Source organism: Homo sapiens, chromosome X (assembly GCF_000001405.40).
Source record: "Homo sapiens chromosome X, GRCh38.p14 Primary Assembly".
In the NCBI taxonomy this organism is placed as follows: domain Eukaryota; kingdom Metazoa; phylum Chordata; class Mammalia; order Primates; family Hominidae; genus Homo; species Homo sapiens.
The window spans coordinates 122,201,001-122,273,089 of record NC_000023.11 but is presented as its reverse complement, the minus strand read 5'-3'; the positions used below and the strand labels follow the sequence as shown (position 1 = coordinate 122,273,089).

Genomic DNA, 72,089 nt, shown 5'->3' with positions numbered 1-72,089 from the left:
GAATTGTCTTTGTATATTTACAAGGGAAAGAAATATTCTTCTTAAAAATTTGTTTTATTATTAAGCTGAGTGAAAAACCAGCTAAACAAGCAGATAAGCAACAACAAAAACAACTTGCCTATTATACTATGAGGTCAGTATGTCCTTTAGGAATTCACATCTTCTCCAAATCCAATTCTAGAAAATCACTCTTAATAATAATGTGATTCCCTTAATTATCAAGGCAGCATAGGATGATATTAATTAAAATCTACTCATTAAGCAGAAAATGTGTTTAAATAGCTTAGAAACAGGTTAAAGTGTAAAGGATTGTGGTTAAACACACAAATTCTGTTAACTAGAACAATCCAGTCTGTTAACATTTGCACTTCTTCAAATATGACTCTGTATCACAAAGCAAGCATCACTTCATTCATTTTATTAGATGGAAGCATTAAACTTTCATTTCAATTTTGTTGAGGTATCCTATTTTATACAAATAAGCAGAGAGAGGTATGCTGCAAGTGGGAGGAGGTATGACAGAAGAAAGAAAGACACAGACAAAAATAGTTTGAGAAGTGCACCTCTCTTTGTTTAAAGGTTGCGACATCTACCTAGGTAAGTTGAGAAATTTTTGAAATAAAGTAGAAACATTTAGTGATTTCATCTTTGTTTTACAGACACTGCATTTTCTATTTATTTAGGTTCCCATGAAAAACAAAAGTGAATACATTTGAGTAGAATAGACAGTTGAAATGCTCTATTTCTTTGACCTTTAAAATATTTTCAACTGTGAACAGCTGGCCACTCTGCCCCTTTCCCAGAGGCTGCTTAGACTGTAAACAGAAGGCAAAGTAGAATTGAAGCCAATCTAATTATGGAATATTGAAAAGGTCAAACCATTGCCCTGGGCTACAAAATAGTAAGATCTTCATTTAGAAGAATGCCAAATGTCCTAGCTAATAAATGGAACTGCAAACACTTATATTTTTTATAGAATTAGTATTTGGAAGCGATTCCTTATACATAAATTTCTGGTCTAGCAAAAGAATTACAATGCTATTCATAATTGTCCTGAAAAGCAGGAGGAGCATCTACCACAAACCATATTTAAAAAATTCTCCAAGTTAGGGACAATGTAATTTATGTGTAACATGTTTCAGTTAGAGTTCAATCAGAGATGCAGAATCACTGAGTGTTAGAGAATAAGAGGCTTATATAAGGTTTAGATCTTAGGAAATTGAAGAAATTGAACATTCCCGAGGCAGGCTGTTGTCCCTGTGTCTGGTGATATGTCTGATGTTGCTTATTCAGCAGAGCCAAGGGGTTGGGAAAAATCTGGATGTCACACAGGGGAGTGTGAACAAAATGAATCCCATGAGAAAAAAAAAATTGGAACTCACAAGGAATAGAACATACGAGGGCTAACTGATATCCATATTTGTCTCTCATCGCCTTTATCCTCAACAACACGATTAAACTGCCGAATGAGCTGTTGTGCTTGCCACGCAGCTATACACATGCTTGGCTCAGGACTTGGAGAAGTTGAAGGTAGAAATCTGGTAGATGTTGGAGAGTTGTGGTACCAGCTGCAACCCCATGTCAACTAGGTGAACCAGCAGATTAGCAGCAACATGCACAATCAGCTGTGGGACCTAGGACCCTACACCAACATTCAGATATAATGTTTTTTATTTTATTTACACCTTCCAAAGTTCATGCATATTGCTCTTGTGGCAAACTCAAACCCAAAACTATACATCTTTTAAGTTTAGTTAGATTGACACATTGTGAAACCACCATGATCACTCAGGAGAAGCATTTGCTAAGGGGACTGAAAGCATAAAAAAACTATGCACTATGTTATGTAATATGAGGGATTTTGAAGTTCATATGAATGCCTCTGACATTATTTCAACTCTATTCTCTCATTTGTACGACAATCAAGAGTTAGGTGCATTCTATTTGGAAGGCAATTGAAGAAATTTCTATCGGGAAATTAAGCAGTTGGGCTGAAGTAAAAAGATATCTCTCAATGCTGAAGATAGCTGAAAAAGAAAAAAACAAATTGCAGAGTCGGGTTAAATTTACTCATTTTGCCTGCTACATCCTGTAGGAATCCCCATGGTAAATTTCATATTAATAGATAACTAGTGGGTTTGCATGTGACGAGAAACACGTAGCAGAGGAAACAGACGTATTTGGGGCAGATTCCCTGAGGGAAAAATTTTAGTTATCTGATAGTAAATATCCAGTGACCAATCAGCTTGTCATTCGGTTGAATTTCTGAAAAGTTTATTTTTTTTAATTGGACCTGAACTGGTCTAATTTTTTAAAAAATAATGTCATAATTTCAGCAAATTGTTCACAGTCCAAATCCAACTGAGGAGATTACTTTTTTTTTTTTTTTTTTTTTTTTTTTGAGACGGAGTCTCGCTCTGTCGCCCAGGCCGGACTGCAGACTGCAGTGGCGCAATCTCGGCTCACTGCAAGCTCCGCTTCCCGGGTTCACGCCATTCTCCTGCCTCAGCCTCCCAAGTAGCTGGGACTACAGGCACCCGCCACCACGCCCGGCTAATTTGCTAATTTTTTGTATTTTTAGTAGAGACGGGGTTTCACCTTGTTAGCCAGGATGGTCTCGATCTCCTGACCTCATGATCCACCCGCCTCGGCCTCCCAAAGTGCTGGGATTACAGGCGTGAGCCGGAGATTACTTTTTATGACTGGTTCAGCTGTCTTATTATATAAATTATACTTATGCCCATATTTAGTAATTAGCATGTACTTCTAACAGTATCATAGATGTCACAAAAAGCCCACATGAACTTTACCATTTAGGTAACTCTAGCAATAAGATGTTCTCTTTGTGGTAAGTATCATGGGAAGAGGTTAGAAATGACTAATCTGGCTTCTTCCCTCCAGTTATTTTCACATGAATTTGAACTTGCCAGTCATGTTCATTAAAAAAATAGATCATAGCCCATGGCAACCCAGTGGGTGATCAATTAATTAAAATTAATTACATTGGACTGAATTAGAATGGCTTGAGGAAAGGAGGCTGTGGTTGCTCTGATTTCAAGGCCCACAAAACTTCTCTGACAACTCTCAGAGTAACTACAGTATAGACTTTTCCAGTAATCACCAGAGAGCCCTGCCCTGTTGCATTAGTTCTTCAGTTCCAGACTATATGTACATTCACACACACACACACACACACACACACACACACAGAGAGAGAGAGAGAGAGAGAGAAAGGAGAATCTGGAAGAGAGAGAGAGAGAGAGATCCTGACTTAGGTTTTATGTTGCTATCCTTTCTTTTATATCATTTTATCAAGCTAGCCAGCTTTGAGAACTTCCTTGAGAACATTGAAAATTATTAAGTTTTTAGGAAAAAAGAGTGTTTTTCTCTGGAAACCTGCATTTAATCACTAGCAAATATTATCTATGTAATCTATTGCAACATCTCAGTCATTGAAATTATGAGGTCATAATTAGGGTAGACTTTGTTCAATTTATCCAACAGACATAATGCCACATACTTAAAATTTTTTGGATTTTAGCTTGCCACACTCAAATTGTGTATGCATGCATCAGAACTTCAAAATCCCTCATATTACATAATATAGTGCATAGTTTTCTTTTGCTTTCAGTCCCCTTAGTAAATACTTCTCCTGAGTGATCATGGTGGTTTCACAATGTGTCAGTCTAGCTAAACTTAAAAGATGTATCATTTTGGGTTTGAGTTTATCACAAGAGCAATATGCATGAACTTTGGAAGGTGTAAATGAAATAAAAAACATTATATCTGAATGTTGATGTAGGGTCCTAGGTCCCATAGCTAACTGTGCATGTTGCTACTAATCTGCTGGATGAAGGAATGTCTGTTTCATTGAAGTAGTCAATGAAGAGGCAGACTGCAATGACTGAAAAAGAAGGCTGTTTTTTTCAAATGCCAAATTTCTAAAAACAAAAACAACAAATCACAAGGCATACAAAGAAACAGGAAATCATAGCCCATTCACAGGAAGAAAATAAATTTGCAGAAACAATCCCTGAGGAAACAAAGACATCAGAATTACTACAGGAAGACATTAAAACAACTGTTCTAATATGCTCAAAAAGCTAAAGAAAAAAAAGAAAAAGTAAAAGAAATCAGGAAAATTATATATGAACAAAATAATAATATCAACAAAATGATAGAGATTACATAAAGGAACAAAATACAAAATCTGGTCCTGAAAGCAATACAGTCATTAAATTCAAAAATTCAGCAGAGGGATTTAACAGTGGATTTGAGCAAACAGAACTTAGAATCAATGAATTTGAATTCAAGACAATTGAAATTATCACATCTGCAGAGAAGAATGATAGAGTGAAGAAAAGTGACAGACCCTCAGAGACATGGGGGATAACATCAAATGAACCAATACATACATCAAAAGAGTCTAAGAAGAAAAAGAGAGAAAAAAAGGGCAGAGATTATTTGAAGAAATAACAGCCAAAACTTCCCAAATTATAGAAGACATGAATCTACAGATCCAAGAAGCCAAACAAACTTTGAATAGAATAAACACAAAAAGACACACATGGAGACACATTATAATAAAACTGTCAAAAGGCAAAGACAGAATATCTTGAAACTAGTAAGAGGTAAATGACTCATCACATACAAGAGATTCTCTATAAGAAGATTATCACTTAATCAGCAGTAACTTTGAGGTCTAGAAGGCAATAGGGGGATATATTCAAAGCACTGAAAAAATAAAAACTTGTCAACAGAGAATTATATGGCTAGCAAAACTGTCTTTCAAAAATGAGGGAGAAATTAAGAAATTTTCAGATCAACGAAAGATGAAGGAGTTTGTTACCACTGGAGGTGCCCTACAAGAAAGTTTAATGGATTTTTGCCACTTGAAATAAATGGAAACTGGACAGTAACTTGAAGTCATAAGAAGATATAAAAATCCCTGGTAAAAGTAAATACATGGAGAAATACTTAAGAAAATATGATATACTTTTATTTTTAACTCCACTTTTGATTTTTTACAGGATTTCAGAGATAAAAGCATAAAAATAAGTATGAATTTACAATAATGAGCACACATTGTATAAACATGCAATTTGTTACATTAGTAACATAAAGCCAAAGATTGCAGAACCAAAGGCTCCATTGATTGTCTCCCCACAGGGACACCAAGACACCAACAACTATCTACACAGAAAAGACACCCACATAAGAAGGAAAAATCAGATGAGCACTCACATTACCAGGTTTTTAGTTCATATTGCTGAAAGAGGCACTGAAGAGATAAAACAACAGTTCTGAATTGCCAGTGCCACCACTCCTCCAACCCCAGCAGGAGCAGCATGGTGCACAGAACTTCTCTGGGCCCTGGGGGAGGGAGAACACAGCAACCGTGAGACACTGAACTCAGTACTGTCCTGTTAGAGCAGAAAGAAAAACTGGACCAAACTTAGCTGATGCCTGCCCATGGAGGGAGCATACAAACAAGCACTAGCCAGAGGGGAATCACCAGCTGAAGTGGTTGAAACTTGAGTTCTCTCAAGCTTTACCACCATGCACTGTAGGACTCTGTTTCTCTAAGTAACCTTGAAAGGCAGTCTACACCATAAGGATTGCAACTCTTAGGAAAATCCTAGTGCTAAATTAGGCCCAGAAACAGTGGACTGTTGGGGGAGGCACACAACATACAGAGACACCAGCTGGGAGAGCCAATGGAGTGCTGGCATTCACACCTCCCCTACGCCCAGACTGCACAGCTCATAGCTCCAAAGAGACCCCTTTCTTCTGCTTGAGGAGAGGAGAGGGAAGAGTGAAGTGGACTTTGTCTTGCATCTAGGATGCCAGCTCAGCAACAGCAAGATAGGGCACTGGTCAGAGTCCTGAGGCCCTCATTGCAGACCCTGGCTCCCAGACATATACAGACACACCAAGGGCCAGAAGGGAATCTGCTGCCTTGAAGGAAAAGACCAGTCCTGGCAGCATTTATCACTGGCTAACTAAAGAGACTTTGGGCCTTGAATAACCAGCAGCAATACCAAGGTACCACATCAAACGCATTGGGTGAACCTCTGAGGTGTGCCGGTTTTAGGTGAGACTTCGCACATAACCAGCCTTGGTTGCTTTAGGGCAAAATTCCTGTGTGAGGAAAGCAGAGGGAAAAGTAAAGGGAACTTTATATTGCACCTTAGATACCAGCATGGCCCCTTTGGGACAGAACTCCAAGTGGACTTTTAGAGTTCACGAGTCCAGGAATTGACTCTTAGACAGCATTTCTGGATCTGCCCTGGGCCAAAGGGGAGCCCACTGTCCTGAAGGGTGAGTCTTAGACCAGTCAGCATTCATGACAAACTGACTTAAAAGATCTCAAGCCTTAAGGGAAACTCAGTGGTAGACTGGCTACTGCCAGACACCTCATGGCTTGGGGTGGTAGTTCCTATAAAGTGAGGCTCCTGTGCCTTTGGAAAAAAGAAGGAAGAGTGAGAAGAACTGTGTCTTGTGGTTTGAGTGCCCCCTCAGCCACAATACTATAGAACACAAAGTAAACTTCTAAGGTTCTTCACTCTAGTCCCTGAAACCGAGATGACACTTCTAGACCCACCCAGGGAATGGGGGACATTGCTACCATCATGGGAAGGACATAGGCCTGGCTGGCTTTTCCACCTGCTGATAGTAGAGCCCCATGGTCATAAGCGATCATAGGCAGTAGACAGAGAGTGATTAAAGCAGGCCTTCAGCAAGACCCAGTGCTGCATTGGTTTCAGGTCTGACCCAGTGCAGTTGTAGTGGTGGTGGCCACAGGGGTGCTTGTGTTACTTGAACCCAGACTTTAGGTGGCTCAGAATGGAGAGAGAGACTGTATGTTTTAGAGGAAGTATAGGAAGGGAACAAGACATTCTGTCTGGTGATGAAGAGAATTCTTCCTGAACTGTTCCAAGACCATCAAGATGGCACCTCTATTAGTCTGGAAGAACCACAGTATTACTGGGCTTGAAGTGTCCCCTAAAGCAGATACAGCTAAGATCACAACACTCAAGTCATTTCAAAATATCTGAAAGTCCTTCCCAAGGAGAGCTACAAATAAACCCAGACAGTGAAGACTGTAATAAATACCTAATCCTTCCATGCCCAGACACCAAAGAATATCTATTAGCATTATCACCATCCTGTAAAATAAAATCTAACCAAATAAACTAAATAAGGCACCAGGAAACAATGCCAAAGAAACAGAGATATGTGACCATTCAGACAGAGAATTCAAAATAGCTGTGTTAAGGAAACTCAAAGAAAGTCGAGGTAACACAGAGAAGGAATTCAGAAGTGTATTAGATAAATTTAACAAAGAGATTGAAATCATTTAAAAGAATCAAGCACAGTTGAAAATGCAACTGGCATACTGAAGAATGCATCAGAGTTCTTTAATAGCAGAATGGATCGAGCAGAAGAAAGAATTGGTGAGCTTGAATACAGGATAATTGAAAATACACAGAAGAGACAAAAGAAAAGAGAATAAAACACAATGAAGCATGTCTACAGAATCTAGAAAATAGCTTCAAAAGGACAAATTTCAAAGTTATTGTCCTTAAAGAGGAGGTGGAGAAAGAGATAAGAGTAGAAAGTTTATTCAAAGGCACAATAACAGAGAAATTTCAAAACCTAGAGAAAGGTATCAACATGCAAGTCCAAGAAGGTTATAGACACCAAGTAGATTTAACCTAAAGACGACTACCTCAAGGCATTCAGTAAGCAAACTCCCAAAGGTGAAGGAAAAAGAAAGGATTTTAAAAGTAGCAAGAGAAAAGAAACAAGTAACATACAATGAAGTTCTAATACATCTGGCTGTAGACTTTTCAGTGCAAACCATACAGACAGGAGAGAGTGCCATGACATATTTTAAATGCTGAAGAAAAAACAAGAATAGTATACCCCGTGAAAATATCCTTTAAACATGAAGGAGAAATAGGGTTTCCCAGACAAACAAAAGATGAGGGATTTCATCCTTATTAGGCCTGTCCTACAAGTAATGGTAAAAAGAGTACTTCAGTCAGATAAAAAAGGACATTAATGAGGAATAAATAAACACCTGAAAGTAAAAAAAAAAAAAAAAAAAAAAAAAAAAAAAAAAACCTCACTGGTAATAGTAAATACACAGAAAGCAGACAGTTAAACACAGTAACTGTTGTGTGTAAGCTACTCTTATCCTAGGTATAAATACTAAATGATGAACCAATCAAAAGTAATAACTACAACAACTTTTAAAGACATTATCACCACAATATGATATAATTACAAACAATAAAAAGTTTAAAAGTAGGGGAATGAATATAAGGAACAGAGTTTTTATTTGTTTTATTTTTGCTTGCTTATGCAAAAGTGTTGTTATCAGGTTAAAATAATAAGTTATAAGGTAGTATTTGCTAGCCTCATGGTAACCTCAAACCAAAAAAAAAAAAAAATACTACAATGGATACACAACAACAAAAGCAAGAAAATAAATCCAATCACCAGAGAAAATCAAGAAGACAACAAAACAACCATAAAGCAAATAACAAAATGGCAAGAGCAAGTCCTTACTCATCAATAATAACATTAAATGCAAATAGACTAAAATATCCATTCAAAAGACATAGAATGGCTTAATGGATGCAAAAACAACACCCATTGATCTGTTGCCTGCAAGAAATATACTTTACTTATAAAGACAAATGACAACTGAAAATAAAGAGATGGAAAAAGATATTCTGTCAATGGAAACCAAAAAACAACAGGAATTGCTATACTTATGTCAGAAAAAATAGATTTCAAGACAAAATCTACAAGAAGAGACAAAGAAGGTCACTATATAATGATAAAGTAGTGAATTCAGCAAAAGAATATAACAATTTTAAATATATATGTACCCAACACTGGATCACCCAGATAGATAGAGAAAATATTATTAGAGCTAAAGAGAGAGATGGTCTGTGATACAATAATAGCTGAATCGTTCAGCACCCCACTTTCTTCATTGGCCAGATCTTTCAGACAGAAAATCAACAAAGAAAAATCAGACTCAATTTGCACTGTAAACCAAATGTATCTAATAGATATTTACAGAACATTTCATCCAAGAGCTGCAGAATACACATTGTTTTCCTCAGCACATGAATCATTCTCAAGGATAGAACATATGTTAGGTAACAAAACCAGTATTTTTTTTTTTTCAAAACCAGTCTTAAAACAGTCTAAAAACTTGAATAATATCAAACATCTTCTTTCACTACAATGGAGTAAAACTAGAAATTAGTAACCAAAGGAATTGTGGAAACTATACAATACATGGAAATTAAACAATATGCTCCTGAATGACCAGTGAGTCAATGAGGAAATTAAGAAGACAATTTAAACATTTCTTGAAACAAATAATAATAAAAACACAACATACGAAAACCTATGGGATACTGAAAAAGCAGTACTCAGAGGGAAGTTTATAGTTATAAGTGCCTCCATCAAAAAAGAAGATAAACTTCAAATAAACACTTAAATAATGCATGTAACTGGAAAGGCAAGAGCAAAACTAACCCAAAATTAGTAGAAGAAAAGAAATAATAAAGATCAGAGGAGAAATAAATAAAATTGAAATAAACAAATACAAAAGATCAATGAAACAAAAAGTTGTTTTTTTGAAAAGTTAAACCAAATCGACGAAACTTTATCAGACTAACAAAGAAAAAAAAAGAGAAGATCCAAATAAATAAAACCAGGAATAAGAAAGGAGACATTGCAACTGATACTGCAGCAAATCAAAAGATAAATAATGGCTACTGTGAGCAATTATATGCCAATTATATGCCAATAAGTTGAAAAATTATATGTGAGCAATTATATGCCAATAAGTTGAAAAATCTAGAAGAAATAGAGAAATCGAAATCCTAGACACATACAAACTGCCAAGATTGAAACAGAAGGAAATCCATAACCTGAACAGACCAATAACAAGTAACAAGGTAGAAACCATAATAAAAATACCCCAGTAAAGAGAGGCCTGGGACCCAATGGTTTCACTGCTGAATTCTAACAAACATTTAAAAAAAGAACTAATTCTACCAAACATTTAAAAAAGAACTAATACTAATCCAACACAAACTATTCAAAAAAATAGAGAGGGAGGCCATGCTTTCAAATTAATTCTATGAGGCCAGTATTACCCTGATAGCAAAAACAAAGACACATCCAAAATAGAAAACTACAGACCAATATCTCTGATGCATATTGATGCAAAAATCCTCAACAAAACACTGGAAAGCCAAATAAAACAATGCATTAGAAAGATTTTTCATCTTGACCAAGTGAGATTTATCCCAGGGATGCAAGTATGGTTCAGCATATGCAAATTAATCAATCAATATGATACATCATATCAATGGAAAGAATAATAAAAACCATATAATCATTTCAATTGATACTGAAAAAACATTTGATAAAATTCAACATCGCTTCATGATATAAACCCTCATAAAACTAGGGATAGAAAGAGCATACCTCAACATGATAAAAGTCATATACAACAGACACACTAGTGTCATACTCAATGGGGAAAAACTCAAAGCCTTTCCTCCAAGATCTGGAAAATGGCAAGGATTCCCATTGTCATCACCACTATTCAACGTAGTACTGGGATTCCTAGCTAGAGCAAGCAGATAAGAGAGAAATATAAAGGTCATTTAAATTAGAAAGGAAAAAGTCAAATTATCCTTGTTTGCTGATGATATGATCTTATATTTGGAAAAAATGATGCCACAAGAAACCTATTAGAACTGATAAATAAATTCAGTAAACTTGCAGGATACAAAATCAGTATACAAAAATCAGTTGCATTTCTATATGCCACCAGTGAACAATGTGAAAAAGAAATAAAAAAAGCAATCCCATTTACAATAGCCACACATGAAATTAAATGCCTAGGAATTAACCAAAGAAGTGAAAAATGTTTATAATAAAAACTATCAAACACTGATAAACGAAATTGAAGAGGACACCAAAAAATGACAAAATATTCCATGTTCATGGATTGAAAGAATTAATATTGTTAAAATGTCCATACTACCCAAGGCATCCTATGGAATCAATGCAATCCTTATCAAAATACCAATGACATTCTTCACTTAAATAGAAAAAAAAAATCTTAAAATTTATATGAAACCACAGAAGACACAGAATATCCAAAGCTTTCATAAGCAAAACAAAACAAAACAACTGGAACAATCACATTATCTGACTTCAAATTTGAAGCTATAGAGCTATAGTAACCAAAACAGCATGATACTGGCATAAAAACATGATACTGGCATAAAAATAGACCAATAGAACAGAATTGAGAACCCAGAAGCAAATCCACACACCTACAGTGATCTTATTTTTGTTAAAGGTGCCAAGAACATACACTGGAGAACAGACAGTCTCTTCAGTAAATGGTGCTGGGCAAACTGGACATCTGTATGCAAAAGAATAAAACTACACCCCTATCTCTCACCATATACAAAAATCAAATCAAAATAGATTAAATACATAAATCTAAGACCTCAAACTCTGCAGCTACTACAAAAAAAAATTTCAGAAAATCTCCAGGACATTGAACTGGGAAAAAATGTCTGGAGTAATACTCTACAAGCACAGGCAACTAAAGCAACATGTACAAATGAGATCACAGCAAGTTAAAAAGCTTTTGCACGATAAAGAATACAATCAACAAAGGGAAGAGACAACCCACAGAATGGGAGAAAATATTTGCAAACTACCCATCTAACAAGGAAATAATAACCAGATTATATAAAGAGCTCAAACAAATGTATAGGGAAAAAATTATAATAATCACATCAAGAAATGGGCTAAAAATTTGAATACACATTTCTCAAAAGAAGATATACAAATAACAGACAGGCATATTAAAAATGCTCAAAATCATTGATCATCAGATAAATGCAAATCAAAACTACAATAAGATATCATCTCACCCCAATTAAAATGGTTTATATTCAAAATACAGGCAATAACAAATGCTGGTGAGGATGTGAAGAAAAGTGAACTCTCATGCCCTGTTGACAGGAATGTAATTTAGTACAACCACTATGGAGAACAGTTTGGCATTTCCTCAGAAAACAATAAATGGAACTACCATATGTTCCAGCAATCTCACTGCTTGGTATATACCCCAAGGAAAAGAAATCAGTATATCGAAGAGATATCTGAACTTCTATGTTTGTTGCAGCACTGTTGACAATAACTAAAATTTGGAAGCAACCTGAGTTACCATCAGCAGATGAATTGATAAAGAAAATGTGATACATATACACAATTAAGTATTATTCAGCCATAAAAAAAGAATGAGATCCAGTCATTTGCAACAACATATATGGAACTGGAGACCTGTATGTTAGGTGAAATAAGCCAGGCACAGAAAGGCAAACATCATATGTTCTCACTTATTTGTGGGAACTAAAAATCAAATCAATTGAACTCATGTATATAGAGAGTAGAAGGATAGTTAACAGAGGCTGGGAAGGGTAGCAGGGCGTTGGCGGGGAGGTGGGGATGGTTAACTGGTTCAAAAAATTAGAAAGAATGAAAAATACCTACTATTTGGTATCACAGTAGGGTGAATATAGTTAATAGTAACTTTATTGTATATTTTAAAACAACTTAAAGAATGTAATTGGATTGTTTGTAACTCAAAGGATACATGCTTGAGGGGATGAGAGTTTTATTCTCCATGATGTGCTTATTTCACATTGCAAGCCTGTATGGAAACATTGCATGTACTTCATAAAGATATAAACCTACTAGTTGCCCACAATAATTTTAAAAATTACAAGAAAAATAAAAAATAACATATAGTCAGGGGATCTGTATATGAGTAGAGTTTTGGTATGTGATCAAAGTTAAATTAGTATCAATTCAAATTAGATTGTTATAATTTTAAGATGTTATACATAATTTCCATGGAAACCACAAAGAAAATATCTATAGAATATACAAAAAAGAAAATGAGAATGAATCTAAAGGTGTCACTACAAAAAATTAACTAAACACATAAAATAGGAAATGAGGAATAAAAATCAGTAAGATATACAGGAAACAATTTTAAAATGATAAAATTAAGTCCTTTTTGAGTAAATAAATTTAAATGGAATAATTCTCCAATCAAGTCATATATTGGCACAATGGATAAAAGAAAAAAAAGACCCAATTATATGTAGTCCATAGGAGAGTCAATTTAAGTGTAAAGACACAAATAGTTTGAAAGTTAAAAAATTAAGAAATACATTACATTCAAATAGTAACCAAAAGAGAACACAGGTGGCTTAATTAATTTTAAGTAAAATAGATTGCAAGGCTAAAACTGTTTCAAGAGACAAAGAAGGACCTAATATATTGATGAAAGGATTAATTTATGAAGATGTAACAATTATAATTACATATGCATCAAATATCAAAGATCCAAAATACATAATATACATATTTGCAGAATTAAAGGGAAAAAAGACAGTTCAACAATAGTAGTTGCAGACTTTAATACACCACTTTCAATACTGGAAAGAACATCCAGACAGAAAATAAGTAGGGAAATAGAGGATGTGAAAAACTTTATAAATCAATTGGACCTAACAATCATGTGTAGAACATTCCAACAAAGAACAGCAGAATATACATTTTACTAAAATGCACGTAGGACATTCTCCAGGACAGACCATAGGTTAATCACAAAACAAATCTCAATAATTTTTAAAATATTCAAATCATACAAAGTATTTTTTCCAATATGTTGGAACAAAACCAGAAATCTGTAACAGAGAAAAAAATTGGAAAATTCACAAACATGTGCAAATTAAACACATTCTTAATGACCCATGAGGCAAAGGCTGATTAAAAATTACAAGATTGATTTAAAAATATCATGAGACAAATGAAAACAAAACAGAACATACCAAAACATATGCAACACAGCACAAGTATTGCTAAGAGATAAATTTATAGCTATAAATGCTTACGTTAAAAAGGAAGAGGCCGGGCACGGTGGCTCATGCCTGTAATCCCAGCACTTTGGGAGGCCGAGGTGGGTGAATCACGAGGCTGGGAGTTTGAGACCAGCCTGGCCAACAGGGTGAAACCCCGTCTCTACAAAAAAAACAAAAAAGTAGCTGGGCATGGTGGTGGGCGCCTGTAATCCCAGCTATTCGGTAGGCTGAGGCAGAAGAACCATTTGAACTCAGGAGGTGGAGGTTGCAGTGAGCCACTGCACTCCAGACCAGGTGACGGTGTGAGACTCTGTCTCAAAAAAAAAAAAAAATTGTTTTAAATAAATAACCTAACTTTACACCTTAAGGAACTAGAAAAGAATAAAATAAACCCAAAGCTAGAAGAAATAAGGCAATAATAATGATGTAAGTGAACATAATAAAATAGAAAATATAAAATAGAGAAAATCAACGTAACCAAGTGTTATTTTTTGTAAAGATCAATAAATCAACAAAGTTTGAGCTAGATTAAGAGAAAAGATTAAAGTTACTAAACAAAAAAATGAAATTAGGAACATTATGACTGATTTTATGTAAATAAAAGGATAATAAGAGTACACCAACAATTTGAATAAACTAGATAAAATGGAAAAATTCCTAGACATGCACAACCTACCAAGAGAGAATCATAAAGAACTAGAAAGTCTGAAGGGACCTATAGTTAATAAGGAATTGAGAAAATAATCCAAATTCCCCCAACAAAAACAAGTCCTGGACTATGTAGTTTCATCGGTGATTTCTATCACATATTTACATATTTAAAGAAGATTTTATATATATATATATAATTTTATATTATATATATATAATTTTAGCTGTGGGATTGTCATATTTGGCCGTTATATGTTGTGGTACATTTCCTCTGTACCTAGTTTGTTGTCCAATTTTATCATAAAAGAGTTTTGAATTTTGCCAGATGCTTTTTCTGCATCTATAGAGGTGATCATGTGATTTTCATCCTTCACTTTCTTAATGTAGTTTATTCACATTTATTGAATTGTGTACATGGTCAATTATACTTGTATCTCCAGGATAAATTCCCCTTGATCATGGTGGATAATCCTTCTTGTGTGATTTTGAAGACAATCTGCCAGAAATTTGTTGAGGATTTTTACATGAATGTTCATCAGGGATATTGGGGTACATCTCATTTTAAGTGTACTTACCACAAAATGAAAACAAGACACCAGAAAACTTTGGAAGATGTCATATATTTTATTATTTTGATTATGGTGATGGTATAATAGGTGTTTGCATATGTCCACGCTCATCAAATTGTTCACATTAAATATGTACAACCATTTATATGTCAATTATGCCTTAATAAAGCTGTAAAAATTTAGAAAACCCAAATCTATTTTAACCATGAGTATGATAAATGTAAATGCTACAATTAGAAGACTGTTTTTTATAAAAATCAAACAAATTTTTTACAAAGAAAATATAACTCTGATTCTTTTCAATCCATTTCAAACTCTTCCAAAAATTTCAGGAGGAAGGGACACTTCCAAACTTATTTATGAGGCCAGCGTTAATTTTATATCCAAACCAAACAAACATTCTATAAGAAAACTACAAACCAATATTCCTATGAATTTTGACATGAAAATTCTCAACAAAATACTAGTAAATCAAATTCAAAAGCATATTTAAAGGAGTATGCACTATACCATAGTATGATTTATTCCTACGCAAATAAATATTTTGAAACTCACTAAAAGGTGAAAATAGTCACATGAAGAGTTTCTTGGGTAATTATTATTATTATTTATTATTATTATTAGACTTTAAGTTTTAGGGTACATGTGCACAATGTGCAGGTTAGTTACATATATATACATGTGCCATGCTGGTGTGCTGCACCCATTAACTCGTCATTTAGCATTAGGTATATCTTCCAAAGCTATCCCTCCCCACTCCCCCCACCCCACAACAGTCCCCAGAGTGTGATGTTCCCCTTCCTGTGTCCATGTGTTCTCCTTGTTCAATTCCCACCTATGAGTGAGAATATGCGGTGTTTGGTTTTTTGTTCTTGCGATAGTTTACTGAGAATGATGATTTCCAATCTCATCCATGTCCCTACAAAGGACATGAACTCACCTTTTTTATGGCTGCATAGTATTCCATGGTGTATATGTGCCACATTTTCTTAATCCAGTCTATCATTGATGGACATTTGGGTTGGTTCCAAGTCTTTGCTATTGTGAATAGTGCCGCAATAAACATACGTGTGCATGTGTCTTTATAGCAGCATGCTTTATAATCCTTTGGGTATATACCCAGTAATGGGATGGCTGGGTCAAATGGTATTTCTAGTTCTAGATCCCTGAGGAATCGCCACACTGACTTCCACAATGGTTGAACTAGTTTACAGTCCCACCAACAGTGTAAAAGTGTTCCTATTTCTCCACATCCTCTCCAGCACCTGTTGTTTCCTGACTTTTTAATGATCGCCATTCTAACTGGTGTGAGATGGTATCTCATTGTGGTTTTGATTTGCATTTCTCTGATGGCCAGTGATGGTGAGCATTTTTTCATGTGTTTTTTGGCTGCATAAATGTCTTCTTTTGAGATGTGTCTGTTCATGTCCTTCGCTCACTTTTTGATGGGGTTGTTTGTTTTTTTCTTGTAAATGCGTTTGAGTTCATTGTAGATTCTGGATATTAGCCCTTTGTCAGATGAGTAGGCTGCGAAAATTTTCTCCCATTTTGTAGGTTGCCTGTTCACTCTGATGGTAGTTTCTTTTGCTGTGCAGAAGCTCTTTAGTTTAAGCAGATCCCATTTGTCCATTTTGGCTTTTGTTGCCATTGCTTTTGGTGTTTTAGACATGAAGTCCTTGCCCATGCCTATGTCCTGAATGGTAATGCCTAGGTTTTCTTCTAGGGTTTTTATGGTTTTAGGTCTAACGTTTAAGTCTTTAATCCATCTTGAATTAATTTTTGTTTAAGGTGTAAGGAAGGGATCCAGTTTCAGCTTTCTCCATATAGCTACCCAGTTTTCCCAGCACCATTTATTAAATAGGGAATCCTTTCCCCATTGCTTGTTTTTCTCAGGTTTGTCAAAGATCAGATAGTTGTAGATATGCGGCATTATTTCTGAGGGCTCTGCTCTGTTCCATTGATCTATATCTCTGTTTTGGTACCAGTACCATGCTGTTTTGGTTACTGTAGCCTTGTAGTGTAGTTTGAAGTCAGGTAGCATGATGCCTCCGGCTTTGTTCTTTTGGCTTAGGATTGACTTGGTGATGCGGGCTCTTTTTTGGTTCCATATGAACTTTAAAGTAGTTTTTTCCAATTCTATGAAGAAAGTCATTGGTAGCTTGATGGGGATGGCACTGAATCTATAAATTACCTTGGGCAGTATGGCCATTTTCATGATATTGATTCTTCCTACCCATGAGCATGGAATGTTCTTCCATTTGTTTGTATCCTCTCTTATTTCATTGAGCAGTGGTTTGTAGTTCTCCTTGAAGAGGTCCTTCACGTCCCTTGTAAGTTGGATTCCTAGGTACTTTATTCTCTTTGAAGCAATTGTGAATGGGAGTTCACTCATGATTTGGCTCTCTGTTTGTCTTGTTGGTGTATAAGAATGCTTGTAATTTTTGTACATTGATTTTGTATCCTGAGACTGCTGAAGTTGCTTATGAGCTTAAGGAGATTTTGGGCTGAAACAATGGGGTTTTGTAGATATACAATCATGTCATCTGCAAACAGGGACAATTTGACTTCCTCTTTTCCTAATTGAATACCCTTGATTTCCTTCTCCTGCCTAATTGCCCTTGCCAGAACTTCCAACACTATGTTGAGTAGGAGTGGTGAGAGAGGGCATCCCTGTCTTGTGCCAGTTTTCAAAGGGAAGGCTTCCAGTTTTTGCCCATTCAGTATGATATTGGCTGTGGGTTTGTCATAGATAGCTCTTATTATTTTGAGATATGTCTCATCAATACCTAATTTATTGAGAGTTTTTAGCATGAAGCGTTGTTGAATTTTGTCAAAGGCCTTTTCTGCATCTATTGAGATAATCGTGTGGTTTTTGTCTTTGGTTCTGTTTATATGCTGGATTACATTTATTGATTTTCATATATTGAACCAGCCTTGCATCCCAGGGATGAAGCCCACTTGATCATGGTGGATAAGCTTTTTGATGTGTTGCTGGATTCAGTTTGCCAGTATTTTATTGAGGATTTTTGCATCGATGTTCATCAAGGATATTGGTCCAAGAGCTGGTTTTGTGAAAGGATCAACAAAATTGATAGACCGCTAGCAAGACTAATAAAGAAGAAAAGAGAGAAGAATCAAATAGATGTGATAGAAAATGATAAAGGGGATATCACCACTGATCCTACAGAAATACAAACTACCATCAGAATACTACAAACACCTCTACACAAATAAACTAGAAAATCTAGAAGAAATGGATAAATTCCTCGACACATACACCCTCCCAAGACTAAACCAGGAAGAAGTTGACTCTCTGAATAGACCAATAACAGCCTCTGAAATTGAGGCAATAATCAATAGCTTACCAACCAAAAAGAGTCCAGGAACAGATGGATTCACAGCCGAATTCTACCAGAGGTACAAGGAGGAACTGGTACCATGCCTTCTGAAACTATTCCAATCAATAGAAAAAGACGGAATCCTCCCTAACTCATTTGATGAGGCCAGCATCATCCTGATACCAAAGCCGGGCAGAGACACAACCAAAAAAGAGAATTTTAGACCAATATCCTTGAGCTAATTATTAATACTATAAGTCCTCATTCAGAAAAAATGTCTCACTATTCAGTGGATGGAAAGTTATGGATAATAAAATCATGTCACCTGTAAATAAAAGAATATCTAGTGCCTCTCTACAATACCTAAATCAGTTCTCTAAAATAATTATGAACTTAGCACTCCAGAACATGCATTTGTGATAACTTCCAGATGGGATATCAGTGTACAGAATGTTATTAATGATCATTTTAGCATTTTTATTAAGAACTCAGCCTTGGCTATATAATCAAAGGACAGACCCATTAACTTTTACATGAATGATTTTAAATTCCAATACTGTATTTCAACTTATCCTTCATAAATAAAAATGTCTTATCTAAAATAGCCCTTTTTCCAATGAACACCCTGAATTTTACCTACAAAGGAAATTTTTGTTGTTTCACTTTCCTCATTCATAAACATATAGTTCAAACATTCACCAGATAGTGAAGTAAAATTATTATTTTTTTACTAACATTCACATAGGCAACTTAGGAAATAGAGGATGTAACCGACTCTAATATTAGCCTCACAGCAATCAGAGAGAAAATAAGTTGGCAGAAAATGAATTGAGATACAGTGACCATTGGCATTTTATGCTTCCACATTCTCTGGCTGTGAAAATTTGTTATATAAATGATGTATTTTAATAATACTAACTTAAAGAGTTGTTTTGGATCAATTCATATTGAAAACATCTTTTTAACCCACAATACACAGGCATGAAATTAATGATTAATTAAATGTCATGAGGCATATGCTCTATTTTACTTTAGCAGATCTTTATGATCAAATACTTCATTATTTTTCCAAAGATAAAATATTCCCAAGTGTTTGCTACCTTTCTAATCTGTCCTCAGGTGAATAAATACCTTTCATATAACTTTGTTGACATTCAGTCTCATTCGTTGCTTTGTCATCAACTGGATCTCTTATTTCCACAAAGACCATGTTACCTATTTAAAGCCGTGATTAGAATATCTGGGGATATTTATTGGAAGTTTATTCTTTGACATATTTTGTTTGGAAACTGACAACATATTCTACAAATATTACCATTGCATGAGGAGGTAAGAAAAGTTATCTTGTCTGTCATAATTTATTTGTACTCACTTGGGTTACCTCCATCCATCACAAAGATATATTTGTTAAGCTCCTACAACAAAAGACATCTTAAGGGTGACAAGTGTTAACAAAACATAAAGAAGAGATGATCTTGTCTTTCCCTGTTTTTCCAATGCTATGGTACAGTTTCTGTGAATACCGCACCTGTAATTCCAATGACAGGGATACACAAAAATCAGCAGTTTCAAAGCAATTAGGTCACTTTTTTTTTTTTTACCATTCCATAGTAAAAATGCCAAGTAAGTTGTTTGCAGAATTAATTATATGTTGACTGGACAATTGAATTCATCCAAATGGTTGTTCCAGGAAGCCTACATGCATAGAATCATACATAAAAGTGCATATACTGCGTTAATAGAAGAAAATACAGTGATGTGATGATTAATATTGAGCGTCAACTTGATGGGATTAAAGGATGCATAGTATTGTTCCTGGGTGTGTGTGTCCGTGAGGGTGTTGCCAAAGAAGATTAACATTTGAGTCCGTGGACTGGGAGAGGCAGACCCGCCCTCCATCTGGGTGGCCACCATCTAATCAGCTTTCAATGTAGCTAGAATAAAGGAGGCAGAAGAAGTTGGAAAGAGCAGACTTGCTGAGTCTTCCAGCCTTCATTTTTCTCCTGTGCTGTATGCTTCCTGACCTCAAACATCAGACTCCAAGTTCTTCAGCTTTTGGACTTTTGGACTTACACCAGTGATTTGCCAGGGGCTCTCAGGCCTTCCTCCACAGACTGAAAGCTGCACTGTCAGCTTTCCTACTTTTTAGGGTTTGGGACTTGGACCGGCTTCCTCCTTCCTCAGCTTGCTGACGGCCTATTGTGGGACTTCATCTTGTGATCATGTGAGATTGTTTACATAATAAACTGCCCTTCATATATACATATATGAAGTTCACTTTATGAGGTGTCAGTAGTGTTTCCAGGATACCTCCTCATGGTCTGATGCATTTACCTAATACATCCAAAAATGTTTTCTGAATACTTTGAATTTAACATTCTGTTTAAATTACATAGTTTATTATCACACACGAAATAAGTATCAACAGAATAAAAATGTGTGCTAGAGACTTAGCAAGGATTGAACAATTGGACAAGTCATTTCCATAGAGTTGTTATATTTTAACTTAAAACAAAGTAAGGCTGCAAGTATTGGCCTAGTTCCACTTGGCCAGCCTGTAACCTTTAAGTAACCTTCAAGTAACCTTCAAGTTACCTCTAAGACAATACTAGCCCTGATTTCTCTGCACATATTTAATGGCAGATAATGTTGCAAATTTCTGTTGTTATTTTCAAATATGTAACAGGAATTTTGCTTGTACCTTCTGTGATGCATTCATAACAAATTAATACTAATTTGTTGCCTTCTGTCTCTGCAATAAGGAAGACCACTTTCTTGGCTACCTTGTTTGTTTTCTTACATTATCAATTCCCAGGAATTAAAATGAATTAGAAAACTATTCTTGAGCTTACTAAAATATGTTCTTACCTCAAAGAGATAATTAAATTCCAAGCAATCAAAATTCCTTATTGAAAAGTTAACTTCAAACATAAAATATACTTCTTCTCAAAATGTCTTAAAACTGTCTTTGTGAAACGCGCTGGGAATGCATTTGAAAGCCTTCTTGGATCTGATTTTTCCTTTTTTCTCTCTCTAAGATGAATCAATATGTAGTCAACTTGAATGAAAAAGTCACCTTTATCCTCAGAATCATCTTTACCATACAAATATCCCAAACCACATCTTACGGCATATTAAGGATATTCTTTTTCTTCAGAGAAATAAATCTGGTGTCTCAATGCCCAACCAAGAGCCATTAGAAGAGGCTTTGTGAAATTATGCCCATAAGCAAAATGAATCCCAAAATGTTTAACAATGTATACTGTGAGGATATAATTAATGGCAACATCCAGAGTACCTTGAAGAAGAAAAAACCTTACTGAGAACACCATTTGCTAAATGGAGACCTGCCTACAACCTGAAAAGAAATTACTGAGAGTTACGAAAGGTGACATTTTTATGAAGGAGGGACATTTGGGAAAATATCTATGGTAACAAATCTAGGACTAGTCCTCCTGAATTTATATACTTTAGTTAAACCAGTGACATTGGATCTACTTAAAAAGGCTTTTGAGATTACTCCCACCAAACACTAATACCAAATTCAATACAACTGACATCATTTAATCCCTGTCAAAGACATACAATTTGAGGTTTGGCAGTCCCATTTGATTGAAACTGCATTTTTTTCAGTGAGTTCCACATGTGTTGTAAAAAAAATGATCTGTAGGCCCAGCACAGTGGCTCATGCCTGTAATCCCAGCACTCTGGGAGGTGGAGGTGGGCGGAGCACCTGAGGTCAGGAGTTTGAGACCAGCCTGGTCAACATGGTGAAACCCATCTCTACTAAAAATACAAAAATTAGCCAGGTGTGGTGGTGTGCGCCTGTAATCCCAGCTACCCAGGAGGCTGAGGTGAGAGAATCGCTGGAACCCAAGAGGCAAAGGCTGCAGTGAGCTGAGATCATGCCACTGCGCTCCAGCCTGGGCAACAGAGTAAGACTCCATCTCAAAAGAAAAAAATAATAATAATCTGTGCTAAAATGATAGTGGTAGCACTGATGTTCTGGTCCATATATCCAGTGAGACATAGTCAAATAAATGTATTGCTTGGCATTGTTCCCTTTCTGAATATGGGCTGACTCAGTAGTTAGCTGTGAATATCTTAAAATTTTCCTCAACATAGGGCAGTCTATGTCATTATGTGCAAGATATCTGGTGAGTAAAACAGGAATTTTGGTGTATAATTTCTGCCTTAGCATATATCAGAAACATTATGTGTAAAAATTTATATTACTGCTAACACCTCTTAAAAATTTAGAAGGAAAAAATAAAACTTTTACTTTTGCAAATGCTAGAGTGTGAAAAATTTGAAGAGGAAGACAAGAGAAAAACAAATAGTTTTAATCTGCCCAAATAATGTATAATGCCTAACTTAGTGGGACTGTGGATGTGGCAGGATTTCATAATGTGGAGTTCCTTGATCTCTAGGGAGACCATGAATGTTCAATGTGTTTTCTCAAAACTTTTTCCTGTGTAGTATATGCACATGCATGCATAGTTATATTTACATGTTAAAGGTATTTTTAATGAAATTGGATTATACTATACACAATGATATGCAAACTGAACTTTTCACATAATGTTTTAGGCATCATTTTGTGTTTATTTATATAAACAGACATCATAGATTTTAGTGGACCTATAGCATTCAATTAGATGGATAGACCATGATTTACTAAATTAACTTCCTAATGATGATCATATAGGTTTTGTTTTTTCTTTCACAATAATATTACACTGAATATCTATGTTTATACCTACATCTATATTTCCAGTAGGACACTTTCCTAGGTGTGGATTGTCTGTATTAAGGAATATACCAAATTTTTAAAACTTTTCAGTTATTTTATAATTAAATTTCATAAATATTGTACCAATGTATAACCTCATCACTAGTCTATTACATATCTTAAATCTCCACACTCCCATCTCCATCTCCAGGCATTATCATTCTTTTTAATATTTTTCTGATGTGATATGTAAAATAAATGTTTTAATTTGGATTCCATTGATTAATAATGAGTTGGAATTCACTAGTGAATTTGAACTCTGGAAATTCAGGCCATACTCAACCCAGCCTTATCTCTCTGTTATTTTGCAAACTGTCTTTGATAATTTGTTGTTGCTTTTTCTGGCAAAAGGAAGATCAGTTGATGATTTTTTGATCCTTTAGATTGGCCCACTTTTAGTATGTTCACCCGCTTTACAGAAGATGCACAGACTCTGTCTTAAGTATAAGTCCCACCCCATTTTCAGTAATAAGCCAGCTCTTGGCCTCAACATTTTGGTTCCCAACAACATTTGAGTATAGTATTGGTATTCATTGTACATTGTGCTGACATGAAGTCTAGTACATAGGTATAATTTGCCCCCAAAGTCTTAATTTTGTTGGAAAAGTATATAGACTACCAGAATCTGGATGAGGCTGAGGATAATTGTAATTTCCCTGTGGAAAGGAAATTCCTAGGTTGATAGACTTTAGGGGCTGAACTACTCACAGAAAATACCCAATGTGATATTCATGGAGATTCTGCATTATGTAGTTTATGGAATGTAGTGGAAAGAACTCCAAGCAGGAAGCAATTTATACATTCTCATCCCAGATTCTTCAAAGTCACAATGTTAATACATTCCTCCTCCTTAGCCCTGCATGAAATCATGGGCTGGCTAGTGGCAACAAAACCTGTTTCACAATATATTAGCAAGGTATTGTGGTCTAGATTTTTCATATAGCCCATTGCTTTAGAATGTGATCATACATAGCACATATTGTACTATTCTCAGACTGTAAGGCCACTGCAGAAACACTGAGATTGAAAGTATTCCATTTTAACATGTTATACTGGGTTGGGAAAAAAATGTGTTTTCAACATGGTCAAGAAAATATGAGCATTGTGATACAGTTACCAGTAAGTTTCCATGGTTTCAAAACCTCATTTAACCTCTATTGTAGAAGGGGATAAGGATACAAATAATACACAGTCTCTGTTCTGGATAAGTCTGCAATTTACTTGGACAAACAGGCTAAGCATGGAGGATACAATTGGATGGTTATTCTATAGGAGTTGGCTCATGGTTAATTCTGACAGCTGGAATCCTGCTAAAACTTCCATTGCTGGGTCTTGTTTTTGGCTTTCTCCTGTCACTTGGGGCAGTCATACATGGCAGCATGTTCTAGACAAGGCCAAATAAGCTTCAGAAATCTTTGATGGCTGTGCTAATTAGAATAAAAAGAATATTATTTTTTAGAAGGTACCAAATGTGAGATCTGATTCCCAGTCACTTTTGTAGAAATCCCATAATTTCTCATGAAAAATCACCTTCAAATACCTGAAAAATGCGTATTTTTTCCTAAAGGTCACCTAACAATTATGTTACCAATTTTCCATGTAGACTCTACCTACAATCAATCAAAAGAGAATGATTTCCCAAATTGTACAAGCACGGTGCCTTTGGAGTCACCTTTGTGTAGTGGAAAATGGCAGTTTCTGGAATCAGACAGACTAGTTTTCCTTCCCCATTTCTGCCTCTTACTAGTTAGGCAAGTTCACATAGTGGTTTAGAGGACAGATAATAGAGACAAGTTGCCTGATTTCAAACTTCTGGTTTGCCACTATATTTTGACATTGAGCAAGTTACTAAACCTTTCTGTTCCTCAGTTACTTTACTTATAAATGTTGTTGATGAAAAAGCTAAACTTTGTAACATATTTTAAGAGCTTTATTTTAAGCCAATGTGAGTGACCATGGTCCAAGGATCTGTTTGAAAAAGGTCCTGAGAAGTTAGTTTAGTTTACTTTTCTACATTTTAGGGAGACAGAAGTTACTGGCAAAGACATAAACCAATACATGCAAGGTATATGTTGGTTCAGCTCTGAAAGGTGGGATATCTCAAAGCAGAGGGGCTTACAGGTTATAGGTGGATTCAAAGATTTTTTGATTGGCAATTGGTTGAGAGTTAAGCTAAAGACTTGAAGTCAGTAGAAAGAAGTGCTTGAATTAACATAAGAGGGGTGGCAAAGCCAAGGTTCTTGTTATATAGATGAGGCCAGAATAGATGGTAAATGTGTTTTTGGAGATCTTAAAAAGTGTGAGATTCTTAGTTAATCTCTCCCAGATCTGGGAAAGGCCTATCTGCATTAATGGAGACTCTCTACAGATGTAAAATTTCTCTCACAAAGATGGCTTTTCAGTGCCATTTCGAAATATGTCAAAGAAATGTATTTTGGGGTAAACTATTTTGATTTTCTTCAGGGTCAGCTATGTATCATGTGATGCTATACCAGAGTCAGGTTGGAATTTGGTTTCTTACTGCCAAGGAGTCTGTTTTGTCAGGATTACGATGTCTACTTTAATGTTAATGCTGGTTAGTTGTCCCTTAACTCCAAAAGGGAGAGGTTTTAATGAGACGTGTCCAATCTCCCTTCTCCACATGGCCAGGAATTCAGTTTTCCTGGCTTTCCTTGGCTCAGAGCTTGTTAGTTTAGTTGGTTCCAAGGGGGTTGGGGGGCACTTAGGATTTTTTGTTTGTTTGTTTACAGTGTGACTAAAAATAGCTCCTAATTTATAAGGCAGTTATGAGAAGGATATGAGTTCATATATGGAAAACACTTCGAAGAGTGGCTAGCACAAAGTAGCACTGTGTACGTCCTAGGAATGGTGATGATGATAATGATAACTAGTAAGGTGATGGTCCCAGGGATAATATATATATATATCAGGGCTACAGATTCCTCATCTGCTAAAGTACAGGTAGTGTTGTCTATTTCTAAGGATTACTGCAAGGGTAAACAGATAAGTATATAAATGATTTCAAATATAATACTAACTAAATAAATGTGTTTCCCACCATCCTATCTCAACCATTCTTTCTTTTGTCTGTAGAAGAATGGAAATAGCAATTAATGAACTGAGGATTTGGCTTTTTTCTTTTTTTAATGTCATTGATCCCACAAGCTTATACATGGTCTTTCAGCACCTGTACTTAGCTAACTTGATTTTTTACATACCCAGCAGTTTTTATGCTGCTTCAGTCTCAAAATCTTTTTGATAATGTAATATTTACTATATATTCTTCAAAACAATTATAATAGTTAATCCTTGAAGCAGTAATTTGGGGTGTATTACAAGCAATCCTTTCTCTTGTCCTGGAAAGGGAGTGCTCCTTAGAGAAGCCATCTGCTTAGCTATCAAATAGGCCCACCCAATCAGACCAACAGACAAAACTTCTCCTGATTCATTCTGCTGCTAGTTAGCACCACGGCAAGGTTTTATAGCATTTAACAAACATTTACTGAACCTTTTCTATACAACTATCACTTTGATAAACATGGCAATGTATCATCTAGATCCCCCTTCACAGAAGTATTTGTTGCCCTAGCTGTTGGGAGTGCACTCAGCCCTTTCAGGAACTGCCCAAGGTCATACCATGCTAGGGAAAGCCAATATTCAATTTGAACTGCCTTTTAAAAAATTATAACTGAGAAAACTATGACAGTGAATGACATCTGACCTAACCGACTCCATCTGGCTTCTAAACTTCAAGCTGCCCTTGTTCATTTCTGGGGACAGGCAGAAATAACTTTGGGAGGAACTTAGTTTATACTTTAACTTTGAAACAAAGATGATAATAGCCCTTTCCCAAAACAAACCCCCTTCTTGCCTAGTTACCAGACTGCCTTTGTAGAACAAATAAGCCACAAGATTAGAAATTATGGTTTAGTAGTCATCAGCTAGAGGCCACATTACTCTAAACCTCTCCCATTGATCCTGAGAATAGCATCACTATTATAAAACCTGAGATTGGTGCTCAAGATATTTTTCAGACCCTGCACTTGATGGATCAGCTGGTGCCACCCAGATAAACTGGCTCATGTACTCTTGTGGTCCCCACCCAGGAACTGACTCAGTGCAAGAGGACAGCCTTGATTCCCTATGATTTCATCTCTGACCCGGCCAATTAGAACTCCCCACTCCATAGCCCCTTACCCACCAAATTGTCCTTAAAAAACCCCAGTCTCCATATTTTGTGGAGAACTGAATTGAGTAATAATAAAACTCTGGTCTCCCATTCAGCTGTTTCTGTGTTAATTGAACACTTTATCCATTGCAATTCCTTTGTCTTGGTAAATTGGCTCTATCTAGGCAGTGGGTAAAAGGAACCCATTGGGTAGTTACACAGTGACTTGAGGTGAGGTTATAAAAGTCTGGCAGTTTTGGCTCAGTGAGAGCCATTTTAGCTCTACAGCTCCCTGTGAGGTTGGCTGAGGCTTTTGTATCTACATTGTAGCTCAATGTCTCCCTCTGCTCAGTTCTACTTTCTTCTCCTCCCTTCTACAGTTGTTGACTCATGGCCACTCCCTAATAAACATCCATCTCACTAAACTCCAATTGAGAATCTGCTTCTCAGATAATTCACACTGGAACACACTGCCAGTTACTTTCTAGGGGGTCTGTGTGATTTTGCATTTGGGAAAAGAAAAAAAACTACTACAGCCCCTGTCCTTCAAGAACTTTTCTGTCTTACATAGATACAAGACCAGTCCACACAAAATAACACCTACCGACTTAACATTATACTTTCACAGCATAAAAGAAAAAAGGTTGGTCACCATAAGTCAATTAAGTCAGAGATGGCTTGTAGAATAAGCTAGGGCTTGAACAGGATTTTACAAATAAATTAAATTTAGATAGTAAAAAGAAACAGAGAATGCATTCTCCATGATAGGAACAGCATAAATAAATGCATGACTGTGGGAAAGACCATGGTACACTCAGCAAACCATAAGGAGATCTGGCTGACTGGTTTAAGCTTCTATTGGAGGGTTGTAAGAGATACTTTTGGAAGGTAGAGGGATGTCAGATTTTGGAGGGTTGGCTAACGTGTCATGGACTGGAAAAAGTATACATACCTATAACCTTTCACAATTTACCATTTGCAAGATACATATCTGTTTTCCCCAGTTTAAATTAGTTTTCTTTGAACCATCCACCATTTATTTGTTCCTCCACTTACTGCTGGGAGAGGTTCAAGAATATCTTTTCTAACTTTTTAAGAAAGAAAAGCTAAACAGTTCAATCCAGGCTTAAAATCATTGGTTTAAATAATAGCAAATACTAAAAGTATCACCAAGTCCTGTTAGTCTTCTTATCCATCCATCTAAGATGCACACATTGACAATGGAATAGAAAATTGACATTCAGAGCTCAGAATTTGAGAATCCTCGTTTTGTGTATCACCCAGCCTAAGTCTAAAAAACTTTGCTTGGCTGATCGGTCATTCTGAACCAGAGGTTGACATTCCCCACCCCCATAACACTGCAGGGCCTTTTAACATATTTTGAAGGCATGTTTGCTTATCACAACTAGGAAGGAGTCCAACTGACATCTATTGGGAAAAGGCCAGAGTTGTTGCTAAATATTCTATAATGATCAAGACAGCCCCACCACAGCAAATAATTATTCAGCCAAAAATGTCAATAGTGCTGAAGTTGATAAACAGAGTTGATAAACTCTGTTTTAGTCTACTTCTATATCAGCCTTATAAGAACCCTCATATCTTGAGGCCTAAAAATATACCTTTATTCTTTTCCAAATGGTAGCAACAGTTCAGCATTTCCATGGCCATGTATGGAACAGTCTTCAAAAAAATTTCCAGACTTTGTTGTCTAATACAGTAGATACTAGTTGTATGTGGCTAATAAACACTTGAAATATGGTTGATCCAAATTGATATAAACTATAAATGTAAAAAATACTCACCAGATTTCAAAATCTTAGCATAAAAAAAGAGTGTAAAATATATACTTATATACTTAATATGTTTAAAATACTTATTGCATGTTGAAATTATACTATATGGACATATTTGGTTAAACAAAATATATTATTGAATTTATTTTACTTGCTTATTTTTCTAAGTTGTGCCTACAAAAAAATGTAAAATTATATATATAGCTTGCATTATAATTGCATTGGGCAGTGCTGCGCTATATGACTTTTCATCTTTATCACTTTCCACATAGGCTCCTAAGAGATCTCGATACTCATACTAATTAGTTAGCACATCCAGGATCCATTGAGAACCCTGTTCTATTCAATTTCCTAGACCTACTGTTTAAAAAACTCAGCCCAGAAAAATATGACACAGTTATGCAACTTTGCTTTTTTATTCAGAATTGTTCACATTTTATTCTAATAGTCAGAACAGACTACCTCTATATCAGTGAAAAACTGCTATTTCTAAAATAGCATTCTTACAAACACCGCAAAAATTGCCTATAAAAGTTTCTCTATAAAGAAAGCTATGGTTCTACCATGGTAGGAGAAGCATAAACTCAGGATGTCTTTGGTGGTGACAGAGGTCATGATTTAAGAGACATAAGGAAATGTGAATATTAATAAGAAAAGAGTAATGAAGTAAGGTCTTTCTAAAGAAAGAATTTCAAGGTGATGACCCTCTCACCTTTCTCTGAGAGAAAAGATGCTTGGATTGGTGAAATGGAAACGGCACTGGACTGAGAGTTAGATACCTTAATTCTAGTGGTGTATCTGACATGTACTGAATGTATAACCTTGGGTGAACTACTTAATTTCACTGAACATCAATTAACTTAACTATAAAATAAGAAAAAGAAATTCAAAGGTTGTTGTTAGGATTATATGAGAAATTCTACATATAATACTTTTGCAATGTAATGTTATGCTTATATAAACATGTAAGAGGTTATTAGTATACCATCTCTTCTAAATGCATTAATAATGCAGAATGCATTTGAAAAAAATGTGTGTCCAAGTTAATGAAATGTAAGTCATTCCCAAAATTAACGACTGCCATTACTCAAAGGTTATATTTACATAAATGGATTGACTTAAAATCAGTTATCTATTTCAATGAAACAAGGGCAATAAGTTGTTTGTTTTCAAAATAACTGATCATTTTATTGTGATTGATGGTATTTTGAAGTAATGGAAAACACTATTTATGCCTAAGTTTTTGGCCCCCAACTAGGATCAGTTCTCACCATATTGACAGTGTTTCAAGACTAGCCTTTTATTTGGAACAACTAGGCTCCATGGTTGTGGTTAAGACACAAAGAGAAGGTCATGCTTTTACACTGATAATATTTTGAGACAAATTCTTTTTCAACAGTTGATCATATTTATTTGTGAAAATGATAGAAGCAGAGACAGCCAAATGCCTAGGCAAATAGGGAAGTATCCCTGGAGAATCTCCAACCCACCCGGGTCATTGTGTGTAAGGGGTTTGTCTAAACATGCCCACGGCAAAAAATTCCATCCCTTAACACATGCGCAGTAAAGGAAATAAATCAATTTGGAGTGGCTCAGACTAAGGGCCCGCATATTCACCGGAAGAATGGGGTGGAGCTACCAGGAATTTGCGCCTCATACAGGGAAGAAGGCTGGCCTCTTCAACTCGTGTATGGTGGCCTGGTACTCAACTTGTGAGGTGAAAACTTGTGTGCAGGACCCCTCTTTTTGTTGACAGTTTTCCTTTTGCTTAGTAAATTCCACCCTCCTCACTTTTCAATCTGCTACATGCCTAATTTTTCCTGGCCATGAGACAAGAACCCATATTTAACTGAACTAAGGAGCAAAAAACCTGCACCAGAGAACCATTTACTATCTTTAATTAGTTATAATATGAAACAAAAGTGTTTTGAGGGTGCTGATTCCAGGTAGAATAACACAAGAGTCAAAACTCTTGTATCAGTATAAAACTGGGTTTGAAATCAAGCTCAGCCACTATATAGTGTGTATTATCAGGACTTTGAACAAGCTATGTAATCTTTTTGGTCTCAGGTTTCTTATCTGTGAAATAGTGATCATAATAGTATCTGCTGCATTGGGTTATCAGAAGAATTAAAGGAGAAAATCAATGTCAGGTACTTAAATAACATTGTATAGTTACCATGTGCTCAATGAAATTATTTAATATCAAAATTTTTGATAATAATAATTACAAAAAGAAAGGATTAGTGAGACCATCTTAAGCAAAGGAATTGAATAAAAATGCATGGAAATAGAGCTATAAAAAGAGTACAAACTATATTGAGGGTAAGTGAAAAGAAGCTTCTACTTTAGAGTTCATGAGGGAGACTAATGGTAAAGCAGGAGACTATGGATTTATGTATTGAGGATAAGAATTTAGAACTCTATACTGTAAGCAATAAGGAGTCACTGAAGTAACTGTTTTTAAACAGCACCAAGCTTTCTATATATATATTCTACTACAATTTCACGATGGCCAGGGAAGTTTTAGTTTTCAACAATCATTGAGAAATAAGTCTGTTGGAAAATCATATGCTTAGTTTAAATGTGTTTTTAAAATGATATCCTAGTACAGCATTGATTTGCAGCTACAAGTTCTTTAAGCAGTTTGTCTCAAACTATCAAATACTTTTGCTCTCTGAGTGATAAGTGTTAAAAACAATTTAACACAATGTAATCAGTAAACACTTAACAGGCAAATACTGATAAAAAAATTGTAAATACTGCTTTCAAAGTAAAAGTTGTTCTCAAGTATTCATGACTCTAACATGTAGGTACACCAGGCAATCATAATCTCTATTTTATACTGCTAAGACACAGAAATGGAAAAAGTGAGTCCAAAACAAAAGGAACTCAAAAATGTAAATCAAAACCACAATGAGATACAAATTCACAGCAATCACAATGGCTTTAAAAAAAAAAAAGGAAAAAATAAGGTGTTGGTGGGGCTGGGGAGAAAAGGGAATGCTTACAACACTGCTGGCAGAAATGTAAATTAGTTCAGGCACTGTGGAAAGTTTGGAGATTTCTCAAAGAACTTAAAACAGAACTACCATTTGAGCCAACAATCCCATCCCATTGCTTGGTATATACTCAAAGGAAAATAAATCATTCTACCAAAAAGACACATGTACCCATATGTTCTTCACAGCACTGTTCACAATAGCAAAGACATGGAATCAACCCAGGTGCCCATCAATTGTGGATGGGAAAAAGAAAATGTGGTACATATACATCATCAAATACTATGCAGCCATAAAAATAGAATAAAATAATGTCCTTTGCAGCAACATGGATGCATCTAGAAGCCATTATCTTATGTGAAAGGATGCAGAAACAGAAAATAAAATATTGCATGTTCTCACTTATAAGTAGGAGCTAAACAAAGGGTACATGTTGACATAAAGATGGAAACAATAGACACTGGGGAATATAAGAGGGTAGAGTGGGGAAATAATTTAAAACTACCTTTTGGGTACTACAGGAGATGGGATAATTCATACCCCAAACCTCAGAATCTCACAATATACCTTTGTAAAAATCCTTCACATGTATCCCCAGAATCTAAAACAAATGTCGAAAAAGAAAAAAAAGGAAAAGAAACTCAAAACAAGTGTAAAATGTCTTTAGAAGTAAAGCAAAGTGAAAGAAATGATAATTGGCTGGAGGGTTGGCTCAGGCCTGTAATCCCAGCAATTAGGGAGGCCGAGGCAGGTAGATCACTTGAAGTCAGGAGCTCAAGACCAGCCTGACCAACATGGTGAAACCTCGTCTCTACTAAAAATACAAAATTATCAGAGCATGGTGGCTCCTGCCTGTAATCCCAGCTACTTGGGAGGCTGAGGCAGGAGAATCGCTTGAACCCGGGAGGCAGAGGCTGCCATGAGCTGATATCATGCCATTGCACTCCAGCCTAGGAAATAGAGTGAGACTCCATCTCAAAAAAAAAAAAAAAAAAAAAAAAGATGATAATAAAGTAGTCATGGATTCTTTCATTCATTCAGTGATTCATTGAACAAGTCTATTGCTTACTTATGCCTTCTACTTGCTAAAGTGTACTTTTACCTTCAAAGGAAATTGAAGGCAATCCTGACTGAGCCAAAAAGGTTAACAGCAGAAAGGTCAGAAATAAGGGTTTGTCCTTTCAGTCAGGAAAGTAGACAGCCAAGCAAACAAAAGAACCCTGTGGTAGTGAGAGAGTTAAATTACCAGCAAAATATAAGAGAACTTCCAATCACCATAATGGCTAAATATTAAGTTGTTGGGATTCCTTCATGTATGGGTAGAGATGTTTACATTTAAATATTGAAAAAAGCTAATGTTTGTCCCTGAGAAGATCTTAAATAGATGTATCTTTATTCTCAAAGGTTTAAGAAAATATTCAAATCTGCATCTGTCTTTAAAGCGTGCTCCAGTTTGTTTCCTATTTAATTATGGTATTTTGGATGCAAGATTTTTGCTCCTTAGTTCAGCTAAATCTGGGATCTTGTTTCACAACCAGGAAAAATTAGGCATGTAGACACATTAAAAGGTAAGGAGGGCAGAATTTGTTAATCAAAAAAAAAAAAAAAAAAAGCTGTCAACAAAATGAGAGGTCTTAGATGCAGGTTTCCACCTCACAAATTGAATATTAGGCCACTACACATGAGTTGAAGATGCCAGCCTCCTTCCCTGCATAAGGCACAAATTCTTGGTGGCTCCACCCCATTCTTCTAGTGAGCATGTGGGCCCTTAGTCTGAGTCACTCCAGACTGATTTATTTCCTGTACTGTGCATGTGTTAAGGGAGAGAATTTTTTACTGTGGGCATGTTTAGGCAAGACCCCTGCACACAATGACCTAGATGGGTTGGAGGTTCTCTGGGTACCCTTCCCTAATTGCCTAGACATTTGGCTGTCTCCTGCCTCTATCATTACCCCCTCCAAAGAAGTACATCTAACTGCCATTAGGATAAGGACAAGGACAAGGACAAGGATAAGGATAAGGACGATAACAACTGATCTTAAATGCTTTCTGCTGACTGGTGGTGCTGTATTGTGAAAACAGCAGTCAGATCTCTCTCAGAGGCCTATCTAAGGATCCCTGGTAAAAGGAGGGCCATTGTTCGAGGCTCCGGTTGCTTGACCATTTGGAGTTCAATGGCCTGAAGGTGAGAAGAGACAAACAAAATGATTAGAAGACATATATCAAAATGAAACAAAAGTGGGGGCAAGGACAGCTTAAAAATTCTGAGGCTGCTAGCATGCCCAGATAACCGGTGGCTATAGTTATGCTTGCTAAGATCTAGGTACATGGGGTTTCACTTTGGTTAGCTCTCTTGGTCTTATAAAAAACAAAAAACAAAAAAACCAAACTCTGGGTTGCAGACACCCTATTTATTCCTATCACCTGGCAGGATTTGCAGGGTAACTGCCCAGAACTAGACTATTGATCCAGATTTTTACACTACACATTTCTTTTGTTTCTTCTGAGCTGCAGCCAGAGTTTTCTGGTTGGTTCACAGGAATGAGTAGGATTAGTCCAAATTGTAGGCAAAAAACAACTAATGATTCTAGAATTTAATGACAAATGTAGGATAATTTTTGAAACATAATTTCTCTCTCTCCAGTCCTCATTTTTGTTGAAAGCAAATCATGGGAGATCATGGCAGATGGGAGTCAGGACTAGATTGCAGCTCCGTACAGAGCAGTGGGCAGCGACTCACATTGTGAATTTTAACTCCAGATGTACTGCAAGAGTCAATCAGCAATCCCCAAAGGACCCACAGACCCTCTGAAGGAAGCGGACTGCTCCTGCAGGACCCAGGAGACCCCCCCAAAATTGTGAATGACTGAACTGCAGAAGTGGGAAAGGGAGACCCTCCTCTCCTGAACACATACCCGCACAGGAGAAGCCAAAGGTCTGTTTGTGGGAGAAGTTTCTGACTTTACCTTGAGCTGAGTCAATTTGGAGAGCCAAGTGAAATACAGGTGTAGAGGAAACAGCAGAAAGGCCCCTGGGAGCTAGCTGGGTCCCCTAGCAGGCCATTCCTTCCTGGCACCACAGGAAACCAACAGGAGAAAAGCAGGGGCTAAAGCTACACAGAGAGAAGCAAATCTCTAGCTGAACTTTAACAATTTGAAAGGGGTGAAAAGCTTTCTGACCAGAACTCTGGAGAGGGCGCAAATCTGGTGTGCAGACTCCACAGGTAGGGGAAGAAGCAAGCCCCTTTCTTTCACAGCTGGGAGGCAGACAGCCTGGGGCAGGTTTTCAAGCCCATCTCTCTCTCCACCTGGAAACGGTCTGGGGGGACATGGTGGGAGCGAGACCAGCCCTTCGGTTTGCATGGGAGCTGGGTGAGGCCTGTGACTGCTGGCTTTCCCTCACTTCCCTGACAACCTGCATGACTCAGCAGAGGCAGCCATAATCCTCCTAGGTACACAATTCCGGTGATCTGGGAATCTCACCCTCATCCCCCACAGCACAGCAGTGGCAGCAAGACCTGCCCAAGAAGAGTCTGAGCTCAGACATGCCTAGCCCTACCCCCACCTGGTGGTCCTCCCCTACCTACTCTGGTAGGAAAGACAAAGGGCATACAATATTGGTAGTTCTAAGGCCCTGCCCACTGCTAGTTCCTCCCCATAATTCCACAGCTGATGTTCTCTGGAAAGCACCACCTCCTGGCAGGGGGTCAACCAGCACAAAAATAGAACATTAAACCACCAAAGCTAAGTACCATCAGAGAGTCCATTGCATACCCCGTCACCTCCACTGGAACAGGCACTGGTATCCATGGCTGAGAGACCCATAGATGGTTCACGTCACAGGACTCTGTGCAGACAACCCCTAGTACCAGCCTGGAGCTGGGTAGACTCGCTGGGTGGCTAGACTCAGAAGAGAGACAACAATCCCTGCAGTTCGGTTCACAGTAAGCCAAAGTAAGGAAAAGGGGGAGAGTACTAAATCAAGGGAACACCCTGTGGGATAAAAGAATCTGAACAACAGCCTTCAGCTGTAGACCTTCCCTCTGACACAGCCCAACCAAATGAGAAGGAACCAGAAAACCACCCCTAGTAATACGACAAAACAAGGCTCCTCATCATCCCCCCCAAAAAATACACTAGTTCACCAGCAATGGATCAAAAGCAAGAAATTTCTGATTTACCTGAAAAAGAATTCAGGAGGTTAGTTATTAAGCTAATAAGAGAGGCACCAGAGAAAGGCAAAGCCCAATGCAAGAAAATCCAAAATAGGATACAAGAAGTGAAGGGAGAAATATTTAAGGAAATAGAGAGCTTAAAGAAAAAAAATCAAAAATTCATGAAACTTTGGATATACTTTTAGAAATGTGAAATGCTCTGGAAAGTCTCAGCAATAGAATTGAACAAGTAGAAGAAAGAAATTTAGAGCTCGAAGACAAGGTCTTAGAATTAACCTAAACCAACAAAGAAAAAGAAAATATGAACAAAAGCTCCAAGAAGTCTGGAATTATGTTAAATGACCAAACCTAAGAATAATCAGTATTCCTGAGGAAGAAGAGGATTCTAAAAGCTTGGAAAACATAATTGCAGGAATAATCCAGGAAAACTTCCCTGGCCTTGCTAGAGACCTAGACATCCAAATACAGGAAGCACAGAGAACACTCGGGAAATTTATCTCAAAGAGATCTTTGCATAGGCACGTTGTCATCAGGTTATCCAAAGTTAAGATGAAGGAAAGAATCTTAACAGCTGTGAGACAGAAGCACCAGGTAACCTATAAAGGAAAACCTATCAGATTAACAGCAGATTTCTTAGCAGAAACCCTGCAAGCTAGAAGGGATTGGGGCCCTATCTTCAGCCTCCTGAAACAAAACAATTATCAGCTAATAATTTCGTATCCAGTGAAACTAAGCATCATATATAAAGGAAGGATACAGTCTTTTTCAGACAAATGCTGAGAAAATTTGCCATTACCAAGCCACCACTACAAGATCAGATAAAAGGAGCTCTGAGTCTTGAAACAAATCCTGGAAGCACATCAGAACAGAACCTCTTTAAAACATAAACCACACAAGACCTATAAAACAAAAACACAAGTTAAAAAGCAAAACCTAAAAACAAAAAAACCAAAGTATACAGGCAACAAAGAGCATGATGAATGCAATGGTACCTCACATTTCAATACTAACACTGAAAGTAAATGGCCTAAATGCTCCACTTAAAAGATACAGAAGAGCAGAGTGGATAAGAACTCACCAACCAACTATCTGCTGCCTTCAGGAAACTCATCTTGTAGATAAGGACTCAAATAAACTTAAAGTAAATGGGGGGAAATTGTATTTCATGCAAATGGAAACCAAAAGCAAGCAGGGGTAGCTATTCTTATATCAGAGAAAACAAACTTTAAAGCAATAGCAGTTAAAAGAGACAAAAAGGGACATTATATAATGGTAAAAGGCCTTGTTCAACAGGAAAATATCACAATTCTAAACATATATGCACCTAACACTGGAGCTCCCAAATTTATACACAGTTACTAATGGACCTAAGAAATGAGATAGATAGATAGCAACACAATAATAGTGGGGGACTTCAATACTCCACTGACAGCACTAGACAGGTCATCAAGACAGAAAGTCAGCAAAGAAACAATGGATTTAAACCATACCTTGGAACAAATGGACTTATCAGATATATACAGACCAAAGAATACACATTCTGTTCAACAGCTCATGGAAATTTTTCCAAGAAAGACCATACGATAGGCTATAAAACGAGCCTCAATAAATTCAAGAAAATTGAAATTATATCAAGCACTCTCTCAGACCACAGTGGAATAAAACTGGAAGTCAACTCCAAAAGGTACCTTCAAAACCATACAAATACACGTAAATCAAGATAAAAATTAAAAAATTCTTTGAACTGAATGACAATAATGACACAACTTATCAAAATCTCTGGGATACAACAAAGGCGGTGCTAAGAGGAAAGTCCTTGGCCCTATAAAAGCCTACATCAAAAAGACTGAAAGAGCACAATTTGACACCCTAAGGTCACACCTCAAGGAACTGGAGAAACAAGAGCAAGTCAAACCCAAACCCAGCAAAAGAAAGGAAATAACCAAGATCAGAGCCAAACTAAATGAAATTGAAACAAAAATAAATACAAAAGATAAATGAAACAAAAAGCTTGTTCTTTGAAAAGATAAATAAAATTGATAGAACATTGGCAAGATAAATCAAGAAACAAAACAGGGGATATTACATCTGACACCACTGAAATACAAAAGATCATTCACAGCTACTATGAACACCTTTATGTATATAAACTAGAAAACCTAGAAGAGATGGATAAGTTCCTGGAAAACTACAACCCTCCTAGCTTAAATCAGGAAGAATTAGATATCCCGAACAGACCAATAACAAGCAGTGAGATTAAAATGGTAATTAAAAAATTAACAACAAAAAAAGTCCAGGAACAGATGCATTTACAGCAGAATTCTACCAGACATTCAAAGAAGAATTGGTTCCAATCCTTTTGACACCATTCCACAAGATAGAGAAAGAAGGAACCCTCCCTAATTCATTCTATGAAGCCAGAATCACCCTAATACCGAAATCAGGAAAGGACATCACCAAAAAAGAAAACTACAGACTGACATCCTTGATGAACATAGATGCTAAAATCCTTAACAAAAAACTTGCTAACCGAATCCAACAATATATCAAAAAGATAATCCACCATGATCAAGTGGGTGTTTTGTTTTGTTTTGTTTTGTTTTGTTTTGTTTTGTTTTTGAGACGGAGTCTTGCTCTGTCACCCAGGCTGGAGTGCGGTGGCATGATCTCGGCTCACTGCAAGCTCCGCCTCCCAGGTTCATGCCATTCTCCTGCCTCAGCCTCCCGAGTAGCTGGGACTACAGGCGCCCGCTACCAAGCCCGGCTAATTTTCTGTATTTTTAGAAGAGACGGGGTTTCACCTTGTTAGCCAGGATGGTCTCGATCTCCTGACCTCGTGATCTGCCCGCCTCAGCCTCCCAAAGTGCTGGGATTACAGGCGTGAGCCACCGCGCCCGGCCGATCAAGTGGGTTTTGTACCAGGGATGCAGGGGTGGTTTAACATAGGCAAGACAGTAAATGTGATACACCACATAAACAGAGTTAAAAACAAAAATCACATGATCATCTCAATAGATGCAGAAAAAGCATTCGACAAAACCCAGCATCCATTCATGATTAAAACTCTCAGCAAAATTGGCATACAAGGGGCATATCTCAATGTAATAAAAGCCATCTATCCATAGCCAACATAATACTGAATGGGTAAAGGTTGAAAGCATTCCCTCTGAGAACTGGAACAAGACAAGTTTGCCCACTCTTACCACTCCTCTTTAAAATAGTACTGGAAGTCCTAGTCAGAGCAATCAGATAGAAATGAGCAATCAGATAGCAATCAGAGAAAGAAAGAAATGGCATCCAAATCAGTAAAGAGGAAGTCAAACTGTCACTGTTTGCTGATGATATTATTGCTTACCTTGAAAACCCTAAGAACTCCTCCAGAAAGCTCCTAAAAGTGATAAAACAATTCAGCAAAGATTGCAGATACAAGATTAATATACACAAATCAATAGTTCTTCTACACACCAAGAGCAACCAAATGGAAAATCAAATCAAGAACTCGACCCTTTTTACAGTAGCTGCAATAAAATAAAATATTTAAGAATATGTGTAACCAAGGAGTCGAAAGACCTCTACAAGGAAAACTACGAAACCCTGCTGAAAGAAATCATAGATGACATGAACAAATGGAAACACATCCCACATGGGTAGAATCAATATTGCGAAAATGACCATGTTGCCAAATGCAATCTACAAATTCAATGCAATTCCCATCAAAACGCCACCATCATTCTTCACAGACTTATAAAAATATCCTAAAATTAATATGGAACCAAAAAAGAGCCTGCATAGCCAAAGCAAGACTAAGCAAAAAGAACAAATATGGAGGCATCACACTACCTGATTTTAAACTATACTATAAGGCCATAGTCACCAAAACAGCATGGTACTGTTACAAAAATTGTCACACAGACCAATGGAACAGAATAGAGAACCAAGAAATAAACCCAAGTACTTACAACCAACTGATCTTTGACAAAACAAACAAAAACAGAGAAGGGACACCCTTTTCAACAAATGGTGCTGGGATAATTGGCTGGCAACATGTAGGAGAATGAAACTGGATCTTCATCTCTCATATTATACAAAAATTAACTCAAGATGGATTAAGGACTTAAACCTAAGACCTGAAACCAGAAATATTCTAATAGATAACACTGGAAAAACTCTTCTAGACATTGGCTTAGGCAAGGATTTCATGACCAAGAAGCCAAAAGCACATGCAATAAAAACAAAGATAAATAGCTGAAGCCTAATTAAACTAAAGAACTTTTGCACGGGAAAAGGAACAGTCAGCAGAGTAAACACAACCTACAGAGTGGGAGGAAATCTTCACAATCTATACATCTGACAAAGCACTAATATTCAAAATCTACAACAAACTCAAGCAAATCAGTAAGAAAAAAACAAAAAATACCATCATAAAGTAGGCTAAGGACATGAATAAACAATACTCAAAAAAAGATATGCTAATGGCCAACGAACATGTGAAAAAAATGCTCAGCATCACTAATGATCAGGGAAATGTAAATCAAAACCACAGTGTGGTATCACGTTACTCCTGCAAGACTGACCATAATCAAAAAATCGAAGAACAGTAGATGCTGGCATGGATGGGGTGAACAGGGAACACTTCTACACTGCTGGTGGGAATGTAAACTAGTACAGCTGCTATGGAAAACACTGTGGAGATTCCTTAAAGAACTAAAAGTAAAACTACCATTGGATCCAGCAATCCAAGTACTGGGTATCTACCCAGAGGAAAATAATTCATTATTCAAAAAAGATACTTGCACATGCATGTTTATAGCAGCAAATTTCACAATTGCAAAATCGTGGACCCAACCCAAATGCCCATCTATCAATGAGTAGATAAAGAAACTATGGTATATATATATATATATATATATATATATATATATATATATATACACATGCACATATATATATATATATATGATAGAATACTACACAGCCATAAAAAGGGATGAATTAAGAGCATTTGCAATAACCTGGATGAGACTGGAGACTATTATTCTTAGTAACTCAGGAATGGAAAACCAAACATCGTATATTCTCACCAATATGTGGGAGCTAAGCTATGAGGACACAAATGCATAAAAATGATGCAATGGACTCTCTGAGGACTTGGGGGGAAGAATGGACGGGGGGGCGGGGGATAGAAGACTACAAATATGGTACAGTGTATACTGCTCGGGTGATGGGTGCACCAAAATCTCCCAAATCACCACCAAAGAACTTACTCATGTAACCAAATACCACCTGTACCACAATAACCTATGGAAAAATAAATTAATTAATTAATTTAAAAATCATGATAGGGCTGAGTTGTTTGCAAAATAAACTTTAGTCTTATAGTTAGCCTGATTATTTCCATAAAGTGCAGCAAGAACAATTATTTTTACATAGGTTTTTAAAATTGGATATGATGGAACTCTGTTCCTCAAGGCATCTCAGATAGGAGTTATTAAAGTTGAGCCCAGGCATGGGTTTGTACTCTCAAATACCTATGAGCTGGGTGAATTTCTCTCTTCTTGAGGTCCTAATAATATGGGGTTCCTGGGTCTGTTAGAAAATGACATTCTTTATTCACCACAGGTTAGGAATCCTATATGGAGACTGTGTAAACATGCTATCAGTACAGTTTTCCCAAGGAGATTTTATCAATTCTGTAAGCCAAGCTTGATTCCTTAAAGGGAAGCATATCCTTCTAGTAAAAACTTTGGTAAAAGAACCAGTTCCTCCAATTGTGTCCTGTTGCAAAAGAAAATAGCTTCTTGTTGTACTGGTGCAAAGAATCATGTTGCCATAAGTTAAGAATACTCACAGATAGTTTCCAAATTCTAGAGGAAACAGGCAGAGAGAAACAAACATGCTCCAAATTTTCTTCACAGGACTCTGCCTTACTCAATTATTAAAGACTGCAAATAGCATAAAATAAGTTTCCTTGACTCTGTAAAACAAGGATCAGCAATGTTTTAAGCAAAAGTTTGTTAAAAATTCCTTCAGTTTTCTATTAGTTCAGTCCATTTCATTAACAATTGTTCTGCTTGATATCCATAAACATTTAAGCTCTTCATGAGTCCTGTACTTTTTTCCTTTATTCCAACGTCACAATCTCCAAAGTTATCAGAACCCTGCATTTGAGAGCACTTGTCTCTCAGTTCTACAGCTGATTATAAACTCTTTTGAAGAGAATCAAAACAAGACAACAATTCTCTGTTAATAAGAAAACATCCAAGGTAGTTACAGTTAAAAACACAATTGACAAAGAAATTTGGTTATCTCTGTGGTTTACAATAACTTAACATAATAACCTTAATTATGATTGATAGCATATGCTCAGACATTAAAAATTTTAGGAATCCCATACGATTTTGTAACATATATTAATATTATTCACTTAAATATAACCTGAAGAAGATTAAGCATCATTTTGGCAAGTCCACGTACCTAAACATGTCAATTAATCCTGTTTACCTCTTTTGGATGCCCCAGGGGCCCTCTCTAGCATCCAACAGCTAGAGGTCAAGAAAGACAACCTTGAAGCTAAAATTTGATTTTGGGAAGCCTGTTTAATGTTAGAGTTTTGAAGCACTTGATATTATGAAACAGAATTTCAGATTACCCTAAGTTATTATTTTGCCAAAATGATGACTCAAAAAATGTTTAAATAGCAAAAAACTTAACTCTTTAAGAGGGAAGACTTCGCATTCCAAACAGTTTGTCTCCTGTCTTCTCTTTCTTCTCCTTGACAGTCTATCCACAAGGCAAATGAAAATCATTCATTATCCTTTACTGTTATATGAAAATCTTGTACAAGGGAGAGAAAGCCAAATATAACACTTACATTAGTTTACCGTTTATGTCAATCCCAGCTTTTCTAATGAAACCTTATAGACAATTCTATCCGAACTTAACCAGTTTAACCATGAGGTGAGATTCTTATAAAACTTTTATAACGCTTTACACATTTTGCTAAAGAGCAGATTAGTGCCTTAAGGAAACCTTGTTGTGTTTTTACTTCAATGCTCAATTTACAGAAAAACCATATAATATCCATTTGAATTTATTTTGCAAGGTTAATTTTTTAAAACATCCCATAACTTGTTTAAACCTTTAGCTTTATTTTATCTAATTTAAAACAATCCTTTAGCTCTAGGCAAATATTTCCATTTTCATGCTTTCTTATAATCTTTCACTAAAAACACATTTTACCATTCTTACACACCTTGCATGTAAATCCATTTTAAGTGGTCTCAATTACATGTTATAATGATAATTCTTTACCATTAAACGGCAAATTTTAATTTTAGTGTAAAACCTGGTAAGTTGTTTTAATTATGCATTAAGTGCTGATGAAGTTTGATTCCTTCCAGCATAGTTAAGGGCATGGTGGCCAGTCAAACAGCTCTCAAAGGCCAAAAAAGCAGTTTGCAACCTTAAAACATTTAGCAAACCTAGTATCTGACTTGCACAATTTAGATCACCTATTTACATTTTAATGACATTTGTATTTTCCTATAATCTTTAAGACTGTTTTTATTTCTCAAAGATTAGTCATGTGAACTAAAAAGCAGTACAGCTTTTACTTTTCCTTCAAAAACTTTGATCTAAGAGCTTATTTTTCTTTAAGCCAATTAAATATAGCTATTTTTTATATACATCACATACAACATATATAACTACACAGACAAACAGAAAATCCAGTAGTTATAAGATTTTTCATTTGCCAATCTCTCAATTGGATTACTAGTCTCAAGTGGGGCCTTTTAAAAGCAGGGCTAGGAAAACAAGCAGTTTCTAGGGACTAATAAACAGGTATAGGTAGAAGACAAAACTAGATTTTGAGAGGGATCTATCTGCATCTAATTCCTGGGGTTCCATAAGGAAAACAGAGGTTGCTCCCAAAATGGAATCTGTGGCACCTTTTTTGTTTTTCCCAAGGAGTCCCAGGCAATCAGAAATTACCTTAGGGACTCTCAAGCGTGCATTAAGAATGGCAAGACAAGATGGAGAAAAGTAATTCAGTCAACTAATTAAAACCTATTTCCAGCAAAATAAGATCCAAGAAGAAAAAACATAAAGGCCTTTTAAATATGCCTATAACTTGGATATCCATTTTTAATTAAGCTGAGCATTCTTTAAGAAAGTCCTTTTAAATCTCTTATTACCTGACTTTAGCCATGCCAAACAGCCAATATTTCTGGATTTTGAATTTTATCAAAAGTAACCTCACAGGTGAAACCAACAAGTCTCAATTAAAGTTATGTCTTAACTGTGAGCATACAAGATATTTTCAAGACATAGTAAGCAGTTTTTTTACAAAATCTAGAACCTTTATGGCTCAGGGAAAGGATGATTTAAGAAAGGAAGCTAGAACTTGTTCATGAGAGGGGAAGAGAATTAGCAAATGGCATAAGTCACGCAGATATCAACCTGAAAGCACTCATTCCCCAAGCCAGGATTGAACCTGGGCCACCATTGTAAAATGGCGGAGACTAAAACAAAATACTGTCATATGGTTACAGGTCATGCTCCTAAAGACATAAAATAAGATGGAGGCCTGCAGCAAAGTTTGTTACTGACCAGATTGCAGGGCTGACTTAAACAGTGGGCTTATGGGGTCCTTGGCCCACATGATATCCTAAGGTACCCCTTTTTTTCTAACAGAACCATACTGAAAGACACACAAAGCACACCAGATTGGTTACAGCTTAAGAACAACTTCATAAATCCTTTTTCATTAACCAAAACTTTACAGAGAATATAAACAGTGGTCCTTGTCATTCCTTTTCTTCATGGGCGTCCGTGTGAAGAGACCACCAAACAGGCTTTGTGTGAGCAGCATGGCTGTTTATTTCACCTGGGGGCAGGCGGGCTGAGTCCGAAAAGAGAGCCAGTGAAGGGAGATAGGGGTGGGGCCATTTTATAGGATTTGGGTAGGTAAAGGAAAATTACAGTCAAAGGGGGGTTGTTCTCTGGCGGGCAGGAGTGGGGGTCGCAAGGTGCTCAGTGGGGGTGATTTTTGAGCCAGGATGAGCCAGGAAAAGGACTTTCACAAGGTAATGTCATCACTTAAGGCAAGGACCGGCCATTTACACTTCTTTTGTGGTGGAACATCATCAGTTAAGGTGGGGCAAGGCATACTCACTTCTTCTGTGATTCTTCAGTTACTTCAGGCCATCTGGGCGTATACGTGCAAGTCACAGGGGATGCGATGGCTTGGCTTGGGCTCAGAGGCCTGACATTCCTGCCTTCTTATATTAATAAGAAAAATAAAACAAAATAGTGTTGAAGTGTTGGGGCGGTGAAAACTTTTGGGGCTTGGTATGGAGAGAGAATGGGCGATGTTTCTCAGGCCTGCTTCAAGCGGGATTAGGGGCGGCGTGGGAACCTAGAGTGGGAGAGATTAAGCTGAAGGGAGGTCTTGTGGTAAGGGGTGATATTGTGGGGATGTTAGAAGAAACATTTGTCATATAGAATGATTGGTGATGGCCTAGATACGGTTTTGGATGAATTGAGAAACTAAATGGAATAACAGAAGGAGAAAGACAGGTATAAAAGGTCTAAGAATTGGGACGACTCAGAATATCTGATTAGAGAGTGCCTAAGGAGATTCAGCATAGTCCTGCCAGCAAAGATTATTTATTTACTTCAAGAGTTAAGAGTGGCAGTTTGGGGATAGCACCAGGAGATATCAGCTGTGATGGCTTGGAGAAACAGTGTAAACCGGCAGTGTAAACAAGAGCAGGGCGTGTATGAGTAGTCGAGAACGGTGAATAGGAGTATGACTAGACAGAAGATAGTAGTGATGACAAGTTTTTTGGGGCACAGTCTACGTTGGTCTGGTGTCTGGAATGAGACTGGGGCCTAATAAAAAGGAGCGTCTATACAGGAACTTAAATGGGCTGTACCCTGTAGCATTCCAAGGACAGGCCTGAATTCTGAGAAGGGAAAGTGGTAAAAGTATTGTCCAGTCCTTTTTAAGTTGGTGGCTGAGCTTGGTGAGGTGTGTTTTTAAAAGACCTTTAGTCCATTCTACTTTTCTTGAAGACGGAGGACCGTAAGGGATATAAAGGTTGCACTGAATACTAAGAGCCTGAAAAACTGCTTGGCTGATTTGACTAATAAAGGCTCGTCCGTTATCAGACTGTATTGAGGTGGGAAGGCTAAACTGAGGAATTATGTCTGACAGAACGGAAGAAATGACTGCGGTGGCCTTCTCAGACCCTGTAGGAAAGGCCTCTACCTATCCAGTGAAAGTATCTACCTAGACTAAGAGGTATTTTAGTTATCTGACTCAGGGCATGTTGAGCAAAGCTAATTTGCCAGTCCTGGGTGGGGCAAATCCTCGAGCTTGACGTGTAGGGAAGGGAGGGGGCCTGAATAATCCCTAAGGAGTAGTAGAATAGCAGATGGAACACTGAGAAGTTATTTCCTTGAGGATAGACTTCCACGATGGAAAGGAAATGAGAGGTTCTAAGAGGCAGGCTAGTGGCTTGTACTATAGCATAGCCTGCCTTTGCTGGTGTGTGGCGATTAGGCCTGTTGGAACTGCCATCAATAAATCAAGTGTGATCAGGGTGAGCAACAGGAAGGAAGGAAAAATGGGGAAATGGGGTGAATGTCAGGTGGATCAGAGAGATACAGTCATGGGGGTCAGGTCTGGTATCAGGAATAATGTGGGAGGCCGGATTCAAGTCTGGGCCAGGAACAATGGTAACTGTGGGAGACTCAACAAAGAGTGAGTATAGCTGAAGGAGCCGGGAAGCAGAAAGTATATGCGTCAGGTATGAGGAAGAAAATAGATTTTGGAAGTTATGAGAACTGTGGAGAGTGAGTTGAGCATAGTTTGTGATTTTGAGGGCCTCTAAAAGTATTAAAGCAGCGGCAGCTGCTGCACACAGACATGAGGGCTAGGCTAAAACAGTAAGGTCAAGTTGTTCGGACAGAAAGTCTACAGGGTGTGGTCCTGGCTCTTGTGTAAGAATTCTGACCGTGCTAACCATGCCTAGGAAGGAAAGGAGTTGTTGTTTTCTAGAAGGTGCTTGGGTTTGAGAGATCAGTCGGACATGACTGGCAGGGAGAGCACGTGTGTTTTTATGAGAATTATGCCGAGATAGGTAACAGATGAGGAAGAAATTTGGGCTTCATTGAAGTAATGGGGGCTGTCTGTGAAGCTTTGCGGCAGTACAGCCTAGGTAATTTGCTGAGCTTGATGGGTGTCAGGGTCAGTCCAAGTGAAAGTGAAGAGAGGCTGGGATTAAGCGTGCAAAGGAATAGTAAAGAAAGCATGTTTGAGATCTAGAACAGAATAATGGGTTGTAGAGGCAGGTATTGAGGATAGGAGAGTATATGGGTTTGGCAGCACGGGGTGGATAGGCAGAACAATTTGGTTGATAAGGCGCAGATCCTGAACTAACTTGTAAGGCTTGTCTGGTTTTAGGACAGGTAAAATGGGGGAATTGTAAGGAGAGTTGATAGGCTTTAAAAGGCCATGCTCTAGCAGGCGAGTGATAACAGGCTTTAATCTTTTTAAAGCATGCTGCCAGATGGGATATTGGCGTTGAGTGGGCTAAGGGTGATTAGGTTTTAATGAGATGGTAAGGGGTGCATGATCGGTCGCCAAGGAGGGAGTAGAGGTATCTTATACTTGTGGGTTAAGATGGGGGAATACAAGAGGAGGACGCAAAGGAGGCTTTGGATTGGGAAGAAGGGCATCAATGAGATGCGGCTATAATCCAGGAACAGTCAGGGAAGCAGATAATTTGGTTAAAATATGTCGGCCTAATAAGGGAACTGGGCAGGTGGAGATAACTAAAAAAGAGTGCATAAAAGAGTGTTGTCTAAGTTGGCACCAGAGTTGGGGAGTTTTAAGAGGTTTAGAAGCCTGGCCGTCAATACCCACAACAGTTATGGAGGCAAGGGAAACAGGCCCTTGAAAAGAAGGTAATGTGGAGTGGGTAGACTCCGTATTAATTAAGAAGGGGACGGACTTACCCTCCATTGTGAGAGTTACCTGAAGCTCGGCGTCCGTGATGGTCTAGGGGGCTTCTGAGGCGATTGGGCAGCGTCAGTCTTCAGCCGCTAAGCCAAGAAGATCTGGGAAGCAGTCAGAGAGCCTTGGGCCAGAGTTCCAGGGGCTCTGGGAGTGGCTGCCAGGTGAGTTGGACAGTCCGATTTCCAGTGGGGTCCCGCACACATGGGATGTGGCTTAGGAGGAATCCTGGGCTGCAGGCATTCCTTGGCCTGGTGGCCACATTTCTGGCACTTATAGCAAGCTCCTCGGGGAGGAGGTTCTGGAGGAATGCCTGGCCGCTGCGGTTCAGGCGTTTGGAAGTTCTTGTGTGCTGGAGATGTGGCTGGGGTTTGTCTCACAGTGGAGGCAAGGAATTGCAACTTTTTTCTATTATTGTACACTTTGAAGGTGAGGTTAATTAAATCCTGTTGTGGGGTTTGAGGGCCGGAATTTAATTTTTGGAGTTTTATTTAATGTCGGGAGCGGATTGGGTAATAAAATGTATATTGAGAATAAGACGGCCTTTCGACCTTTTAGGGTCTAGGGCTGTAAAGTGTCTCAGGGTTGCTGCCAAACGAGCCGTGAACTGGGCTGGGTTTTTATATTTGATGAAAAAGAGCCTAAACGCTATCTGATTTGGGATAAAGAAAAAGGAGCATTAACCTTGACTATGCCTTTGGCTCCAGCCACCTTTTTAAGAGTAAATTGCTGGGCAGGTGGGGGAGGGCTAGTCATGGAATGAAACTGTAAGCCGGACCAGGTGTGAGGAGGGGAGGTGATAAAAAGATTATAGGGTGGAGGAGCAGAGGCTGAGGAAGAATTGGGACCTAGCTCGGCCTGGCGAGGAGCAGCCTGGGGAGGAAGGGAGAGGTCAGATTGGTCTGTAGAAAAGGAAGATTAGAAAGACTCAGCGACGCTTGGGGTTGGTACTGAGGGGACAGGCGGGAGGGAAAGAAGGAAGATTTGGGATGAGTTGCACTGGGCACAGAGACTAGGAAGGGACTGCTGTGTAAAAGAATGCCTGGAAGTCAGGCACCTCAGACGGTTTGCCTATTTTATGACAAGAATTTAGATTTTGCAGGATGGAAAAATTCAAAGTGCCATTTTCTGGCTATTTGGAACTACTGTCGAGTTTGTATTGGGGTCAAGCAGCATTGCAGAAGAAAATAAGGCATTTAGGTTTTAGGTCAGTTGTGAGTTGAAGAGGTTTTAAGTTCTTGAGAACACAGGCCAAGGGAGTAGAAGGAGGAATGGAGGGTGGAAGGTTGCCCATAGTGAAGGAAGCAAGCCCAGAGAAAAGAGAGAGTAGAGAAACGGAGGGAAGGGGTTTGGGGGTTCTTACCTTCCAGAAAAGTGGGAAAAGGGGTTGGGGCACAGAGATAAGAGGTCGGGGTGTGGAAATAAGGGATTGGGGCACAGAGATAAGAGGTCGGGGTGTGGAAATAAGGGATTGGGGTGCAGAGATAAGAGGTCGGGGCGTGGAAATAAGGGATTGGGGGTTCTTGCCCAGTAGAAAAGCGGGACTTGCCGCTAAGGGTGAAGGAGAAGGGGTTGAGGGGTACTTGCCCCTCTCCCAGAAAAGCAGAGAAGGGGTAGGAGACAATGAGAGAAAGGGTTGAGGTACTTGCCCCTTCCCCAGAAAAGCGGGACTTGCGGCTAAGGGTGAAGGACCAAGGCAGGCATCCCTGCATGGTCTGACACCTTATTCACCCACGTTTCAAATCAGAGAGGTGTCCCTGCAATGATTAAACACCAAGGGAAGGCTGCCTTCCCAGTTCGTGACCGGCGCCAGAGTTTTGGGTCCACGGATAAAACGTGTCTCCTTTGTCTCTACCGGAAAATGAAAGGAATTGAAATTAAGAGAAGGGAGAGATTGAAGTGTGGCGCCAAGATTGAAAGGAGAAAGAGGTAGAGGGATAGTGAGGGAGGTTGGAGAAGAGAGTAAAAAGAGGTCGCTTACCGGATTTGAAATTGGTGAGATGTTTCTTGGGCTGGTCGGTCTGAGGACCTGAGGTCATAGTTGGATCTTTCTCACGGAGCAAAGAGCAGGAGGACGGGGGATTGATCTCCCAAGGGAGGTCCCCAGATCCAAGTCACGGCACCAAATTTCATGTGCGTCCATGTGAAGAGACCACCAAACAGGCTTTGTGTGAGCAACATGGCTGTTTATTTCACCTGGGTGCAGGCGGGCTGAGTCCGAAAAGAGAGTCAGTGAAGGAAGATAGGGGTGGGGCCGTTTTATAGGATTTGGGTAGGTAAAGGAAAATTACAGTCAAAGGGGGGTTGTTCTCTGGCGGGCAGGAGTGGGGGTCGCAAGGTGCTCAGTGGGGGTGCTTTTTGAGCCAGGATGAGCCAGGAAAAGGGCTTTCACAAGGTAATGTCATCAGTTAAGGCAAGGACCGGCCGTTTACACTTCTTCTGTGGTGGAATGTCATCAGTTAAGGTGGGGCAAGGCATATTCACTTCTTTTGTGATTCTTCAGTTACTTCAGGCCATCTGGGCATATACGTGCAAGTCACAGGGGATGCGATGCCTTGGCTTGGGCTCAGAGGCCTGACACTTTTACCAGTTTGCAGAGGGAGAGAGAGGCCAAAAGTCTGACTGGTAAAAAAAAAACTTTTACCCTTTTGCTGGCATGTCAGGCTTCTGGGTTCCCTTCCCCCAAGCTCAATTCTTAACCAACCAGTTTAAGGTGTGGGAAATTAACTTTTCTCAGTTTGGAGGATGCATCTGAGGGGAGTATCCTGTAGTATGGGGACACAATTACCTATCTGTGTAGAGAGGACAGAGGAGGAAAAAGGAGAAAAGAAGGTTTTTTGGTTTTTTGTTTTTTGTTTTCAAAGGAACTCCAGGGATTCAGAATGCATTCAAAAGGGGGACAGACTGAAAAATGAATGGCCATTCAGCTAGAAAGTGGGGAGTCAGGTGTTCCTGGTTCCTTTCTCTTCCTAGTGAATACCTGGGGGTACATAAGGGAGAGAAAGAAAACGGATCCTTTTTCCTTTTACTATCATTATATCCCTCAGTCCTGAAAACCTCAACAGGGTGCTGCCCATGGGTGCCAATGTGGCTTTCACCCATGCTAATAGGAAGCATAGGGGATGGCATTATCTGCTCTTACCCTTTCCGACTGCTGTCAGTAGCCTTTTAGTTCCCTGCACCTCATTTATTCCATGGATACTAACACAACCTCTATCCATGAAATGGGAGGCTTGGCTTAATCCGCAGGAATTAATCATGCCCACCTGCACTGCACCTATTAACTTCCATTGTTGTCTGCCTCTGGATCCCTTAGATCCAATTTTCTTTCCTAGCTGTTTGACCTGAAGCTTGGAATTGAGTTTGTGACCAAAGAACTGCCTCAGGGGAATGCATAGACTTATCAAGCCCCAGGTGTCCCTCACCAGACCAGCTGCTGCCTCCTTATCATAAGCTGAATGCTAAGGTGGAACTGTGCAATTGGGTCCTTCTCAAACAAGGGAAGGAAAAAGGGTGCCCTGTGAATTGGGATCCTGTTCTAATAAGATGGCTTTCAAGAACAAAACCTCTTACATAAAAGTTAACTCCTGACAGGGTGGAGAAAAGAAAAAAATGTAGCTTAAGTGTGGGGCTGTGAAGATGCCTGGAGGAATAACCTCTTATTCTTATGCAAATGGACTTCTCTAACAGGGAGAGAAACTTTTAATTGTTGTGGGACCCAGCTGGACTCCAAGGCTGGGGGAGGGGAAGGCTCCATGGATGTGTGGCAGGAAACACTAGCCAGCTGGCCATGCTGGTCCTGGGCCCCTGAGGCAGCCTTGGGGCCCAGGCAGCAGCTGTGGCTCATTCCAACCTGGCATGGCCATTGGACATTGCACACACATGCGGCAGACATGGCTGTGTGCCCCAGCCAGGAGGGAAGAGGGACAGGGAGCCGCCACTCACCCGTGCGTCCTGAGTGTGTGCCCCTGGCCATTGGGGTGGAGGTAGAACACCCCCAGTATTGTAAAAGAAATGATAGGTGCCATTACAGTCCTGAAGAAAAGAAAGAAAATGCCATAGAAAAGACTGGGTTGGACTGAGGCTGACATTCCTGACCCCTAAGTGCAATGGCAGAGGGGCAGTTTCTCTTGCACTGAGAAAAAGTCTGAGGACGAGAACACCCAGAAATGAAAGTGAAAAAGATTTTTTGGGTCCACATTTTGCTCACCCTTCCTCATGTCCCCATATGGGCCACGAAAATGATGCATGATTTTTTGCTCCTTTAGCTAAATCCGGGTTCCTGTCTCACAACCAGGAAAAATTAGGCATGCAAACGTATTAAAAGTTAAGGAGGATGGAATTTATTAAGTGAAAGAAAAGCTCTCAACAAAAAGAGGGGTCCTTCACAACAGGTTTCCACCTCAAAAACTGAATAGTAGGCCACCACACATGAGTTGCAGAGGCCAGGCCTCTCCTCTGCATAAGGTGCAAATTCTTGTTGGTTCCACCCCGTTCTTCCAGTGAGCATGCGGGCCCTTAGTCTGAGCCACTCCACATTGATTTATTTCCCTTGCTGTGCATGTGTTAAAGGATGGAATTTTTCACCATGGGCATGTGTAGGCAAACCCCCTGTGCACAATAACCTGGGCAAGCCAGAGGTTCTCCAGGGACCATTCTCTTTTTGCCTGGGCATTTCACTGTCTCCTGCCTCTGTCAGTTCCAGACAATAAATTCCACTCATGGTGATTCATTGACTTTATCATATCTTAAGAAGTGGAAAACATTAGTTATTAACTCCACGGACAAAACATATATAAAGGCAAACATCCACCACAAACAAAATGTATCCAACAAAGCTTTCATGATTAAAGAGTCTTCTTTTTAATAGGCTTTTATTCGAAGTTGGTGAAAATAGCTTCTCAAACCTTCATGAAAGCTTCAAAGTAGGAAACACTGGATGATTCGTTAAAAAGATACATATATATATATATTTTTCATGGTTAATTTGGTATCATTTATTTTTAAGTATTGGTAACTCAATGAAGTGAAATATTTGCATTAGCACTGATTGAGTGAGAGTCACATATCTCTTGTTATCAATCAAGATATTGTATATACAGCAGGGACCCAAGTGCAGAGTGGGTACAGTGTGCATAAAACTATTTCAAGCATGATGTCATTTAAAGCCATATTACAACACCAAATGTTTTGCAACACACCAGAATGCCCATTTCTAAACAGAAAGCCTTGTTGAGGTGTTGCAGTTTGCAATCGATGCTTAAAACTATTTATTTCAATTGTTTGAAATCAATGCTTAAGTATTTCCTATCTCAGCATGGATTTTGGAGAGGTAGATGTTCATAGGCAAAGAGAGAAAGAAGCACAACAGATATGCCAAAGCTTTAGAAAAGTTCATGTTGCTGAGTAACAAAAATTTTGAAACTTCAGGTCAAGTCATGTTAGGGACGATGAAAAAATATTATTTTTAAAGTTCTACTAGATCCCATGGATGATAAGAGACTCTGCATTCATTTGTATCACTTAACTTTTACTGTATAACAATCCGCTTCAAAACTTGGCAGATTAAACAAAAAGCATTTATTTACTTCAAGATTTTGCAGTTTGGGAATTTAGGCTCTGCTCACCTGGATAGTTCTCCTGTTTATCTTGGCTGAATTCATTTATACATCTGCACGTAGCTTCTGGGAATTGGCTTGTTATCAACTATAGCAATGGGGGTGAATGTGTCATGTATTTCTCATCACCCAGAAGACTACCCTACACTTCTTTTACTTGGTGGCTAGGGTCCAAAAGAGGACCAGACTCAATGTGCAAGCACTTTCAAAACCTCCGTTTACATTGCTTGCTAGCGTTCAACTGGCCAAAGTTTATCAAATGGCTAATTTCAGATTAAAAAGTAGAGAAATACACTCCACTTTTTAATGGAAGGAGGTACAAAGTCATGTTGAAAAGTGTCACGCAGACAAGAATGGAAGGAATTGTTGGGGCACTTTGAAAACAGTCTAAAACAACATCATCTTTAATATTAGAAATAACCATTGAGGTACATATTCATATTCTCATTTCTTTAGAGAAGCAGAATTTAACGTTCGGAAAGTTTGAATGACTTGCAAACATTTCACATTAGCGGAGCATGGTTTAGAATCCAACTTTGTCTGACTCCAAGTCCTATTATTTGCAATACATGAGGAATCTTCCTGGAAAATCATTAGTGCCAGTTGTTGAGATCCACTGAAGATCCTTGATTCTGATGGTAAAATGGTGAAAAAGTTTTATGAAGATGGCTTCATGTGTTAAAGAGAATAAAATGAGCTGAGATTAAAGAGAATTTTCCCTGTGTTGTAGAAACTGGGATTATGCATTGGATTCTAGGCATGGACACAAGTATCTTCTAGCACACCAGGAAAATAGCCAATTATTCAGGACCCTACAAGCAGCTATTTTGTATCCTCACAGCAGTAAAATACGTTCTGTTTTCACAGGTAAATAATTTTCTTCTTAAAGTTGCTTGATGGATGCACTTTCAGAAACTCTATTTCTTATAGTCCTCAAGAACCTTAGTTTTCATACAATGAAAACCACTGTAAACAAAAACTAGCACTTTATTTAAAAGACTTTTTATTTTCAAGCATTCCATCTATTCCAAAACATGCTGAATAAAAAATATTTGCTACACTACCTATTTGAAGTTGAACAAAATCTCAATTTCTTCCATTGAACAAATGTGCCCTATCACAAAATACACTTATATAGGAAGAATTAAGTTTAAAACCCGATTGTTCACTGAACACTCCTTTTCATAAATGAGCACACATTGCTTATTGCATTCCAGTACCTGGTTTTGAATAAACAATAAAATGTAAATATCTCATAATTCCATAAAATGAATGGCTACTTCCCCAGTGGATGGTTTTCAAAAGGATTTGTAGAAAATAGTCATCCACCTTCATTTTCTTCTGTTTCCCCTGGATAGTTAACATTTTCTATTTCAGGGAGTATTTTTGTGCCTAAGCATAGACTCTTTTGTTGTCAGTTTCTTTCCCACCCTAGTTCTTTGAGGTAATGGCTCAGGTTCTATTACTGCCTACCACACATGCATTCTGAAGCACATACATAACTCATGGAGGTTTTCACTCATTTTATTTTCAGAGGAGCTAATAATCTTAGTCTCCATCCCATATATCTCTGAGAGTTATTCAAAGTCAAGACTAAAGACTGCAAAGCCCTATAGAAGTAGAATTTAAAGTTTAGCCCCTATTCCACAGTTTATTGACTGTGTGCCCTCAAGAAACATATCGCCTTTTAGGACTGTAGGTTTTTATTTGTAAAAATGGAATAACAACAATAACAGCTACTAACTGAAAGGGTTAAAGTGAATATCTCAGAGACAAAGAGCTATGCCCTGAAGTCTTTAATTCCATTAAGACCATTAATAAGAAACCAAAGCAGTTTCTCAAGAAATAGTGTTGTCAGTAGTATTAAATTCAGCTTTAGAAGGCAGCTGTTTCCTGAGTAATGGAGGCTCATGATTTCAGAGATGAATAGCATGTAATCAGAAAATGCAAGATATATTCTTTCCTGGGTCAGGACAGCCTGGGACTCTTAAGAAAACACATTTTAAAGAATGGTATTTGATTTTTTTTTTTTTTTTTTTGAGACGGAGTCTCACTCTGTCACCCGGGCTAGAGTGCAGTGGCATGATCTCGGCTCACTGTAACCTCCGCCTCCTGGGTTCATACCGTTCTCCCACCTCAGCCTCCCGAGTAGCTGGGACTACAGGCACCCGCCACCACACCCGGCTACTTTTTTTGTACTTTTAATAGAGACAGGGTTTCACCATGTTAACCAGGATGGTCTTGATCTCCTAACCTGGTGATCTGCTCATCTCAGCCTCCCAAAAGGCTGGGATTACAGGCATGAGCAACTGCGCCTGGCCAAAGAATGGTATTTGACTTTTGATACTTGATCTCATATTCTGCTAGTTGCAGAAGCAATTAACGATGTTGAAAGATGCTCATGCCTGGGATTCCTAGGACCTCGCTTCCAAACCTAGCTCTCAACTTTCTGCCTGGCATTCTGGGGTGAATTCCTTTTTCTCTGAGCCTCAGTTTTATCATCTGTAAAACTAAAAGTCAAAATTATATTGTATGAGTGTGATTTACTAAGCAGGATATTGCTTGTCATTGAAAAAGTATTGATAGCCTAATTATACCTTTTCAAGCTAAATGACTTCCAGGCTTTCAACTTCTAGGGTATTGTCAATATGGTGGTGAGATATTATAGTGTCAGCCCTCAGTAAAACTGAGAAGTAAGTGATTTCTAAGTATTGTCATTTATAATTTCTGAATATTGTCATTTCTAAGTATTGTCAAACACACACCTAACCTTCTTCACCCAGGTGCCATTCCAAATAACCCAATATCCATAGTCTGTCCATTCTGACCAGGGGCTATATGGATAATTTTCCCCATCCCAAAGCCTTTCAAGATAGCCACTGCTCTGTCCCACTCATTTCAGGGATGTAGAGCCCTGCTCAAGATTTATTTCACCTGCTATTTTCTCAGATGACATTTCTTCAAAAGTCAGGGATAGATTGAAGAGTGGGTAGTAGCGAGCGCTCTATTCTCAATAAAAAACTTAACTGCAATATTACCTACCCTAAACTCTAAATGTGGAAGAAAAATTGTTGGGTAGAGAATAGGTATGAAAATGCTAATGAATGAGTAATTAAATGGTATGATTCTGTATTATGGTTTTGAGGGTAATAAAATATTGTCACTTTTACAATCAATAATTAATGAAAATGCCAAATAATGATGATGATGGCGATGATGGTGATGATGATGACAACGACTCATATCCATATAGATCATTTTAAATACTGAGTGTTTCATATTTTCCGAAACCCAAATACTTTATTTCTGTTATAGAAAGGTTACTAAATCCATAAAATTTTTGTTAAACTTCTTCAACTGATAAAACTTGACACAGTGCAATGATGATGTGAGCCTTGGTTTAAAATGCTCATTTTTATTCTTCATTTTGACTTGTCAATGACCAAAGTGAATCTCCTGCCTTCAAAGCATAAGACTTCTGGTAAGCTCTGCGTGTTCTGGAAAATTGATTTTCCTGTGCACGTTGCTGCTAGTGCCTCACTGATGAATGACCCTGCTAGTGAAACGCAATTTCTACTAAATCAACAAATAGTTGTTATAAGGGGCTATAAGTCTTATACTAGTCTTACAACAAAAGCTTCTATCTCCTGTTCCTTAATCCTTGTGAGATTCAAATGATGGGGAAGATTCCAATAAAACTTCCTCTTTGCTTATCTATTTTCTAGTTATTTCCTAAAATTCTGAGGAAGCAATTCAGTTGTGAAGAAAGAATGGTGTTATGTAATGTGGGTCAGGATACATCCTAGGGAATAGGGTCATTCAAGTGTCACTGGGAATGTCTTCCCATTAGGATTATGTCATAGATAAGGTTGTTGAATTGTCTTTGATGAAGGGAGGGAAAGAAGAAACAGGAAGGGAGGAGCAAGAAAAAAGGAAAAGGAAAGGTTAATTCTCAGAGAGTGCTATGGCCTGAATGTTGGTGTTCTCCCAAAATTCATATGTTTCAATGTAATACACAATGTGGTGGTATTAAGTGGGTGCTTTTAGGATATTATTAGTGACCTTATAAAAGAGGTTTGAGGGAGCCCTGCAGCCCCTTCCACCATGTGAGAACACAGAAGTTACCACCTATGATAATTAGACCCTGAATCTACTTGCCACCATTGTCTTGGACTTCCCAGCCTCCAGAGCTGTGAGCAATAAATTTCTGTTGTTTATATATTACCCAGTCTAAGGTGTTTTATCATAGAAGCCTGAATCTTTTAAGAGAGGGGGCATCTTGTGATTGTTAGACTTGGATTTATATAGAGATGAGTCATTCTTATTGGATTCACAGGAGAAAAGTGTTTAGTTTGAATGTGTTTTCTTGATTGTGACAATATCTCTGTTTCACTATTGTTTTGAGATTATATTAAAAGAAGAGAATTATCATGATTATCCTAATTGTATTGTTATATGATTACAATCAGTCCTAAGAATTATGCTTAGGTGTGTCCACTCAATATTTATTCCCTGTATTTTCCAGCTGTCAACTAGGTGTTCCCCACTCTTGGAGGATTGGTTTTGTGTAGGCAAGTAATTTTTTGTAAGTAGTGTGAGGGGTCTGCAGATGGATTTCTGTTAACAGTGGTGTAACACCATAATGGTGGATTTTAGGCATCAAATAGCAATAGACGTATCATCTTTCTTGATGGGTTGCTAGCAAAAGCAGCGTTATTCTCTCTATTCATTAGGACAAGTAGCTTTTAATAGCAAGGGAGGATTGGTAGTTGCATGAATGCTCTTTTATTCTGGCCCAATGAAGATAACTTTCTACCTAAAACATTTGAGAACTGTTGATGGAGATTGCACACTTATTTACTAAAATATAATTTTTTACTTATTTTCTGATGCTTTTTGGCTCTAGGCAGATATAATTTCTCTATTCTTTTCTACGATCTTATACTTTCAGTGTTCAGAAGCCACTGACGGCAGTTTTCACTGTTATTCTGTCTCCATTTTTCTCAAAGAAAAGTCCTCGACCTCATTACTGAGAATTTCACATTATTGCCTCTATTCTCTGAGACGTGAACTGCAATGTCTTTCTTCATTTATTATGCACAACTCTGATGTGTCCCAGCACATCTGTAGGGATCTTCCCTTTGGGTTCATCACCCAAGAAGGATGCCTGAGGGATCTGCAGGTGAGCATTTCTTATATGAATAATAGTATTAAGATTATTATGATAGAGGACAGACAATGGTCTGCTCTAATACTGCCTTCTGTGCAGCCTTAAGCTAAAAGAAGACAGAAGCCTATTCCATCATTAAATTTTGTGTTCTGCAGTGCCCCTACTTTGGAGGAGATACATAATAAGACAGGCCAGAAAGTAGCTGGCTTCTAGAAATCCAAAGCATCCTTCCTGGAGATGGCTGCTCAGAACTAATGCTTTGGGCTGGGGCTCTTTAACATAGAAACCTAACCGTACTTAGTGGATATGAATCTCATTTGTTTTGTACTCTTACCCATAAAACTCACCAGGCAAAGATACAGGGAATGGTAGATCTTGTCATTATCTGACAACAGGAACTTTTGAGTAAACTTTCTATTGAATGGCTACAGTATGGTGATAATGCCTCAGGGTTTACTAATCAACATCAACCATCAGATTACTAAATTTCTTCTGAAATATCAAGTGCCAAAAATAAAAAGAAGCTGAGAGTGATCACCAAAAGTGTATATACAGTCTAATCTGTAAGAACTCTGGAATTTCATATATGGTATGTTTTGCCCAAGGAACCATTTTTAGATTGTCTAAAAATCTACCTTTTAGCTTTAAACATTTGTCTAAGTACAAAGACAAATATTTTTCATTTTGGCACTGATAAGGTTTGGATGTTTGTCCTCTCCAAATCTCTTGTTGAAATCTGATTCCCAGTGTTGGAGGTGGGGCCCGGTGGGAGGTGATCATATCATGGGGGCAAATCCCTCAGGAACGGCTTATCTACTTGATGAAAAGTTCTCACTCAGTTACTACACTTGAGATATGGTTGTTTAAAAGTCTGGGATTTTTCCTCTCTCTCTCTCTCTCTTGCTTTTCCTCTCACCACGTGGTGTGCCTCCTCCCCACTTCCCCTTCCCCCATAATTGGAAGCTTCCTAATGCCCTCATGAGCCGCAAATGCTGGTGCCATACATCCTGTAGAACTATTAGACAATAAAACCTCTTTTCTTTTTCTTTTTTTCTTTTTTTTTTCTTTTTGAGACGGAGTCTCGCTCTGTCACCCAGGCTGGAGTGCAGTGGCGTGATCTCTGCTCACCGCAAGCTCTGCCTCCCAGGTTTACTGCACTCTCCTGCCTCAGCCTCCTGAGTAGCTGGGACTACAGGCGCCTCCACCACGCCCGGCTAATTTTTTTGTATTTTTAGTAGAGACGGGGTTTCACCGTGTTAGCCAGGATGGTCTCGATCTCCTGACCTTGTGATCCGCCCTCCTCGGCCTCCCAAAGTGCTGTGATTACAGGTGTGAGCCACCGCCCCCAGCCAAAACCTCTTTTCTTTATAAATCACCCAGCCTCAGATATTTCTTTATGGCAGCACAAATGGACTAAAACAGGCACCAAACCAATAAAATCATAGGTATTATTAGAAATATATCAAATAAATAAATACACATATACATATACACACACACATACATATGGAGAGAGTGAGAGAGAGAGAATTTCTGAGGTATGGTAGAAACTGGAAGGCAGACAGTAAGCCTCAGGTGGAAGATAGTCTCAGAAGGAAGCTGCAGTCAAGATTAAATGTGAGAACATTATCCCATCAGAAAGGGAGAATCAGCACAAGAGGTGGTTTACATCTGGAGATAGAAGAAGTCAGAAGCAGGTAGAGACTTAAGGAAAACTGACAGGGTAGTTATATGGCTATCTCTGCATACTTACCCGGACAATGTAGTCCCTGTGCTGTAGATACCTGCTTCCCCTTTTAAGCCAAATGGCAGCAGCAATTAGAGCTCATGGGAAAAATTATTGAAATTAGAAACCCAAAGATCAAGCCAACATCATCTTTTGCTTAAGTTACTGTAGTATTCTTCTAATTTTTCTTCTTGCTTCCATCCTTGTCCTCCCAAAACCTATTCTTATCAGGCAGCATGCAATTTCCTTTTATAATATACATTAGAGTATGCCTCTCCCCTGTTCAAAGAACTGTTCAAAGTACTCCACTGACTGTCATACATGAATAAAATCAAAAGGGCTCCCCATGGCTTTCAGTGCTTTGTATAATCTGCCCAAGCCCACCACTTTAACCCTATCATTTTTTATTATTTTTCTCCTCAGCAGGCTCTGGCTATACTGACTTCCTCTTTGAAGTACATTTCTCCTCTGAGATTTACATCTAATCTTTTCTCTGGTAACTGGATGGTCCATGTCATTACATGATTCAAGTATTCGCTCAAATGTCGCTTCCTCAGAGAGGCCTTTCTGACCACTTTTTCTAAAGTCCTCCTTCACTCTCCATTCTTTATGCTTTTTTTTTTCTTCACAGCACTCACTAATAGGCATATATAATAGGCATTCAATACACAGTTGTTAAATATTGATTGAAAAAATGAATAGTAAAAAATATAGAGAGCAAGAAACAAAAGCAGAACCGCGCATTAGTGAGGTGGAGGGCTGAACCGGGAAATTTTTCCAGAAGAAAGTAGAAAAGGATAAAGAGATGTCATATCAATGACATATTAAGGGAAACGGAAAATAAATCTATGCATTCCAACCTCTTTCAAATCAGAGTTCCAGAGGGAGAAAGTAGAGGGAATAGAGGGAAGGGAGTAAGATAATGTTTGAGAAAAAATGAGATAACTAAAATTTTTCAGAACTAAAGAAACACTTGAATGCTGTGAAGCATACACTTTGTATCTAGTAGGGCATACTTAAAAACAACAAATACTAAGTCTACAAAGAAACACACTGCAGTGCTATTTCAAAAATGTTAAATACCTAAGAATAAATCTAAGCAGAAGTGTGTCAAATAATTAGAGTAAAAGCTATAATTTTTTTTCTAATTAATATCAATAGAGACCTGCATAAATTCAAAGTTATAACATGGTCTTGGGTGAGAATATTCACATTTTATTATTTATTTTCATCTGTCTACTTTAGATTTAATTTTCTCTTCTTTTTTGTTTAGTGTCCTAAGGTAGAAGTTTCAATTCCTGATTTTAGATCTTTCTTTTTTTCTAATATTTTTTTTTCTAATCAATGCTAAATATTTCACTTTAAGCACTGATTTTACTGCATCCCACAAATTTTGACAAGTTCTAACTTCATTTATATTTAGTTTAAAATATTGTATTTTAAATTTTATCTTGAGAATACTTTTTTGACCCATGTATTCCTTGGAAGTATGTTGTTTAATCTCAAAAGTATCTAGGGATTTTCTAGCTGTCTTAATGTTATTGATTTCTGGTTTAATTCCATTGTGATCTAAGAGCCTAGTCTGTATGATTTCTGTGTTTTTAAATTTGTTAACATGTTTTATGATTCAGAATATGGATTTATCTTGGCAACTGTTTCACGTGAGTTAAAGAAGAATGTGTATTCTGCTGTTATTGGATAAAGTAGTCTATAAGTGTCAAATAGATCCAGTTCATAGAAGGTGCTGTTCAGTTCAAATATGTTCTTACTGATTTTCATCTTCCTGAATCTGTCAGTTACTGAGAAAAGTGTGTTGATGTCTCCAACTATAATAGCAGATTTGTCTATTTCCTTTTGCAGTACTATCAATTTTTATCTTGTGTATGTTGATGCTCTGTTGTTAGATCCAAACCTTCCTATAATGATGTAATGTCTTCTTGGAGAATTGACACCTATATCATTACGTAATTCCCCTCTTTATCCCTGATAAGGATAATTTCTCCATATATAGAATTTTAGGCTGATGGAATTTTTCCTTCAACACTTTAGATATTCTCTCATCTTATTATTTATGTGATTTCTGAAAAGAAGTCCAGTGTCATTCTTATCCCTGCTTCTCTATAGGTAAGTCTTATCCCTCTGGTTTCTTTCAAAATTTTATCTTTCTCTCTGATTTTCTGTAGTAATAATATGCTATAAAGTTTGTTGATATTTATTCTGCTTGGGGTTCTCCGAGCTTCCTGGATCTGTGATTTGGTGTCCGACATTAATTTTGGGAAATTCTCAGTCATTAGTGCTTCAGATGTTTCTTCTATTTCTTTTTTTCTTTTTATCCTTCTGGTATTTCCATTATGCATATGTTACACCTTTTGTAATTGTCTAACAGTTCTTGAATATTATTGTCCACTATTTTATTCTCTATTATTTCAGTTTTATTGACATTTCCTCAAGCTCAATTATGCCTAATCTATTGATAAACACATCAAAAATATTCTTCATTTTTATTTCTAGCGTGTCCTTTTGATTCTTTCTTACAGTTTCCATCTCTGCTTACATTACCCAACTGTTTCTCCACATTGTTCACTTGTTCTAAGAGAACCCCTATAATATAATTTATAGTTGTTTTAAATTTATGTTATGATACTTTTAATATCTCTGCCATATTTAAGTTTGGTTCTGATGCTAGCTCTGTCTTCTCAAACTGTGTATTTTGACTATTTGACCTGCAAAAATTTGCAGATATACCCTGCAATTTTTTACTTAAAGCCAAAGACGATATTCTGAGTAAAAGGAACTGAGTGTAAATAAGCTTCCAGTGAGAGGTTTTATGTTCATATGGCTGGGGTTTAGGTTGTGTTTACTGTTTACTCTAAGTGTCAAAGGCTAAAATTTCCTTTGGTATCCTTCCTTTTTTTTTTTTTTCCTTGTCTTTGAAATTCTCTAGATGCTTCTTGAATAAGGCCTGACCCATGCAGTTCTTTGCGTTGTATTCCCACATTATTACGCGTAAACCCTTTTGCTTTGGTGGTAAGATGTAGAGAGTGGGGAAACATTTTACAGTTCTACGCTTAGGTCTTAGTCTCTAAACGAGCTGTTATTCCCAACCTCTGACCTACACAGGTGTTTCTCTGTTTCTCCCTTCCCTTACTTAAGATAGGAAGCCTAGAGGAGGCTGTCTTTGGGCATGTCTTTCTTTCAGGTCAGTTAGATTCTGGTAAAACTTTAGTCAATTATGCTTTGGTGAAATAGTTTCTTTTGAGAGCAGGACTTATTAAGAAAAACGGAGTGCTCTGGGCATATTTCAAAATAGCTACTTTTTTCTCTCCCTGCTGGAAATATGACAGGATTTTTTTCTCCAATCTACTGCAAGAATCTGGTAGGACTCCCAGAGGTAAAACTCACAGAAGTGTTAGGAGCCCCTAAGACTGGGGTTTTTAACTCTCAAACTTGTCAATTTATCAATTACAACTTAAGTTATTTTTTTTACCCTTGTACTGGTTTCTGCTTTTATTTTTTTTGTTCTGGTAAAGTTGTGATTCTCTGTATATATGCCTTGCTGTCTCTCCACTCTTTTGGGCCATCAAATTTCCCCGTGACCTCTACTTTTATAAAAGGTATTAGGAAAAATTTGCTACCTGGATTTGGGGAAATAATATTATCGTATCCATAACTGACATAAGGACCTGGGATTATTTTTGGCTTTGTTTTACAGTGACTGTAATATTTTTACTTCTTATACAAAGAATGAATTCATTTTACATTTGTGCAGATAAATTTAGTGTTCTTAAATTTAAAATATGAGATTATAAATTCACGTGCACAATTCAATTTTTAAAAAGTATGTGTATATTTCTTCAGTGAACTTAAAAAACATGACATTTAAGAGTTCTTTGCATTATTAATCAACAAGAAAGATAAAACTAAACTCTTGCAGACTCTTACTATACACCTACAAAAATGGCTAAAATTGTAAATGCAGGTGATACCAGTGTTAGTAAGAATATGTAGAGCAATTGGAACTCGTGTCATACATTGCTGACAAGGGTATACGTGGTACAACCACTTTGTAAAACTGGTAGAATCTACTAAAACTATATTCCTTCAATTCCTAGGTATGCGTCTACAGAGAATGAGCGTCTTTGTTCACAAAAATTCTACTGCACAAATATATACACCTAATATGTACCTACAAAAATTAAAAAAAGATGAGGATAGCATTGAGTCTATAAATAACTTTAGGCAGCATGGCCATTTTCACAATATTGATTCTTCCTATCCTGGAGCATGGGATGTTTTTCCATTTGTTTGTATCCTTTCCACATCACACGCTGAGGCCTGTCAGGGGGTAGGGGGCTAGGGGAGGGATAGCATTAGGAGAAATACCTAATGTAGATGACAGGTTGATGGGTGCAGCAAACTACCATGGCACATGTATACCTATGTAACCTGCACGTTCTGCACATGTACCCCAGAACTTGAAGTATAATAATAAAAAAAGATACATACAACTATATCCATAGCAGATAATTCGATATAGCCATGAATTGAAAACAACTCAAATGTTTGTCAACTGTTGACAGAGTAAATAGTAATACAATGGAATATTACACAACAATAAAACATATCTGGTGAGAGATACAGACCCTGGAGAGACATGGGAAAGCCATTAGGGCTGCTGGAAGTATTTTATATTTTGACATGAGTTGTGGTTATATGGGCCTAAACATACATAAAAATTCCTCAAGATATACACCTAAGAATATTGCCATCAGTTTAAAGATTTCCATAAAAATTAATAAAAAATTAAAAATCAAGCAAAAAGTTGTCATTGCTGAATGACCTGCTGTTAGCTACAGGAAATTAGTTTTTCTTTGTGTTGTTTTCCATGCTTTTTAATTTTTCTATAATAAGCATAACTTTATTTATAATTTGAAATAAAGATCCCTAAGCTATGCTTCTGTTCTCAGTTTCCTTGTAGTATTAAACAGAGGCTTTTGACTTAGACGAAGAGTTTGTGCTTCAAAATCTCATGTCAGTAACAGGTACATAATAGGAGATTATTGAGTACCTCACCATGTGAATAGGGCCATAATTTTAATAACCATAATTATGCCTTCAGGAGATTTATGAGTATAATATGACTACAGAATTAATATGTTTTAAATTAAAATATTCAATAAGTCATCTAATTTTTGAATTTCCCATCTTTCCACTTCTGTCTTCAGCCCCCTACCATTGGTGCAGGGGATAGAAAACTTTTTCATTAATCTATTCAATTAGTTAATATTCATGGAGCACCTACTATATGCAATGTTTCATGCAAAGTGTTTGGAATAAATAGTGAGCAAAAATAGACACAGTCCTTACCCTCACAGAAACTAGATCAAATAACCACAAAAATAAATGAAAATGTCCCCTGTGTTAAGGGCTACAAAGAAGCACTCTATAACACTATGAAAGGGAATTAACTTTGATGTGCTGAGTACATGAGTATTGTGATGATAGAGGTACATATGTTAGTGCAGAATTTCATCAATTCAGGCACACACTTAGTTCCCTTTGTGGAATTTTGTAGTATGGTATCAAGTGTGAAATATACCAGTGTTTTTCAGTCCTGTGAGATGGAATTCTCTCTTTCTTGCAATAAATATATCACAGTGTTCCCTTTTAATATCCTGAAATTAAATTGTTAGATAATCTAACCTACCTACACATGTTTTTTAAAAAAATTATGTTGCCTCAATTATCATAAAAAAGAATGAATACCAAAATAAAATTTACAATGAGATAATGTGTGCTTCAGTATACAAATACTTGGGCACAACTATAGTAGAAGCTATAACAAAGCTATCAGGTGCTTGTACTAATGTGAGATATTACTATGAATATGACAGTAACAAATACTGATACAGGTGTTCTGTACTACTGACACAAGTACCACAAGTTGCATTATCTTTGGTGACATTTTCTAAATGGTGAATAAGGTTTGCATATATCCCAAGCGAAACAAAATACAGTCTTCCTTGGTTCACTTGGTAATTTTATTTCTCACGTAAGTGTAAATTAAGTATGTATAAAAGAGTTTTGTTTGTAAGCAAAACAATTATGTTCTAGCTTCAAATAGTTATTAGTTTTTTTCTTTTATCCTACGTGAATCTCCAGTGGAAAATGTAAAAGTCATGTGGGACACAGGATCAACATTTATTATTTGGGACTATTTCACATATGGCAGAATATTTGGTATTCCTGATTTCCGTTCCTGAGTTACCATGAAAAAATTGGCTATGATACTCAAAGTAATTGAAGAGGTAAATGTTGTTCAGAAGAGAGGAGGAGAACCACTCTTGAACCCTCCCACACCTAGAAACTCAATGAGTTGAATGATACAATTGAAACCTAGAGTGAAGAACAGCTTTTGGTACTTTCTTATAGACTCTGTGGGAAGTAATAAGCTACTAGTAGCAAGGCTTTTTAAATTATGCAATGTATTCTTTCTTTCACTCTTAAGAGTTGTACAAGTTGCACACATTTTCACATTAGATTTATACGATCATTTTTAATTTAGATAATTATTTTTTGCTTTGTATTTTATCTTGCTCTACTCCATAAAGTATGTTCACAGAATGCTGATTGTAGCCAAACAAAGAAAGGGGGCTCTAGAATGTGCACAAAATATATTTATTAAGGATTGGTGTGATTATATTTGTGATAGGAAGGTGAGGGGGCCAAGATTTGCATTTTAAATCTGAATGAAACTTATTGGAAATAAGCTGCTTATTAGTGTCTCTGCACATGTACATTGCTCATTTAGTGTAGCATTAGGAAACTAATTATACAAAACATTGGAAAAATAAGTACTAACGACCCTCTCTACAGAAAGGGAGCTGCAGAAAGCTAGACATTGAGTGATCAGGCATTTAAGTGGGATGAGTTCATTCCATTTTGGAAGCCATTTTTATTCATGTAAGAAAGGAATATGTGCATACTGTTTCCACATTGAAGCTGGATTTTTACAGTCAAATATTTTCCTGATACTGTTGAGTAACTAAGAACTAACTGACATCTAACCATCTGTTTTGGCTTTATTCTATCAATATTATTGATGTCATGATTTATTAATATTTCTGCTGAATTATGAAAGCTTATTTGGCAAGTTATTAGAGAAACAATTATGAACATTCCATCCCCTCCAAACAATACTTGTAGGGGAGAGGAAAATATTTATTACAAACAAAAAAGCTTTTTTCCATTGAATATATATGGCAATGCCATGTGTCCTATATAGTTTACTAAGTACTAAAAATAATAGCTTATTAAGTACTTTCCAATCTAGTAAGCTATCAGAGAAAAATTGATTTTTAAAATCCAATGAGGGCAAATCATATTTTGCTGCACTTGTTGTTGTTGTATTGACATCTGAAGAAGACCTTCAATAAGGTCCCTGGACCATAATTAAGTTTGTGATAGTGAAACAATCATTGCCCTACATGTTCTTTTAGTGTTGCTTCTTTCAACAGTCTGGACTACTAGGCTCAAATATGATCTGGGAATTTCAGGTGTCTATGACTTACTAGACACTCAGATTTGTCACCTGATTATCTTGTAGAATCAGTTCCCACCTAGTACAGAATTGGACAAGTTCTAAGAATTATCACCTTATCATAGATCTTATTTGAAACAGTCTGGTTTCCCCAAAGTGCAGAAATTTTAAAGATATTGTCTTAATAACTCCTAATAAGTTATTACAAACCAGAGATTACTTATCCTAGGATGACTGTCTTAAAGGAATCACCAGGGTTTAATACCAAGTGTGAGCTGGTTAACAACTTGAACATTTCAGCTTCAAAGTGAAAACTTGGTTAGCTCAGTTTGTTAGCACTGTGATATGAACAATTTCTTTTTGTCATTTATTTTATAAACTGAAACACAGAACTCTAGAGTGATAGGGGCAACCTATCACCTCTATGAAAAATACCCATTAGATCAGAAGCAGACACACCCTCAACAACAGTGTTTACTAGGAGAAAACTATCTAAGGAGAAGTAATGCATAAAATCTCTTCTTTTATGCCTTAGCACAGAAGCGTTTTCATGATTTAAAAAATGAAATGCAGTGAAGAAATAAGAAAGAAATCAGTTAAGTCTGGATGAAGGGAAAGTTGAAACATCATTTCAAATCAAGGAAGACGATAGTTGTAATTTGTAGCATTTGCCAATTTCTGTTTTCAAGCTATCAACCTAATGTCATGGAACAAGGATTTGAGAATAAATGCACAGCAGCATACCATTTGTCTTAGGCTGTTTGTGTTGCTATAAAGAAATACTGAGGCTGGGTAATTTATAAAGAAAAGAGATTTATTTGGCTCATGGTTCTGCAGGCTATATAACCATGTAGCATAAAGCATGGCTCCAGCATCTCCAGCTGGTAAGGGCCTCAGACTGCTTCAATTCATGACAGAAAGAACAAAGGAGCAGGCGTGAGCCAGAGATCACGTGGTGAGACAGAGGAATTGAGACAGAGGGGAGGGAGATGCCAGGGTGTTTTTAACAATCAGTTCTTGAGAGAACTAATAAAGTGAGGACTCACTACAGCAGGGACATCAAGCCATTCATGAAGGATCTGCCACCGTGACCCAAACACCTCCCTTTAGGCCTCACTTGCAATATTGGAAATCAAATTTCAACATGAGGTTTGGAGGGTCAAACATCCAAACTATAGCACCATTATACAGTATTTCAACCACACAGATGCAAGAGAGGTACATAACCTCGAGAATATAGATAGCAGTAAAGATATCCCGCGATAATTAGCACATTATGAGTTTTGAGTATTCTCTGTTTTTAATATAATTTATTTAATTATAAATTTATATATGTAATTATTTTTTTAAATAATAAATGTTTTTCACACTTGGCTGGCAAAATTGCTCCAGCAAACAACTTTCCGTGGTAAATAGAGTAGGATTAGTTAAATTTGAAACATATTTGAGTATTACAGAGGCAGGTGATCTTTCTTAGCAAAACCATTTCCTTCATTCTCAATATTAAGTATCCCATTTTCCATTTCAGAAGGAAAGCTTCAGGGAAAAAAGCAAACCATGATTTATACTACCCAAATTGGGAAGTCTGTTTTGAGAAACCTTTTGGAAATTAGTAACTGAATGTTTTCTTAGAGATAAATATTCAGTATATCAGTCTCATAAAAATGAAGAAAGATCAAGGCTCTTCTGGAGCATATTTCACAAAATAAAATAAATAAAAACAAACTAAAGCCTAAGTCAGTGATTTAAATATTTTTGGACAAATTCTGCTGTTAAAAGAAAAACAAGGTGCTTGGATTTTTTATTTACTTTTACTTTAAAGATTCAAAGAACTTGCATGGGAATAGGTGAGGAGCTTATAATAACATCTAATAGCCTGTGAGGTGGCCTTTGAGATACCCTCACAGAATCCCAGGGCTCCACAGAACTACTAGAATTGATGAGTAAAAAAGTTTGCAAACTTTTATGCAAAGAGTATATTTTTCCAGCTTTATTGAAGTATAATTGAAAAATAAATATTCATATACTTACAGAGTACATGATGTTTTGATTATATATAATATATACATATAATATACATAGGTACATAATATATACATATTATATATAATATATAGGAAAGTGATTAGAGTGAATTAACAACCCTTTCACATGCTTATTATGTTTTTGTAATAAGCACATTTAAGACCTACATTCTTAGCAATTTTCAAATACACAATATATTATTATTAACAGTAGTCATTACAGTATATGATAGTTCTCTGCAAAATGTATCCCTCTTATTTAACTGAAATATTGTACCCTTCAACCAATAACTCCCTATTCCCCCCACGACAGCCCCTAGTAACCACCATTCTACTTTTTGCTTCTATGAGTTCACTTTTGGATTCCACATATAAGTGAGATCATACAGTATTTGTCCTTCTGTGCCGGCTTATTACACTAAGCATAATGTCCTCTAGGTTCATCCATGCTGTCACAAATAACAGGATATCCTCTTTTTTAGAATTGCATAGTATCCTATTTTACACATACACATGCATGTACATGTATTTATTTATTTATTTATTTTGAGACAGAGTCTTGCTCTGTCACCCAGGCTGGAGTGCAGTGGTGTAATCTCGGTTCACTGCAACCTCCATCTCCTGGGTTCACGCAATTCTTGTGCCTCAGCCTCCCCAGTAGCTGGGATTACTGGCGTCCGCCACCATGCCTGGCTTATTTTTGTATTTTTTGGTAGAGACGGGATTTCACAATGTTGAGCAGGCTGGTCTCGAACTCCTGACCTCATGATCTGCCCGCCTTGGCCTCCCAAAGTGCTGGAATTACAGGCGTGAGCCACCGCGCCTGGCCACAATTTTTTTTAATTCATTCACCATCAGTGAACACTTAGGTTGATTCCATATCTTGGCCGTTATGAATAATGTTGCAATGAAGATATCTCTTTGACATAGTGACTTCATTTTCTTTGGATATATACCAAGAAGCAGGATTGCTGGATCATATGGTAGTTCTATTTTTAATTTCTTGAGGAACTTCCATACTGTTTTCCACAATGGCTATACTAATCTACATTCCAACCAACAGTGTGCAAGGATTCTAATTTCTACAGATTCTCACTAGCACTTGTTATGTTTTGTCTTTTCATTGACAGCTATTCTAATAGGTGTAAGCTGATATCAGGTTTTAATTTTCATTTCTCCTATGATCAGCAATGTTGAGCATTTTTTAATATATCTGTTGACCATTTTTTATGTCTTCTTTTGAAACATGTTTATTCATGTCCTTTACCCATTTTAAAATCAGGCTGTCTGTTTTCTTGCCATAAAGTTCATTGAGTTCACTACATATTTTGAATATCAATCCTTTATCAGATGTATAGTTTGAAAATATTTTCTCCTATTCTGTAGCTTATATATTCACTCTGTTATGGTTTGCTGTGCAGAAACTTTTTAGTTTGATGCAATTTCATACATCTATTTTTGCTTCGGTTGCCTATGCTTTCGGTGCCATATCTGAAGAAAAATAT

At 37.4% G+C, this 72,089-nt stretch overlaps 10 annotated features.

Moving 5' to 3' along the window:
* Window positions 34,096-35,295: an enhancer, noted in NCBI's record as "MED14-independent group 3 enhancer chrX:121371648-121372847 (GRCh37/hg19 assembly coordinates)". NCBI's record gives its function as "activates an origin of replication core promoter dependent on BRD2, BRD4, P300/CBP and CDK7 cofactors, and independent of MED14, by STARR-seq in HCT116 cells {active_cell/tissue: HCT116}" and the evidence as "EXISTENCE:reporter gene assay evidence [ECO:0000049][PMID:35650434]".
* Window positions 35,582-36,333: an enhancer, noted in NCBI's record as "H3K27ac-H3K4me1 hESC enhancer chrX:121370610-121371361 (GRCh37/hg19 assembly coordinates)". NCBI's record gives its function as "activates a minimal SCP1, AML or CMV promoter by ChIP-STARR-seq in primed H9 embryonic stem cells {active_cell/tissue: H9 hESC(primed)}" and the evidence as "EXISTENCE:reporter gene assay evidence [ECO:0000049][PMID:30033119]".
* Window positions 45,316-46,037: an enhancer, noted in NCBI's record as "OCT4-NANOG hESC enhancer chrX:121360906-121361627 (GRCh37/hg19 assembly coordinates)". NCBI's record gives its function as "activates a minimal SCP1, AML or CMV promoter by ChIP-STARR-seq in primed H9 embryonic stem cells {active_cell/tissue: H9 hESC(primed)}" and the evidence as "EXISTENCE:reporter gene assay evidence [ECO:0000049][PMID:30033119]".
* Window positions 48,507-49,122: an enhancer, noted in NCBI's record as "NANOG-H3K27ac-H3K4me1 hESC enhancer chrX:121357821-121358436 (GRCh37/hg19 assembly coordinates)". NCBI's record gives its function as "activates a minimal SCP1, AML or CMV promoter by ChIP-STARR-seq in primed H9 embryonic stem cells {active_cell/tissue: H9 hESC(primed)}" and the evidence as "EXISTENCE:reporter gene assay evidence [ECO:0000049][PMID:30033119]".
* Window positions 49,739-50,354: an enhancer, noted in NCBI's record as "NANOG-H3K27ac-H3K4me1 hESC enhancer chrX:121356589-121357204 (GRCh37/hg19 assembly coordinates)". NCBI's record gives its function as "activates a minimal SCP1, AML or CMV promoter by ChIP-STARR-seq in naive H9 embryonic stem cells {active_cell/tissue: H9 hESC(naive)}" and the evidence as "EXISTENCE:reporter gene assay evidence [ECO:0000049][PMID:30033119]".
* Window positions 50,355-50,970: an enhancer, noted in NCBI's record as "OCT4-NANOG-H3K27ac-H3K4me1 hESC enhancer chrX:121355973-121356588 (GRCh37/hg19 assembly coordinates)". NCBI's record gives its function as "activates a minimal SCP1, AML or CMV promoter by ChIP-STARR-seq in naive H9 embryonic stem cells {active_cell/tissue: H9 hESC(naive)}" and the evidence as "EXISTENCE:reporter gene assay evidence [ECO:0000049][PMID:30033119]".
* Window positions 50,971-51,586: an enhancer, noted in NCBI's record as "OCT4-NANOG-H3K27ac hESC enhancer chrX:121355357-121355972 (GRCh37/hg19 assembly coordinates)". NCBI's record gives its function as "activates a minimal SCP1, AML or CMV promoter by ChIP-STARR-seq in naive H9 embryonic stem cells {active_cell/tissue: H9 hESC(naive)}" and the evidence as "EXISTENCE:reporter gene assay evidence [ECO:0000049][PMID:30033119]".
* Window positions 51,587-52,202: an enhancer, noted in NCBI's record as "OCT4-NANOG-H3K27ac-H3K4me1 hESC enhancer chrX:121354741-121355356 (GRCh37/hg19 assembly coordinates)". NCBI's record gives its function as "activates a minimal SCP1, AML or CMV promoter by ChIP-STARR-seq in primed H9 embryonic stem cells {active_cell/tissue: H9 hESC(primed)}" and the evidence as "EXISTENCE:reporter gene assay evidence [ECO:0000049][PMID:30033119]".
* Window positions 52,203-52,818: an enhancer, noted in NCBI's record as "OCT4-NANOG-H3K27ac-H3K4me1 hESC enhancer chrX:121354125-121354740 (GRCh37/hg19 assembly coordinates)". NCBI's record gives its function as "activates a minimal SCP1, AML or CMV promoter by ChIP-STARR-seq in naive and primed H9 embryonic stem cells {active_cell/tissue: H9 hESC(naive and primed)}" and the evidence as "EXISTENCE:reporter gene assay evidence [ECO:0000049][PMID:30033119]".
* Window positions 52,819-53,435: an enhancer, noted in NCBI's record as "H3K27ac-H3K4me1 hESC enhancer chrX:121353508-121354124 (GRCh37/hg19 assembly coordinates)". NCBI's record gives its function as "activates a minimal SCP1, AML or CMV promoter by ChIP-STARR-seq in primed H9 embryonic stem cells {active_cell/tissue: H9 hESC(primed)}" and the evidence as "EXISTENCE:reporter gene assay evidence [ECO:0000049][PMID:30033119]".